The sequence below is a fragment of the Melanotaenia boesemani genome, chromosome 5 (assembly GCF_017639745.1).
Source record: "Melanotaenia boesemani isolate fMelBoe1 chromosome 5, fMelBoe1.pri, whole genome shotgun sequence".
Taxonomy (NCBI): Eukaryota; Metazoa; Chordata; class Actinopteri; order Atheriniformes; family Melanotaeniidae; genus Melanotaenia; species Melanotaenia boesemani.
The window spans coordinates 31597007-31669095 of NC_055686.1; the positions used below are offsets into that span (position 1 = coordinate 31597007).

The 72089-nt window shown below is 41.5% G+C and overlaps 3 protein-coding genes and 1 long non-coding RNA gene across 4 annotated transcripts; 2 read left to right on the top strand and 2 right to left on the bottom strand.

Annotated features, from left to right (window-relative positions):
* The first annotated feature begins 6364 nt into the window (after positions 1–6364).
* Positions 6365–9244, top strand: LOC121639317. Its single transcript, XM_041984479.1, has 5 exons — positions 6365–6410; positions 6553–6885; positions 7145–7252; positions 7529–7563; positions 9064–9244. The coding sequence occupies exons 1-5, from the start codon at positions 6365–6367 to the stop codon at positions 9184–9186; spliced, it is 645 nt and encodes a 214-aa protein (XP_041840413.1). The 3' UTR covers positions 9187–9244.
* A 6938-nt stretch (positions 9245–16182) lies between these two features.
* On the top strand, positions 16183–26947 carry LOC121639926. The gene is made up of 4 exons (XR_006010272.1): positions 16183–16224; positions 16305–16415; positions 26483–26514; positions 26624–26947. It is a non-coding gene; the product is annotated as an uncharacterized LOC121639926 (long non-coding RNA).
* Positions 26948–46166: 19219 nt separating this feature from the next.
* On the bottom strand, positions 46167–47443 carry LOC121639898 (fibroblast growth factor receptor 3-like). Its single transcript, XM_041985494.1, has 3 exons — positions 47409–47443; positions 46940–47305; positions 46167–46805 (listed from the first exon to the last, which is right to left on the bottom strand). Exons 1-3 carry the CDS (start codon positions 47434–47436, stop codon positions 46348–46350), a joined length of 852 nt encoding a protein of 283 aa, XP_041841428.1. The 5' UTR covers positions 47437–47443; the 3' UTR covers positions 46167–46347.
* Positions 47444–54301: 6858 nt separating this feature from the next.
* On the bottom strand, positions 54302–55397 carry LOC121639318 (fibroblast growth factor receptor 3-like). Its single transcript, XM_041984480.1, has 3 exons — positions 55363–55397; positions 54894–55259; positions 54302–54759 (listed from the first exon to the last, which is right to left on the bottom strand). The coding sequence occupies exons 1-3, from the start codon at positions 55388–55390 to the stop codon at positions 54302–54304; spliced, it is 852 nt and encodes a 283-aa protein (XP_041840414.1). The 5' UTR covers positions 55391–55397.
* Between the last annotated feature and the right edge of the window lie 16692 nt (positions 55398–72089).

Here is a 72089-nt window from a genome sequence, read left to right on the forward strand (position 1 = left end):
TTGCAGAGGCCCCACCCAACACCAGAAAACCCTGGACAACTGTATACCTTGGGTCATTGGTGCCCCCTGAAAGCAACAGGATGAATTATACAAATTTACTGTATTATATAGATCCAACCCACATATATTATATATATTATATAAAAAACCCAATTATTGCTTAATGCTGCAGCTTATTGCTGGGAGAAATCCAATTGATTTTGTGTAAATCCTTTTCCTGTTCTGTTGCCCCATTCAACAAGTTATTCTTTGAGGGTACATAGTTTGGTATACTTTTAGAGATATTTGTTTGTGATCAACCTCTCAGTAGAACAGACAATAGAAGTGACAAGGCATCCTGGGTTTAATGCCAGTACGAGAAGCTGTGATACCCACAAAGCTGCTGGAAGCTGTGCATAGCATGCAAATAGAAAACAAAAGCGGGCCAAGGACTGAGCCTTGTAGTATCCCACCAAGTTACGCTACTAAGGTGATAAGTTCTGTTCAGTCACACTGATGGAGTAGCATTAGCCACATCGCCTCAGAAAAGTGAAAGTGCTCTATTTTCCAGGAACCAGGCCTGGGGACAGCTTACTAGTGAGTGTAGTGTTGTTAAAGAGGATTAAGAAAGGGGAGGGCACAAATGAATAATCACTGATAATCACTGATTACTTTCAAGGGTATAGATTGGTTTGAAAAAAATAGATCAGCCAGTGAAAAGTCTGTGGAGTCAATAGATTATTTAACGTTTTAATTATTTGTTAGAGGCATAAACTGTTGGTAGTTTTATGTAGTAACCGTCAGGGGCGTTTCCTGGACCTGGGAACATTGGAGGCTGAGCCCACACCTTCATAGAGGAATCTCAGTGAACCAACGCAGTAAAGGCTTCCAATTTAAGCTTTCTTGAGCATTGTTGCACTTTGTTTAAAGCCAAATACTACAATATGTGCTTCAATGTGTATATATATATATATTCAAACTTAAATATGACAATGTAAACTAGATCACTATTCATTATTAAATTATTCCCCTCATTTTTCTTTCTCTGACAAGCACAAGCGTTAGTTCTGTTTCAAAATGCTTGGTGTACCTCTTTGTAGCTCTTTTCTCTACATTATCTGCTCACTCATTCCACCTTCTGCTGCCTGAAAAGCAATTAAATGTGCACTTCATGACATGAGAACATATTTAACAAAATATTTAGAAAAATACTTCTTTGGTTTTCTTTCTTTCACTCAGACAATTTATAGATAAATGCCATCCAGTAAAAGTGCTATACCTTTTACTTTTCCAGACATCTGCTGTTTATCTCCAAAACTTGCTCTTTAGTGCACATCTGCAAAAAATGGATAAATGTGAACTGTTTTCAGCCATTTGCAATTTTCAGAATAAAGACCATGTAGCATTTGCTGTACCTCTCTATCATCTAATCTTTCTTTTCTCTCTTTCCCTACAGGTTTGATAACTTGTTTTCCTTCCATCATTCCCCTTCTTTCCTTTTTTAACTTGCTGTTTTCATTTTTCATATGCCTCTTTCCTTCTTTCTGTTTTCCTTCCATCCTCTTTCCTTCTGTCACTCACCTCTTTCTTTCTTTCACTTACTTTTTTTGGTCTTTCACTTGATATGTTCCGTTTTCTATTTCTTTTCCTTCTTTCTTTTACTTTCCTTCTGTCACCTCCAGTTTTCCCATGTGGTAATCCTCATATCCCCAATTCCTTTCATTTGCTACCATCTCTTTTTCTATGTCCACCATCTGCTAATTATGCTGCTTAATTCTTTGAAAGTAGAAGCTGAAACGCCTGTGCAAATCTATCTATGACCACCCCATGGTCAACGTTGGTCAGCATCTCTCTCTCGAACTGACATTACAGCCAAATTACTAAGCTGCTCCTGATCCATTGTATTCCTCAGCCATGTCTGTAGTCAGCGAAGAGCACTGAAAGACCTTTCACAACTGCAGCTCTTAACTGGAATCGTCAAGGACGTTTGAAAGATAGCGGTAAGGGAGGGGAACATATCCTTATCCAAAAGGGAAAACACACAGATCACACACAGGTCTGACCGTGTACCACAAAATGTTTTTCGAGCATTTCTTAAGCTCATCACACAGTGCCTTGGTCCTATCATAAATATCATGTGCTTTCTCATTACTCCTGTAACTTTTGAGTGTGGTCTGAACTGCCATTTTATATTCCATCCCCTGCTCCAAGTCTCTTTCTGTAAGTATTTGTGTAGGCCTTGAGTTACTGAGAGCAATGTTTGAAACATGACAAGCATGTAGATTGTGCTGAATTTACAAAGCTTGCCTTCCAGCCCCTTAGCTAGAGATGCTGAATTTTCCCCTAATGTCTGGATCAAAGCAGGAAGGTTCTGTAGAGTGACATTCACACTTTCAATCTGACATGCCCAGTTTGTCTTTGACAACTGAACAAGTTGCCTGTTTCCCACCTCAAGTTTCCCTTGAAATTCTTGCAATTGTGGAAAAGAAAGAGTAGAGACACTCCAGGAGTTTGAAGGGGTCACTTGCCTCTTCGATTATTTTACAAGTGGCACAAAGCACCAGATTAAGCTCATGGGCATAGCTGTGAACATAGAATAGAATAGAAATACTTTATTAATCCCTTTGGAGAGTCCTCAGGGAAATTTGGGAAACATATAGTGCCTCTGGATGCTCCTCTCTGAATCAAGCTTGTACACCATTCACTGTTCCACTCATAAAGGCAGCACCATCGTAGGATTGAGTAACACATTTTATTCCATGTATCTCAAGCTGCAGCTCTATGGTTTCAGTGATGGACTTGGCATCAAATGCATCAAGCTGGCAAAATCCAAGGAATCGCTCTTTCACCAAGCCTTGTGGGGAGACATATCTCACACACAGTGCAAGCTGCTCTGATCGATGATCCCTTGCTTCATCCACCATTATTGAGAACATTTAATTTAATTTATTTTCAGAGATTATTCTTGAAATAATGACATTAGAGGTGCTTTGAATCCTTTCCTTTTCGGACAAGGGTGAACGTTGCACATGAAGTTGGTTTGTATGTTTTAAGAAAAGGATCACACTTCTCAAGAAGCTCAATGCATTCCAAAAACTTTCCCTTATCATCCCCATCCAATGTTTCCTTGTGCCCTCTAGGAAGTTCTTGCTTCCCGAGAAAGGCTGTCACCGCTGCTACGCATGTAAAATGTTCTCTATAATCCAATATCTCACTTGCATGTGCAGTTTGAAGCTGCTCTGTGATTTCTTCATGGACTTGTGTAGTTTTAAAGCCATTCCAGTGAATCATTGAGCCCTTTATGTATGATAGATGTTCTCCCACCTGTGGTCGACGCTCATGAGAAGATCGCTCCTCTTCTGCACCAAATGCTAAAGCTTGCCATAATGGGACTTCAAGAGAGCCCCCTAGTGACTCAGCTCCTGTCTGTGCGACGTTCCGGTCGCCCGCCAGACTTCCTGTTAACATATCTCTGTCTTCCAGAGACCCAGTCAGCGCACCTTCCAGTGCTCCAGCTCCAGTCAGTGCGCTTCCCGGTGCTCCAGCTCCAGTCAGCACACTTCCCGGTGCTCCAGTTCCAGTCAGCGAGCCTCTCAGAGATCCGGCTCCAGTCAGGGCTTCTTCCAGAGATCCGGCTCCATGCAGGGCTCCGACCTCACAGAGCGCGCCTCCAAAAGATCCAGTTCCAGTCTGCATTTCCATGGGTACAGCCCCAGTTCATACTGGCCTCTGGCTGTCCGCCAGAGTTCTAGTCTGCGCGTCCTCCAGAAGTCCAGCTTCAGTCCATGCAGCTCTCTAGCCGTCCGCCAGAGGTCCAGTCTGCTCGTCCTGTTGGTCGACCCCCTGAACCAAGTTTGCTGTTTGCGCAGCCTCTGGACTGTGTTGCCTGGATTGTTCTGCTTGGGTCTTGCTTAGATCCTTATGTGCTTCATCCCCTGTAATGTAGGTTTCCCTGTTCCTGAGTTTTTGGGAAAATAAACCCTTTTAATCTGCACCAGTTCTGTCTCCTGCCTGATCCGCCTGCATTTGGGTCCTCACCTCCGCTCACACGTGACAAGAACCATATAACTTTCCTGCCTTAAAGGCCTCTGTTTCATGACTCGTTTTGATGGTTCACTGAGTTTTTTATATTAATTCCTGAAGCCATTGTTGTCCTGCAGCATCCTGGGCTGAGAAACCACTTCACAACTTTTTAAATGTCCCAGTGCCCACTTTACCACAGCATTTTGCTTTAGAGCTCCACACCACACACCAACAGCTGGATATCAGCACACTGGCCCTTTTGAACCTCACAGTGGCTGATTCAATAAAGAAACCCAAGAGGACATTATCAGACTAGGAGAATAAAAGAAAGAGAGAAAGGGACAGAGCAAGAGATAAGACAATATGAGACAACATTGCAAAAATGCAATGTACATGAGAAATGTCAGATTGCCATCAAAGCAATACACAAACATTGAGTTTTAAGGTTGGAAAGGTCTTTAGTGTAGCTTTAAAGAACCATCATTTGGGTGAGATGACTTAAATCTGAAACCCTGAGTGGGTTCACAATAATAAAGCAACAAAAACTAGTCAACAACAGGCTTACCCTGAACCTGAAACTCACTTCTCTCCAAAATGCTGCATCAGGTATGGCGCAAGCATTCCATGAGCATGGATCTTGTTTCACTGACATAAAGGTAATGGTTCTCTTCAAGATTGTAAAGTATTGCTCTCCCTTCAATTGTGTTGTTGAGTACCCCACATATATTCTAGTAAAATGTGAGAAAAATAAAGGAAAAACATTCAGTTTAGCTGAATCTTCCAAAACCATTTGAACTCATTGTACAAAGTAAAGGCAAGAGGAAAATATGGAAAGGACCCTATAAGAATAAAGTTTATTATGCATCTTGGTGGTGATTGGCTGCCGCTTGCTCAGGTTTCATCTGCACTGTGCCCAGCTGGACGATGACGCTGTTCCCGCCTTCCTCTTCGACAGCCAACCAGAACAGTCACCGGGACTTCAAAAGGGAGGAAGCAACTGCAATCGTGGCAGCTGTGTTCCATCAGGCCCACAGTTTGCCAGGCTGGGTTTTGAGAGTAGATGCTGGTCATTGTGTGTTAGAATAGCCGTGTGGTTTGTGAGCTGAATTCCTTTTCTTTTGGTTGTGTGCACAGTTGTGCCTTTTGAGTTGATATTGAGCAGAGAAGCTCTCACCTTTTGTGCGTAGCCTTTTGAGTTGTAGCGTTAAGCTTTACGTTTGCATTGGATATTTGGTTAAGTTTCTTTTTTGTAATTGTTAATGGTAATTGTTAACTGTTCAAACCGTAATTTAAGTACACCTTTTATTTATTAGATTTCTTTTATTTATTACCGGACTATATATAACCTAGATTAGTATAACCTTTGTTGATTATTATTTGTTGTATTGATTAGAACCTGGGCTTATTAATGAAATTATTGTTATATATTTACATTCTGTCCTGTTTTTGTTTTTGTTCTGTTTTTGTTAGCGACGCAAACCCCCTAGATTTAGAAAGAGGGACGTAACATGAAGGGTTTGATATAAAGAGTGGAAGACTGTTTGTGTGGGGACAAAAGGGCTAAAATTACACGTGAGCAATGCATGCGACTGATTTCTCCACACAGGCATCTTGAAGCTGGTATTACCAACAAAGGCTGTTATACAAAGTCATAAATACTTTTGAGTAAGCGTGTTCAATAGTTTTTCCCTGTGTCGTTCCATTTTACTACACATAATTTATGAAAATCTAAGATTTGATCTTTGCATGCGTGGATTGCATTAGCTCTTACAAATATCTGGTGAAAATTTCATGTCAAAAGCATCTTTAGAAATATGTTTACTGAGAAAAATTTGGGATGTGTCAAATATTAAATTTATTAACTGTATGTATAAATATGTATACGCACACACACACACACACACACACACACACACAATGAACCTTGAATAAACTATATATATTATATATATATATATATATATACACTACCTTTCAAAAGTTTGGGGTCACTTCCCTATTGAATCCCATGGCAAAGTGACCCCAAACTTTTGAAAGATAGTGTATACACACACACACACACACACATATATATATATATATATATATATATATATATATATATACACTTTGCCCTCAGTAAACACAATGCAGCACAACATGAAGCTGTAGGAAAATTCTGCAATGGTTAATCTGACATTTTCCATCAACCTGAACAACATCCACTTGTATGAACAGAGACAGCAGGCGGAGCAGATGTTACAGAGAACAGGTTTTGTAGCCCTCGAGTCGTCTAACCTGAACCTTTGAACACCACGCCCCCTCCTAATGAAACCCCGTCCTCAATATAAAGCGGTCTGAATGTGACAGAGTGATGCTCAGAATGAGGAAATTCAGCTTAATAACAGTTTTACTTCTCTGCAGCCACAGTAAGAGCCGTGTTCTCAGCATTAAATACAACCATATCTTTAATGCAGTAACTGTTTTTTCCTGATTAACCTCCAGATAAATGTTGAAATAATTGCTGTAATCAGCTTAGAATGAATGTGTTTTCTCTGCTGCTTGTTTCAGGCTGGATCTGTGAGTCTCAGACTGTGGAGGTCCAGCAGGGTGAAGATGTCACTCTGCTGTGCTCCAACATTTCTACATCTCCAACCACGACGGAGTGGTTCAGAGTGGTGAACAGAACCAAACCCAGCTGTATCTCTGCCATGTATGGAGCTGAGGGTAAACCTTCACTCTGTGATGGATTAAAAGATGGAAAATTTGAGATGAGCTCCAACATGTCCACTGTCTTTCTGAGGATTAAACAAGTGGATTTCTCTGATTCTGGTCTGTATTTCTGTGGATTCTACGTAAAGAGACATACAGTCAATGTCGGTGCCACAGAGTTAACAGTTCAAGGTAAGACTGTGTTCATGTTTCATATGTTAACCTTAGATTTTCCTCATCAAATAAACTGAATATCTCAAAGTTATTGTTACAGGAGTAAGAAAACTAAAGAAATAAACATGAATAAAATTGTCTTATTGCAGGTGAACATGAATCCATTAAAGGTGATGATAAGAGCACAGAAAGTAAGGTTCCTCCTTCTTTAATCATTTCAGTATCAACCACATCTGAAATGATTAAATATAAATGTTTGACTGTAAATACTTTGTAGAAGCTGATGGATCTACAAACCTGATGAAGGTGATCCTGGGTGCTCTAACTGGTTTCCTCACTGTAACAGTCGTTGTTCTGGCCGTCAGAGTCTGGAGACTTCAGAAAGGTACGGCTGGCTTATAGATTAGAGCAGGTCTCAGTACATTCCCATGAGGACCACAGTCCTGCAGGTTTTCAATGTTTGCTGCTCCAACACACCTGACTCAAATTTCTGCACAATGACTGAAATAATTTCAGTCAGGTGTGTTGGAAACACTAAAAGCCTGCAGGACCACGGTACTCATAAGACCAAATTTAGCAGCTCTGCTGTAATACATCTTCATGGAATCTGATGGATAAATCCATGAAGGTGTCTGTCAATGATTTTTATTTGCCTTTTTAGATGCAAATGAGGAGGCGCAGCCAGAAAGAAGCGCGGTAAGACTTTTTTTTTTTTTTCAACTAAAGTAAACAGTTATGTGGTTTAATTGTCAATTTAAAGAGATGATCCAACTATAAATAACATCAGCCTGTAGAGAGACTGTAGAGAGGTTTAACTTGCTTTAAAATGCTTCCTTGTAACATTGAACATTTATTATGCTCTAACTAAAGTTGTTTAATCAAAATACTAGAAATCATGTTTTGTCTGGACATTTTTAAAAAAATGTTCTGCACAGTGGATATTTAAAGAAGCCAATTGCAGCCGTGCTTGATCATTTATTAAATATCATTGTCTTTAGATAATCTTTTTTTGTTGAGGTAACAGAAATACTTAATTCAGTATTTTCAGAACTTTGAATAAACACAGAGGCCTTGCTGAGAATATACATGCTTTTCAATTACATGTATGTGTTTTTGATGCCTGCCTGGTATATTTTATGTATGTTTGAAGCATTGTTTTATGCAAGTCCTCAGAAATTACCGTTGCACATTCACAAGGTGTAATATGTGAGTCACCAGTAGGGGCAGTGTAGGGACCAGTTTAACTTGATGTCTAGCTGTCTAGCTAGTTTATGAGCGTTAAGAGAAGGAAGCTAAATACATGACTTCTATGATGTTGGGGGTTGGGGCGCCCCCTAATATAATGGTTGGGGAAACACTGGGTTTTATTAAAATGTGTATGAGAGCAGGTCCCTGGTACAAAAGGTTGTTGAAAGTAAAAAATCACAAGTTTAACTTAGCAGAGTTTGCTTAAATCCTACTGGTGTCTTTTTATCCATGATAATGTTGAATTCATCTTTTAGTGTTTTAGAGAAGATTTCAAAACATGAAGATATATCGTGTGTCAGTTACAGGCCATATCGCTGAGCCCTGGTTTCAAGAAAACTAGCTTGGCTTAGATGTTTTATATGCCATCTACCCTCTATCCAGTCTGACTTTTCTAATGTGTTCCCAGTGGAATCTTAAGGTAACAGCCACAGTTCACAAGCAAGCATATACACCATTATGGTCATAATGGAGCTGGTTGCCTACAAGAATGTGAGGGTAAAAGCAAGTATATTCTAGGCCTCTGACTTCAGAAAAGCCATTTACAGGACGTAAACCAAATAACACCTTTGCCTCAGTACACTGTTAAATTCTGACTAAAATGCAGCAATCACAAAGTAAATGAGATGGTAACAGCTCATTTTCCAGCGCCTTGTATTTTAATAAAAAAAAAAAGGTAGGTATCTTGATGAGTAAGTTTAACCTGTGATCTCAAGATAACAGCATCTATAAAAGGTAACTGTAAAAATGGCCACTTTCAGCTTCCGTAGGTGTGTAATCTCATATCTGGTTTCATTTCAGATCTAATTCATTTAGCTTTTGGTCACTCCTCTGAAACCCTGATATCATATGGTTTACTCTATATGATTTACTCTTTCCCCATTTTCAATATTATTTCACATTTTTGACAAACTCATGGACGTTGTGTGACTGAATAAATGTGATTTTCAGAACATGGACTCAGCTGATGTCAACTACGCAGCTCTAAGTTTCCAGGCCAAAGCCAGAGGAGGCAGCAGGCCTGCATCAGAGACACATCTGCAGCCACATGTTGTGTATGCTGCCACCAGATAGACTCAGGAAGCAGCTGGAGCTGCAGCTCAGAGTGGACTTCAGGCTTCTTCACATTCATCTGCTGACATGTTTCTGTTTGTGTGTGATGTATCTTGATAAGGAGATGTGGAAAAATTGAACCTCAGGCAAAAACGTCTCTGGACGCTGACTTGAATAATAAAAAGAAGTTTATTACAAAAGTTCAGACATCAAAACAGATTTCTGCAGAAAAATCTGGAGGTCCCAAAGCCAGAACGAAGACCCAAAGACCTGATGTACAGTTCTGTCTTATATATGGTTTAAACAAAGAAAATTCCTCAGTCCTGTATCCTCCAATCATAGAGTTTGCATATAGGATGTTCGTGTGTGAATCCAGTCTGTAGGACAGAGAACCTTATATGGTGAATCTTGAGTGTGTATCATAAAAATGCTATGCTTAGATCCCTCATGTGTCAAAGAGTCGCTGGTAGAAATAAACTGAATGTTTCTTCATCCGTCTGTCCACCTGGTTTCTGAGAACAGAAAGATCATGTTAGATGTGTGATGGAGGAGGAGTCAGAGCTGATGCTTGTCAGACTTTCTCATGAAGAGAGTCCAGATGTCTGCTGTGGGAGGAGCGACACACACACCAGTGTGTGACAGGAAGAGACAGCTCAGTGTGGTCTCAGTACATCTGAGGTAAACTTCACAGACCTCTAAAGTCAAAGAGCTTTAGGAAATGTTTTAAAAACATTACCAGGTTCAAATTAAAACTGCTGGATTTACATATTTATGATTTATAACAAATAATAAAATAGCAGGAAAGCCTGAGATGCACATGATACCTTAAATTTAGATCTGATAAAGTGGCTGGTGAGTTTATACTAAAAACTTGCCTTGCATTGATGCATCACTGCAATCCAGAACACAAGACCATGGAGAACATGGATGATATAATTGAAGAATTATTTAGGATGCTGACTGTGATACTCACCCATACAGTCTAATGATCTGCAGGAGGGGGGAGGTGTAGATCTACATCTCTCAGGAAGAGACAGCACAGTGTGGTCTGATCACATCTGAAACCAGCAGGACTTCACTGGTAGTGACAAAGTCTGAAAAGAATTAGTAAAATCTGACCTGCTCACCTTTTGACTGAATAATTTCAGCCTCTGTATTGTTGCAGAATTGTTTTTAACGTAGATGTAAAATAACAGGATAATCCAGAACATGTGATGACAAACATCATCTGTATGAGTCTTTACTACAGGAAGACATCAGCACTGACCACAAACATCACATGAGTCCTTGTTGTGGAGATCAAGAATAAAACTGCTGTAAAAACTCTTTGATTTATATGAACAACAATGAACCACAGAGTCTCCTGGAAAACAAAAGTCATGTTATTTACTGAGATTTTTACACACAACCATCTCTAGGGTTTACAGAGAATGGTCAGAAGAGAAAAAGATGCAGCGGCGATGTGGACCTGATAAAGTGACTAAGTTTACATATACAGTTAAGCATTCTGTATTCATACCTCATGCAGGCTAATACTGGCAAAGTCACGTGAGCAGAGCCAGCTCTAGACTTCAGTGGTCCCTAAGCAGAATATGGTTTTGGGGGCCCTACCCCTTCATGCCATGAACAAAGTTTTTGGGTAGATGTGACACCCTAAGTTGTGATATATCGTATGTTAACTTATTCAAAACACTCTAGGACACTGTATTGTGCACCATTATTTCATGTAAAGTGCTCTTAATACAGCCTTATGGAACCTAATTAACATGCATTCCTATTTAACATACAAGAGGAACATATACAACAAGATACCATATGCACACAACTTAGTTATTGCACAATCACTTAACTTAGCTAAACGAGATTCTGTATAATTTTTAAAATATAAACTAAATAGACAGAACTAAATGTAACTTTTAAAGTTAAAGTTAAGGTATATTTTATAAATGAATGTTTTCTCTGAACATTAATTAACTATTAATCCATTAGTCTGACTTTTTCTTTAAATGGACACATATACATACACACACACACATACATATATACACACATATATATACATACATCTATCTAACTGGGACACTGACTCTCTAATCTTCTGTGTTCCTACGTGCTTCCAGTGTTGCTCTCCTGATGCATGATGTCTGACGTCAGACAGCCCACCTTGCCACTGAAAACATGCACCGACACATTTTACAATTTGTCTTGTAAATATCTCCCCTGATGTTGTCCAGCTAAGAACGAAAGAGTTTTTTGCTTTTGAGGACGTGGTGGAGTATCAGGTTCAGAGGACATTTCAAAAAGACGCAGGTGTTGTGAGCAGCGTCGGTATGTGGCATCTGTCTCTAGGCAACAGTGACCGCAACAAATTGCGTTTAATACAGACCATCCCTATTGAACCAATAAAATGTCAGGAGGAAATATTTAATTGTCAAATAAAGAACAATTCTATATTTTATGGGACAGTTGGCAACCCTACCGCTAGCTTGAGTTACAACTGCTTTGCTGGCTAACAATACCCAACCAGTTGCTAAACCTGTTAGCAACTGCTGCTGAAATCACACCAAAAAGTGCTGCCACATGTCTAATCTTCATTATCACCAGACTAATACCTTACTTTACAGTATAACTGCAAAAGAAATGACCTTGTCCTTGCACAGCTGCTTCATCAGCCTTCTTTTATTCCTTTTTTTCTGTACTAGATGGATAATTCTTATTCATAATGAAACACATAAACCACTCACGGAAACAACCTTCTTCGGTAGGGGGCCCCCTAGTGGTGCGAGGCCCGAAGCAGTCGCTTAGTGGCAAAACCGGCTTTGAACGTAAGCAGTGGTAATGTAAACACCCTGTTAAGGGGGAGAATAAGTTAACACACGGACACCAGCTTTCCTTGGCTCCTGTGTGTATTAACTGGGCTCAGTGCAGTACATACATTGCATATAACTGTAGACACAGATGTTACCCTAAATACAGCTATAATACTAACATTTACAAACCTTTAAGCAGAATGAACATACTAAAATACTATATAGTAACAAACAGAATGAACATACTGTGACTCAGCTCATTTCCAGAGTTGTCAGGCCTCTAACCCATATGTCACAATAGAATTAACAGCATTCTTAATTTAGCAGTACAGAAATGAAACACAGAACACAATGGATACATACATGAAAACATTAATACTCAGCTAATCCATAAGTTTTACTAACTACACAACTCATCAGACGATTAGCATAGAACACAGTTAGCTTCAAGCTAATTATGCTAACTCAAGACGTGGTTCATCGCAGATACAAAACTTAGTTTATCACATGAAAACACACAGTCACATCAAAGTACAAAAGTAATCCTTGGTAGATTTAACACTTTTTTACCCACTTGCGAGCAAAGATTGTCATTATGAGGATGTCCATACCTGGTAAGGGGCAGAATAAGTTAAGAACACACTGACACCAGCTTTTCTCGGCTCCTGCATGTATTAAGTGGAGTGAGGAAGCAGGGTGCCTCGCTGCACAGCTCAGTGAACCCAAACTCCCCCTACTGCTGCCCTCAGTGCATTGACTGTACTGATTTTATCTCAAACACCAACAATCTTACCCATCAAAACCCTTTTTCACTTTAAATGTGACCTCAGCATTTAACTCCATTTCTTATTTGAGTTTCATACAATTCAATCCTCTACAGTAACAGTGGTCTACATTTAGTGCTTGCTTTGTATGATTTTAACTTCTGTTACTCAGGGAACAAAAGTTATTGTATACAGATGTATGAAGAATATGGTGTACAGATCTGTCTCTGGTTACAGGATCAAACTAGATAAATAAAAATACTCCATTAGGTGATAAATGTTTAGCTCTGTCCACAAGAAAACTTTGCTAAACACACTTACTAAATTGTCTTTGGGTCTTGTATTAGAAAGATTTTGGATACATTATCAAGGTCCATCCATCCCTGGCCAAAATTTGGTCTTGTCTCATGGTGTTGAGTAATCATGAGTGTGAAGGTCAAAACTCAGCCACATGAGCACCACATGTGGCCCAAAATAAAAATGATATAATAAAGGCTTCCCATATTAGGACCACTTCTGGCCCACAAACTACTTGCCAGTGTTGTAACTGGGCCATAAGTGACTGCTAACAAGGTGCAGGTGAAGATCATGGATGCCAGGGAAACAGAGGCATGCCCACCACAGCCACACACACCAGAGCAGGGACATGGACCACAACAGAAATATTTTCTCTTCTTCAGATCATTCTCTCTAAAACCTGGAGATGGTTGTGTGTGAAAATACTCAGACCAACAACCATGCCACGTTCAAAGACACTTAAATCTCCTTTCTTCCTCATCCTGATGCTCAGTTTGAACTTTGGCACGTTGTCTTTTCCATGTCTACATGACTAAATGTGTGGAGCTGCTGCCTTGTGATTGGCCGATTAGATATTTGTTTCAACAAGCAAATCCATCCACTGAACAGTGATTCAGAGTGAAAAAACTTTGAGATTTCCTTTTTGTTGTTATTGTTTTTCCTTGTTCTTCTCAAGATGTTTTCTTTCAGATCAGGGTGCAGAAAATGTCAAAAATAAACATTTTATGCTATGTTGGTTGTCTGCACCCGTCATGTTTGAAAATCGTTTAAAAGGTCTCTGATGAACGAAGTAATCTCATGCAAACTTAACCAACTCTTGTTCTTAATTTAGGAAAATGTCTGGCCATACGGCACAACTCCTGGGCCAATCTCTGGTCATTTCACGCATTGACTACTGCAACTTCTTACTGGCAGGCCTGCCTGCATGCTCAGTTGAACCTCTGCAGATCCAGAATGCAGCAGCAGGTCTGGTCTTCAACCAGCTCAAAAGGGCTCATGTTGCTCCGCTCCTAGTCACTCTTCACTGGCTTCCAGTTGCAGCGCATCAAATTCACAGCTCTTCTTCTGGCTTACAAAACAATAACCCAAACAGCTTCTGTCAAACCTCTACCCCTTAGTCCATAGCTACAATACCTCTCGAGAGTTATTCTCTGCCAGCAAAAGACGCCTAGTGCTCCCACCACAAGTGGCACAACTCTTCCTCTGTTGTTCCTTGGTGGTGAAACAATCTACCGAACTCTGTCCGATCCACAGAGTCCTTATCTACTTAAGTGTGGACGAGCAGCTGACTGTATGTGACTGTCCATGATTGTGTGTCAGATGTGGTAGTTTGTAACATGGGGACGCCTTCCTGTTCAGGGTATACACATCAGACTTCAGGCACAACTCAGACCATTGCCACCTACAAAAGTTCTCGAAATGATACAGCCATTATTGGATGTGTGTCAGACAGGAATGACCAGGAGTACAGGGTCAGTGATCTGTGACTTTGTCGGCTGGTGTGAGACCAGAGCTCTGCAAATATACTTGATTTTTATTTTTTTTTTAAATGATGTAAAGCAGTTTATGTTGCCTTTAGCATAAAAAGCGCTATATAATTACAGTTTGATTTAAAGTTTTGATTTGATTTGTTTTGATACATAGAACACCAGTTACTGTGGCATATAGATTTTATGCTATTGCATTTGTATTTGATATTTGTATTTTATATTTGTTAATCTGCTTTTCCTACTCTTTTTCTGTAGTTGAGTTGTAGTAACACGCTAATTTCCCCGTTGTGGGATTAATAGTTTTATCTAACCTTGTCTCTTATCTGCAGTCCAAATTTAATCCTTATGGGCCCCATATAGACATGCTGGCTGGGTACAGACACCAAACTTTCCAGTTCTACTCTTGTCTGTGTTTCTAAAGTGTTTACAGAAGGGTTTGTTATCTGATTCACAGTCCGATTTGTAGAGCATTTTATCCCCAAAACATGGCAAAATTGAGTTTTCTTGGTTATTGAAGGTATTTTCCCAATCGTGTAGTGAAACAGATATCCAATATCTAATATGATAACAAAATGCAAAAGGAAACACGAACTGGCTTAACCCAGTGTTAATTTTTTTTTCCTAGAAATATATGCCAATTAGCACTTTATTTTGTGGCAATATAGCACCTAATTTACATTTTAAAAATAAACTTTCAGAAAACTTGCAATACAAAAAAAATAAGTCTTAATGTGAGTAATAAACAAGGAAAGTTTTGTGGTGATGCCAGTTAGTTGTAAATTTTAAATTATTCACCTGTAGAGTCTCACCTTCAATGATTTCTTTGAAAACAAGCTGTGAAATAACATGATGTCAAGTATAATTTAAGAGCAACATTCAGCGTTTGAACATGTTTTCCTGAAAGCACTAATGTGGTCACTTCAAGCAACAGAATCTCCGCCTCTTAACGCCTCTAAACACTGAAAGCATCCTGACTGGGTTACAGTTCATTGGCGGACATCACTTTGCTGCAGTCAACACACCATGAAGACCTTCACCTTGATAACAGCTTCACTTCTCTGTAGCTTAAGTAAGGTCTAGCCCTGAATTATTCTCAACCACATTTATGTTCAATCCAGAACTATGTCAGCTTTTAAAGTTCATTCAAAGCTTCATTTGTCTGACTGAAAATAAATAATGAGTTTGATGTTTTTCAGGTTGGGTCTCTGTCTCAGTTTCTGGGTCGCAGATCGTGAAGGTCCGTCCTGGTGAAGATGTCTCACTGTCGTGTTGCAACACGTTCCAACAAAGTTCAGTATTTTTCTGGTACAGACTGGTCAACGCAACCAAGTTCAGCTGTATCTCTTTCATGTACGGTGTTCAAAACAAACCTAAATACTGCGACGGATTTAAAGATGGATCATTTGAAATGAGCTTCAACATCTCTACTGGGTTTCTCACAATCAAAAAGGTGGAAATATCTGATTCTGGACATTATTTCTGTGGATTTTATGAAAATGTACTCATTAATCTCAATGTGGTACAGCTACACGTGGAAGGTAAGATTACAGTTAATGATCTCATTGTCTTTGTTCTTGGTTATTTCCATTAACAATAGAAATGAACTGACTTTCATCATTTCCTTGGTACTCAGACAGTTTTTCTCCATTTTATTAAAAGGTTCCCATGAACTAGATGACATCACCAGTGATTGTCAAAGTGAGATTTCCTTCATTATAACCACTAGTTATCTACATCTGAGTCCACCATTAACTCTGGATTAATGCATTTTGTTATAGAAAAGCTTGATGTAGACCCGAAGCTGCTGGGAGGGATTCTGGCTGGTCTGACTGTTTTCTTCATGACCATCATCGTTGGTCTGGTTCTTCAAATCAAGAAACTTCAGAAAGGTATTTCTTAAAGATGCTGAGTCCATATTATCCAACTATGTTTTGTTAATCTACATTTTAAAAAATGTGTCAGGTTTTTAATTGTCAGAAATGTTTGAATTAACTTTAAATAAATATTTATTGTAAGTCTCTGTGGTTGGCAAGGCAAGTTTACTTGTACACTACATTTCGTGTACAAGACAATTCAAAGTGATTCACAGAAAACATTAAAAGTGTTACAGCGGAGTGCAGGAAGCAATAATGAGTGCATTAAAAACAAATCTTAAAATCAATAAAATAAATTAAACACAGAAAGGAAAAAGCTAAAATAAAATAGATGAAATGCAAGAAATAAAGATCCGGTATAGAGAATTTAACAGCTGTTTTAATAATAAGCAGCCTTATTTAAAGCTGAATGCTGCCTCTACATGTTTAACTCTGACTCTGGGAACAGAAAGTAGACTTGAACCTAAAGACTTGAGAGATCTGGTTGGTTCATAATGAACCAGAAGATCCTGAATGTAGTTTGGTCCTAAACCATTCAAGTCTTTGTAAACGAACAGAAGGATTTTTGAAGTCTGTTCTTTGACAGACAGAAAGCCCGTGTAATGATCTGAGGACTAGAGTTCTAGGATCTCCTTTCTTGATCTTAGGGAGGACTCGAGCAGCTATGTTCTGGACTAACTGCTGCTGTCTGATGGATTTTTTAGGGAGACCTGTGAGGACAGCATTACAGTAGTTCAGTCTACTAAAGATAAATGCATGGACCAAGTTTTTCTAAATCCTGCTGAGTCATCAATCTTTTAATCCTCGATACATTCTTTAAGTGATAATAGGCTGACTTCACAACTCTCCTAATACAACTGCCAAAATTCAGGTTTGAGTCCATGACTACTCCCAGGTTTCTGGCTTGGTTTTTAGTTTTGAACTTAGCTGTTATGGACTTGGCACACGGGACGTGACCAACGACAGTGACAGGTGAAACTCATCGCTACTCAGGTGAAACCGAACACACGGGATATGACCAACAGCAATAACAGCGGCAATGTTGATCTCCTAGATTGCTTTTCTCCAAGAAATTTGATTTGTTATGATATTGGAGGGAAATTTGACATTTTCAAATCAGTCTGTAGGTGTGTTTCCATTACCTCTAGAATTGCAAAAAAGCTAAATATCATAATAACATTTAAAAAAAACTGTCAAATATTGCTAAAAAGTTTTTATGCTCTCATGAGGTGGATTTTCAGACGTGTCGATATGGAAGTATATCGCAAAAGTGTAATGGAAATACTTTTCTCGCATTTACGCTTCACCGGACGTGGCATAGTGGGTCACAAGATCAATTCATTTCAAGCAAGATGGTGCAGTATATATGGACCGAAGAGGAGACAGAAATGTTTTTACATATAATAAAAGAGAAAAATATAACTGCTATCCTTGATAGTAAACAACAGCATAATGCAGACTTTTAGAAAGAATTGGTAAGTGAAATGAGCGAGAGGAGCTTTGAAAAGCTGTGGCAAATCCTTCGCAGCAAGTGAAAAAAACCCTGAAACAACGCTACTTGGCGTAAAGATGGATTATGTGCAAAAGCGGAGCCGGGGGGAAGGCCTGAATAAAGTTCCGATTTTTCGATGCCATGGACAGCATTTTGGGTCATCGACCGATCTTTCAGGCAATGTCATCAGTGATAAACAGCATGAGTAAGTCCCAGTTACTTTATTTTTATATGGCTTGACGAAGTTAGCAAATATGCTAATGTAAACATGCATGCTAACGCTAGGTTAGCAAATATAAGCTTTTGCATGTAAATATGTGCGATTAAAACGGTGGCCAATTTTCATTGTTAGTCTCATTGTCAGGTTTATGTCAACGTTTGTAAAATACTACAAAATAATAATACATATAGCAGACCAAGAATTAGCATACTATCTGAAATGAGTTAAGTGCCAAAGTGCTTCCGTGCTGAAGTGCTCCGGAGCAAAGATTTTAATGCTCATGTTATTGTAGATTACCCATGTCAAAATGCTCATGTTATTGTACATTACCCGTGTCAAAATGCTCATGTGTACACACAGTCTTGTATGTTCATAAAGGGTTGTTTATATTGCGCAATGCCCTATGTCACATTTTGCTCACACAAAGTGTGTGTCCAGGTATTATCACACTAAAATGAACATAAATAGTTATATTTATGTACAGATATGTATACATAAAAAAACATGTTAGTAAAAAATATCATACTATAATACTAGGGCTATCTAAATTGGTTTATGTTGTAGTGCTACATAATTATGTATTCCTAATTTTGTATTGTTAGATGCTGAGACAAACGCAGACACAGAGGAACCAATTCGGGAGACTTCAACAGATTCAGAATGTAAGTCAAGAATTTACTATCTTTTAAAATCACATAATGTAGTTTGGCTGGCTGATGAATTTAGTGTTTGATCTGAAATTAAATTTGTCAGAAATTATATGTGGGCAGCTTACCATTGTAACTAGTTTGCTACAAAACTGAATTAAAATCTAAAACAATTTCCGTAACAACCTTTGGTGTCCAAGACTTTCGCACATTACTGTCTGTGTGTGTGCATATATTTATTATCTTTACATTATAAATTATCATATATATATATATATTATTTCTTTTTCCTGTTACTATAGCATCATGTGATAACTTGCTCATGTCATCCCATGGCTCTGATGAAGTGCCTGATGTACCAGAGCTGGAAGAGTCATCGCAAGCTCAACCCCCAATTCCATCTCAAGAAGCATGGAAACAGCCAAAGAAGCGTAGGGCTTAAACTTCATCTCTGCACATGAGCATGATAAGGGAGCAAACAAAACAAGATCAAGCCAGCCTAAATGCACTGATGTGCTGAATCGAGTAGTTCACTATGGTAGTTCAAGAGCTACAGTGGCAGCAGAGCGCCATGCTCATTCTTTAGAAGTGTTGGCTGAAGCTCGGCTCCCGTTGCCCCATCAACTACCTCCAGTATCCAATCCCTATCTCCAAGATCAACAGCCTCTTGGGTCCTACCATCAACCACCTCCATCATGCCAGCATCAACAGCTCCTCCTACCTCCTACCATCAGCAGCATTCTCCATCTCCCTCTTCTCCTGACCATTCCTTCTCTTACAATACATACCACTGTTTATAGGTTATTTACAAGCAAACATATGCCACGCCATAGATTTTTTTTAAAAATAATTTATACATAATTATATTACACTGCAAAGTATTACTTTTTTGTGTAATAGCAGCTTAAACATGGAGCCACTTTTATTTATGTTGAAAAGGCACTTTTTTAGAACAGAAAAAATATAGTTTTAAGAATGTTTTGTTTAATAGCCTATACATTGGCACATTGGGCCTTTTAAGACATTTTCAACCATGCGCCAAAGAAAATTATTGTTAAAAAAGTTTTGTTGAACCACAAGTTAAAAAAATCAAAAGAATTTAAAACAAAAACTTTAAAATGTTGATGTAGTGTTGTTATGGCAGTTCAAACATTGAGCCATATTTTTCTGTAAAAACACACTTTTTGAAAGCAAAGACAAATATGTTTGTGTTAAGCTGTTGTGTGTAACCACACATTAAACCAACTGTTGCTATGTACCTTTGTGTTGCTGTAATAACTATGTACACCCATGGGAGTGAGGTAAAGCTAAGCATAACTGTGCTTCTGATCCAAGTCATTTTAGATTGTTTGCATGTGTGGGTAAGTTAATGAGCTGTGACCAAATGCCATCCCACGCAGATGTCCTTGATCATTAATCCACCACAGCCTGCAGAACTGTTGATGTTCAACCTTTCCTGTTAACGTAGTCGCAATAGCCATCGCTTGGTGCACGAACAAGTACGTGAGACCCGTCGATTAAACCGTAGACCTGGAGTATTTTGTGTGCCTTGTAATTGCTCTGTGCAATCTCCAGGGCCTCGTCCACTTCTGGTAAATAAATTTTTTGCTTCATCAGCTTGCTGAATATGTCTTGGCAAACCCCATACATACATACAGCTGTGCACAGTGGTTTTGCTGACACCAAATATTTCGCCTACTACCCTGTACTTGTCATAAGTTGCCAGTTTGTAAAGGGCAATAGCCACTCGCTTCCGAATAGGAACTGCCTCCCAAGGGCATGAAATGTCTGGTGCCACAAGAGGTTCAGTGGCATCACACAACTCATTAAACGTATCCTGGGTCATTCTGAAATTCTGAATCCATAATTTGTCCGTGAAATCCTCTGTGATGATGCTCTCCCAGAAATCCCTCATTCGTGCACGTTCCCATACGTACGGACTTTGCCTTTTAACTATCACCTGCTTCTTCCATCTTCTGATGAGGAGAGCAGCAACAGGTGTAGTGACAACTGAAATAGCTGCTCCAAAATGCAAATGTTTTGTATCTCCATCTTCCCTTAAAGTGGAGTCTCACGGGACTTGCGCGACAAGAATTGCGGCTTGTGCACTAAACACCATTCAATGGAAACACCTGCAAATCACAATTTCACTTTGTCAAAATTTCAGAAATATTGCTTTTATTTTGCAAAAAACTGTAATGGAAACGCAACTTGTGACAGACAAGACATGAAGGATGAAGAGTCAGAAGATTTTGCTCAAACTGACAGCAACTTGCTGTTGATTATACTGAACAAAAGAAAACAACAACCCTGGTTCATTCTATTTTACAAACAAGGAAACAGAATGGTGAATATCATCATTCATCCCGTTAAATCCAGGACCTACGTTCGGACAAATTCACCCTGGCACCAACAAGTTCCCATGCGGCTGCCTTTTTTTTTTTTTTTTTTACATCTCCATAATAATTGTGTGAAGTATTGTAAAGTATGGAGATGTCAGACAGCTAAAATTATCGCTTCCTCCATGTTGGAAGTGTTTGCAGACATAAGACAAAATAAAGAGATTAAAGGAATCCATGCCAAAAATATAGAACATAAGGTAAGTCTTTATGCTGATGACGTAATACTTTTCCTCCAGAACTCACCGACATCTTTCCCCCAGACAATCACACTTATTAACACATTCTCATCAATATCTGACTACTCTATTAACTGGTCTAAGACTATTATTATGCCCATCAACTGTGACCTACAAAACACACCCAATACTACAATACAGTCTGGAAACATTAGAAATCTAGGCATAAACATTTCCCCCAGGTTATCAGAAGTAACAAAGCGAAATTATGTCCAGCCACTTAAAGCAATAGAGGATGATCTCTCACGGTGGAAGCGCTTACCCATATCACTCATGGGGAGGGTTGCCACAGTTAAAATGCTGTTCTATCTAAAGTAAACTACCTGTTTTCAATGATACCCACTAAACCATCCTCCAGCTGGTTTAAGTCACTGGACTCACATATATCTAAATTTTTATGGAAAAATTAGCCATCACGTATCAGTCTAAAAACTTTACAACAGACTAAAGATAGAGGCGGATTGGAGCTACCCAACTTTAATCATGTTTTCTTAACTAACAAGCTGCAGTATATCTCCAAATGGCTTAAACCTAGCAGTCTGGATGAATCATGGTTAGATGTTAGATTGTGTGAGGATCTGTTTATCTCTGACCTGCCATTCATCAGCTCAACCATCAAAACACATAAGTGTTTTAAAAGCATCAATATCAGTTCCTCTTTAGTGGCTTGGTGGGATTTTCTAAAAATAACCAAATCCTCACTTTTTCCATGTAAGTTTACACCCCTCTGGAACAACCCTGACATCCTGCAAAACAAAAAGCTTATCAATTTTACTCAATGGAAAAATAAAGGAATAAAACAGTTAGAACATATAATAGAAAATGGAAACTTTTTGTCATTTAATATTCTCACGTCACAATATGGAATAAGTAGCAAAAATCTTTTTAGAATATCACCAGCTTAAATCTATTATATGTAAAAAATATACTATTAATGAATTAAACTTACAGCTACCTATTAGGGTGGCAGAATTCATGAATATCAATGCCCCAAAGCTATTATTGAAAACATATAGACTATTATACAAACTAGAAGACTCAATCTGTCTTCCAACTTCAAAATGGGAGGGTGACTTATCCAGTAACTTTAATAAAGATAAATGGTCACAAATATGTTTAAACACCTTTAAAATGACTATGAATTCAAATATTAAACTTATACAATTCAAAATTCTGCATAGAAGTCATTATACAGGACAAAGGATGTTCAGGATGGGTCTGTCACAATCAAACATCTTCACACACTGCAATGAAAACACACCTGACAACTACCTCCATGCCTTGTGGTCCTGCACACCTGTCCGCAAGTTCTGGCTTCAGGTATGTATGGACATGTCAACATGGTTTAAATGTAATATTCCTACAATCCCCTTACTATGTCTACTAGGTGACTTGAGTGACATTAATATGGCAATTAACTCTGCACACATAATACGCACAGCATTATGCATCGCAAAGAAAACTATCCTTGTGAACTGGAAAAACAAAAATAATCTGTGCATTCAGCAGTTTAGAAATCTCTTAGTTGACCACATCAGTAGTGAGACAATGTCTGCCTCCTCAAAGAACTATTTAGCTGAATCTCATTCCCTCTGGTCCCCTGTGCTTAGTTCCATCACTTAGTGTAGGTGGAGGACTGTGACCTCGTTGCTATGGGGGTTTGGGAAATGGCCGGGAGTGACTGGTGGTTGCGGGTTCTTTGTGGTTGCCTGTGGTGCAGGACCGGGCTGCTCTGCGATGGGGGTGTCTCTGGGTCTGGCCCCGTCGGGGGCTGTGGGGGCCAGCGGTTGGAGTCGCCTCGTGGCGGGGGGTGAGGCCACTGGTGGTGCCTGGGTTGGTGGGCGTTGGTCCTGGGCCGGGTGGCCGGGCTATTCCGGGGCGTGCTGGGCGGGGGTTCTGGGCTCTGGTGCCCGGGGGTGCTCCTCCTCTCTCCGGGGTGGTGGGGTCCGTATGTCTGGGCCTGCCCGGATGTGCTGCCGTGGTGTGGGTTGGTGCATGCCCTGGTGTCTGGTTGGCGCCCTGGGACCCAGGGTATGGCCTGGGGGCAGGGGGGGTGTAAGGATTTGAAGGAGGGCAGAGTGGGATTCGGAGGATTATAAGGGGAGGTGCTGGGGTGTGAGACAGGGATGCTTGTATGTTGTGTGTGTGGGGGTATGTTTGTGTGCTTGCGTATGCATGTGTTAGGATGAGTAGGGGTGTGTCTGGGGAGTGAGAGTGGGAGGGTTGGATGCTGTGTGAGTGTTTATATTGTATGGGTGGGGCTGAGAGGGCATATATGAATGAGGATGAGCGGGAGTGTGCAAGGAAATAGGTGTGTGCATGTGTTTCTGTGTGTGGTTGGGACAGGTTAAGTGCACTTGTGGGGGGCGGGCCTGGGGGTGGTGGGCTGTGGGTCTGCCACTGCCCCCATCCTCTCATTCCCCGTTAGGGGTGTGGGAGGGTGGGTACTTTCTGGGGTTGGTGACGGCTCACTGACTGTGGTCCCTGAATGGCCCTGTCATGGGGGGCGGCCTCTCCTGGCCTGGGGGGCCTCCTGGGGAGCGGGGGTGCCTAATGCCACTAGAGGCTCATCATCCAGAGGGAAGTTTGCTCCAGGTCTGCTGCTGAGGGCCCGGGCCTCTGGCCCTGGTCTGCCTCTGACCTCCGTGGAGACATGGTCGCTTTTGCATGATCTCACTCATCACTTGATATGGGAATATCTAATTTGTGACGTAAATCACCGGACCCCTCTTACTTCCCGCTCTCTCTGTCTCACACACACACACACACACACACACACACACATAGGGAGTTGGGAGGCGTGGAGCCATGCGGGGTGGAACGGAGGAGACCATTCAGTGGTGGAGGGGGGGTGCTTGGGGCTCGCTGTCCTCTGTTCCGCCTGGGGTGTCCCCCACGGGGCATGGTGGGTGGGTTGTGTGTGGCATGACTGTGTGGTGGTGAGTGCTTGTGGGTGCGGCGTGGGGGAGGGTGTGAGTGTGGGGTTATATGGGGTGCAGATTGGAGTAGGGGGGGAGGGGGCCGATAGCACCCTGGTTCCCGGGGTGGGCGGCTAGGCAATCGGGGTGTGTGCTGGCCTACACTGGGTAGCTGTCTGGGGGGGCCTGGTCCTCCTAGGCATGTTGCGGGCCCTCTGCCTTTGGGGGGTGGGGCGGCCGCCTTTGGGCTCCTGGGGCCCTGGGCTCTTCACTTGAGCTGCCCTGGGTGGCCGGTCCCTGGCGGGGCCGGCAGCTGCTGATCTTGGCCCACTGGGACCTGTCCTCCGGGGGCCGTGGAGGGCTCTTGCTGGGGCTCTCCTCTGCCGCCCTTCGGGTGGGGCTGGAGTCATCTTCGTGGTGGGGTGGCTTGGGTTGGTGCTCCGGGTCTGCTGCTGAGGGCCCGGGCCTCTGGCCCTGGTCTGCCTCTGGCCTCCGTGGAGGCGTGGTCACATTTACATGATCTCACTCACCACTGTTCATTACTGATCACTCCTTGTTTCTCATGCTCTGCATGCTGACACAGTCACTGAGTTGTCCAGTGGGTTTTAATACTGAGCAATAATTTATTTATTTATTTATTTATTTATTTATTTATTTATTCATTTATTTATTTATTTATGTATTTTTCCTGTGAGTTAGTATCTGGTCGCTGTTATGTCTTTTTGATTTGGTTATTATTTAAAAACTCTTAATGACTAGCAGCCCTGTTTTTTCTGCGTGTGTGTTTCTGCTTTTGTAAAAGTTGTAGGAAATTTTCTGGTGTGTTCATGTACAGGTGTAACAGTTTGTTGTCTGGTGATGGTGTGGATTGAAGGGTCGTTGCCGTCTGTCTGTGATCTTTTGGTCTCCTTTCTTCTTTCCCTTTTGCTCTTTTTGCTATTTTCCATCTTTTTCTGTCCCCTCCGGTCAGGTCAAGCAAGATTACATAGATTTCGTGATTCATGCTATGATGCTGGACAGGACAAGTTAAAAAAAAAAAAAAAAGGAAGTGTTTGCAGACTGTGCTGTATAGCCTGCTCTCAGCTCATTAGTCAGTCAATGAAGCCCCTCACTGGTTAGTTGTAGTGCCATGCGACAGTAACAGAAATTGAACATTTTTCTTTCTTTATTTTCTTGCGTTGCGTGCCCCCATGTGCATGTCTACGTGAATGAGCACAACATTTTGCATGCAAGAATGTCGCCTGTTGCTCAGCTGGAGGTTTATTAACAAACCGACTGATCTGACCATCTGTTTAAAAGGGGGATTCTCACCGAACAAGTCGTTGAATCTGAGTGGGTCATCCGGCTAATGACCCGGCTGATTGCCAGGGTTAAATGATGTGAAAACTCCACCCACCACTGGGTCGCCCAGGTGATAAATGGTGAAGACCCACTACCTTTAACCCTAACAGGAAATCTCTTCATTTACGCATCACAGATAACAACATCTATAATAGCACATACTGAAATTAAATAGCATTATTTACCATTAGTGTTTTCCTCACTTTGAGCTTTACTTTTCATCCATTACGTGTGTTGTAAATTCTGGAAAAAAAGAGAAAAAAAGTGTTGTAACTTTAATGGCTTTTGTATTGCTGTGACAGTTCAGGGCCACCAAACTAAAATTCAGATTAGATTTGACAAAGTGTTACTCCATATCCACAGCCCACCCAAAGTGTCTCAACAATTAGCTACATGGACACTAAAACTAAGAAGTCTGCAGAACGGTCATAACATTCCTCAGTAACCTATCTGTATTGGGGTGGGTAAACGGCACGTCTCCATGCGGTTGTATATTGTTGCTACTTGGGGGCAGCATCAGAAATATGTGGAGAACTCAAGAAGTAGACTTGTTGTGGGGTGATTCTGGTGAGTTGGGGTATCAGGGCTCCTCCATTGATGATGGCTTTTTGATGTGGTTCCCAATTCTGCTTAAAGATACTCAGAGTTGATTGAACCAACTCAAAGCAGCTGATCTAGAACTGAAAACCCAGTTCAGACTAAGTTAATCCAGAGTTTCTGACTAGACTCTGAGTTAGTTGAACCTCCTTTCAGGAACAGGCTCCTGGACTCTCACAAGAAACATTTTATGTGACTGTTTTCCCTTTTCTGTCTCTCTGTTTCTAAGCTGATGAAGAACAATCTACACAACTGGGTGGGGTGAGTACAGTTTCAATATTTGCTCTTCAATGATTTAGCATCGATCTGTGATTTTCTTCTCAAACAGCAGCAGATAACCTGGCTAAGACTGTTTCAGTGCTATTTACAGATCCCTGACTCTGATGAGTTGAACTACGCCACTGTGACTTTTAATCGACAAGGAAGAAGAAGAGAGCTGGAGCCAAATGTTGTCTATGCTGCTACCAGATAGACTGAAGGAGGAAACATAACAGCAGCTCAATGATGAACTGATGCTTGGACTTCTGGGAGGAGTTGTTAATATTATTGGTGTCAGTGTTTTTTTGTCTGGAGACTGTGGTATGTCTGTCAGTCTGTTATTTTAATAAATAAAGTTATTGAGAGCTTTCTGATGCAGATGGAGTGACGAGTGTGTCACTTGTTTAACATAAAGGAAGTTTGGTCTGAGGTAAAAATTGAGATTTGTCCACTCACTCTGAATTCAAGGCACAAATTTGGACTGATCTTCTGATGCTTTTCGTGTTGTTTATTTGGATAGATGTTTCTGCAAAATGTTGGAGTTGAAAATGTAGAACTTCTGTTCATTCAACATCTTAGATGGTAAGTGATAGGTAAGTTTGGTCCTAGAGAGTTGCAATCCTACAGGTTTTAGAGGTTTCCCTGGTTTATCACACCTGATTTAAATGAATGAATCACTTAGCAGAACCTGATAAGCTGTTGGATCAATTTTATTTGCATCAGGTGTGTTACAGCAGAGAAACATCTACCCATCTCGCTACCCAAGCATGAGTTAAGCTTAAAACCCATCTTGCAGAGGCCCCACCCAACACCAGAAAACCCCAGACAACTGTGTACCTTGAGTCATTGGTGCCCCCTGAAAGCAAAAGGATGAATTATACAAATTTACTGTATTATATAGATCCAACCCACATATATTAAGATGTAAAAAAAACAATTATTGCTTATGCTGCAGCTTATTGCTGGGAGAAATCCAATTGATTTTCTGTAAATCCTTTCATTGTCCTGTTACACCATTCAACAGGTTATTCTTTGAGGGTACATAGTTTGGTATACTTTTAGAGATATTTGTTTGTGATCAACCTCTCAGTAGAATAGACAATGGAAGTGACAAGGCATCCTGGGTTTAATGCCAGTACGAGAAGCTGTGATACCCACAAAGCTGCTGGGAGCTGTGCATAGCATGCAAATAGAAAACAAAAGGGGGTCAAGGACTGAGTCTTGTAGTATCCCACCAAGTTACACTACTGAGGTGATAAGTTCTGTTCAGTCACACTGATGGAGTAGCATTAGCCACATCGCCTCAGAAAAGTGAAAGTGCTCTATTATCCTGGAACCAGGCCTGGGGACAGCTTACTAGTGAGTGTAGTGTTGTTAAAGAGGATTAAGAAAGGGGAGGGCACAAATGAATAATCACTGATAATCACTGATTACTTTCAAGGGTATAGATTGGTTTGAAAAAAATAGATAGCCAGTGAAAAGTCTGTGGAGTCAATAGATTATTTAACGTTTTAATTATTTGTTAGAGGCATAAACTGTTGGTAGTTTTATGTAGTAACCGTCAGGGGTGTTTCCTGGACCTGGGAACATTGGAGGCTGAGCCCACACCTTCATAGAGGAATCTCAGTGAACCAACGCAGTAAAGGCTTCCAATTTAAGCTTTCTTGAGCATTGTTGCACTTTGTTTAAAGCCAAATACTACAATATGTGCTTCAATGTGTATATATAGTCAAACTTAAATATGACAATGTAAACTAGATCACTAATCATTATTAAATTATTCCCCTCATTTTTCTTTCTCTGACAAGCACAAGCGTTAGTTCTGTTTCAAAATGCTTGGTGTACCTCTTTGTAGCTCGTTTCTCTACATTATCTGCTCACTCATTCCACCTTCTGCTGCCTGAAAAGCAATTAAATGTGCCCTTCATGACATTAGAACATATTTAACAAAATATTTAGAAAAATACTTTTTTGGTTTTATTTCTTTCATTCAGACAATTTACAGATAAATGCCATCCAGTAAAAGTGCTATACCTTTTACTTTTCCAGACATCTGCTGTTTATCTCCAAAACTTGCTCTTTAGTGCACATCTGCAAAAAATGGATAAATGTGAACTGTTTTCAGCCATTTGCAATTTTCAGAATAAAGATCATGTAGCATTTACTGTACCTCTCTATCATCTAATCTTTCTTTTCTCTCTTTCCCTACAGGCTTGATCACTTGTTTTCCTTCCATCATTCCCCTTCTTTCCTTTTTTTCACTTGCTGTTTTTATTTTTCATATGCCTCTTTCCTTCTTTCTGTTTTCCTTCCATCCTCTTTCCTTTCCTCACTCACCTCTTTCTTTCTTTCACTTACTTTTTTTGGTCTTTCACTTGATATGTTCCATTTTCTATTTCTTTTCCTTCTTTCTTTTACTTTCCTTCTGTCACCACCTTTTCTATGTCCACCATCTGCTAATTATCTGCTTAATTTAATTCTTTGAAGGTAGAAGCTGAAACGCCTGTGCAAATCTATCTATGACCATCCCATGGTCAACGTTGGTCAGCATCTCGCTCTCAACTGACATTACAGCCAAATTACTAAACTGCTCCTGATCCATTGTATTCCTCAGCCATGTGTGTAGTCGGTGAAGAGCACTGAAAGACCTTTCACAACTGCAGCTCTTAACTGGAATCGTCAAGGATGTTTGAAAGATAGCGGTAAGGGAGGGGAACATATCCTTATCCAAAAGGGAAAACACACAGATCACACATGGGTCTGACCGTGTACCACAAAATGTTTTTCGAGCATTTCTTAAGCTCATCACACAGTGCCTTGGTCCTATCATAAATATCATGTGCTTTCTCATTACTCCTGTAACTTTTGAGTGTGGTCTGAACTGCCATTTTATTTTCCATTCCCTGCTCCAAGTCTCTTTCTGTAAGTATTTGTGTAGGCCTTGAGTTACTGAGAGCAATGTTTGAAACATTGTGCTGAATTTACAAAGCTTGCTTTCCAGCCCCTTAGCTAGAGATGCTGAATTTTCCCCTAATGTCTGGATCAAAGCAGGAAGGTTCTGTAGAGTGACATTCATACTTTCAATCTGACATGCCCAGTTTGTCTTTGACAACTGAACAAGTTGTCTGTCTCTCACCTTTCCCTTGAAATTCTTGCAATTGTGGAAAAGAAAGAGTAGAGACACTCCAGGTGTTCGAAGCGGTCACTTGCCTCTTGGTTTATTTTACAAGTGGCACAAAGCACCAGATTAAGCTCATGGGCACAGCTGTGAACATATAGTGCCTCTGGATGCTCCTCTCTGAATCAAGCTTGTACACCATTCACTGTTCCACTCATAACGGCAGCACCATCATAGGATTGAGTAACACATTTTATTCCATGTTTCTCAAGCTGCAGCTTTATGGTGTCAATGATGGACTTGGCATCAAATGCATCAAGCTGGCAAAATCCAAGGAATCGTTCTTTCACCAAGCCTTGTGGGGAGACATATCTCACACACAGTGCAAGCTGATCTGATCGATGATCCCTTGCTTCATCCACCATTATTGAGAACATTTTTGCCTCTTTAATTTCAGAGATTTTTCTTGAAATAATGACGTCAGAGGTGCTTTGAATCCTTTCCTTTTCAGACAAGTGTGAACGTTGCACATGAAGTTGGTTTGTATGTTTTAAGAAAAGGATCAAACTTCTCAAGAAGCTCCATGCATTCCAAAAACTTTCCCTTATCATCCCCATCGAATGTTTCCTTGTGCCCTCTAAAAGGAAGTCCTTGCTTCCCGAAAAAAGGCTGTCACCGCTGCTACGCATGTAAGATGTTCTCTATAATCCAATATCTCACTTGCATGTGCAGTTTGAAGCTGCTCTGTGATTTCTTCATGGACTTGTGTAGTTTTAAAGCCCTTCCAGTGAATCATTGAGCCCTTTATGTATGATAGATGTTCTCCCACCTGTGGTCGACGCTTATGAGAAGATCACTCCCCTTCTGCACCAAACGCTAAAGCTTACCATAATGGGACTTCAAGAGAGCCCCCTAGTGACTCAGCTCCTGTCTGTGCGACCTTCTGGTCGCCCGCCAGACTTCCTGTTAACATATCTCTGTCTTCCAGAGACCCAGTCAGCGCACCTTCCCGGTGCTCCAGCTCCAGTCAGCATGCTTCCTGGTGCTCCAGTTCCAGTCAGCGAGCCTCTCAGAGATCCGGCTCCAGTCAGGGCTTCTTCTAGAGATCAGGCTCCATGCAGGGCTCCGGCCTCACAGAGCGCGCCTCCAAAAGATCCAGTTCCAGTCTGCATTTCCATGGGTACAGCCCCAGTTCATACTGGCCTCTGGCCGTCCGCCAGAGTTCCAGTCTGCGCGTCCTCCAGAAGTCCAGCTCCAGTCCATGCAGCTCTCTGGCCGTCCGCCAGAGGTCCAGTCTGCTCGTCCTCTTGGTCGACCCCCTGAACCAAGTTTGCTGTTTGCGCAGCCTCTGTCTGAACTGTGTTGCCCGGATTGTTCTGTTTGGGTCTTGTTCAGATCCTTATGTGCTACATCCCCTGTAATGTGCATTTCCCTGTTTCTGAGTTTTTGGGAAAATAAACCCTTTTTATCTGCACCAGTTCTGTCTCCTGCCTGATCCGCCTGCATTTGGGTCCTCACCTCCGCTCACACATGACAAGAACCATATAACTTTCCAGCCTTAAAGGCCTCTGTTTCATGACTCGTTTTGATGGTTCACTGAGTTTTTTATGTTAATTCCTAAAGCCATTGTTGTCCTGCAGCATCCTGAGCTGAGAAACCACTTCACAACTTTTTAAATGTCCCAGTGCCCACTTTACCACAGCATTTTGCTTTAAAGCACCACACCACACACCAACAGCTGGATATCAGCACACTGGCCCTTTTGAACCTCACAATGGCTGATTCAATAAAGAAACCCAAGAGGACATTATCAGACTAGGAGAGTAAAAGAAAGAGAGAAAGGGACAGCGCAAGAGATAAGACAATTTGAGACAACATTGCAAAAATGCAATGTACATAAGAAATGTCAGATTGCCATCAAAGCAATACACAAACATTGAGTTTTAAGGTTGGAAAGGTCTTTAGTGTAGCTTTAAAGAACCATCATTTGGGTGAGGTGACTCAAATCTGAAATCCTGAATGGGTTCACAATAATAAAGCAACAAAAACTAGTCAACAACAGGCTAGTTTTCAGTTTAGCTCAATCTTCCAAAACCATTTGAACTCATTGTACAAAGTAAAGGCAAGAGGAAAATATGGAAAGGACCCTATAAGAATAAAGTTTATTATTAACCCTAGTAGGTAGTGATGTGTGGATCTATGTAGGAATATTCATACCTCCAATACCTGCCATTTATGTTCTAGAATCACTTTACATGTTAAAATATAAATATATTTTAGTCATTTGTGGTTAATACATAGTTTACCACAAACTGGATTTTAGAGTAGAGACTGTATTTTACTGATAATTTCACTTTGAGTCCCCAAGTATTCTATGAAAGTATAAACTAATAATTCATTTCCCCTTAGTGTAGCCTGCTGTAAAAATTATTTTCCAAACACATGAGGTTTTTGTACAAAGTATTGGTATCAGTATCAGCAACACTGGCTTAAATTTTACTGCATGAAACTGGAAAGAAAATCAGTGGTATTGCACATTACTACTTGGACAGTCAGACTTACAAATGCTGCTTCATCCTCTGCAGGAGCAGTGTGTTGTGATGCATCAGCTGCAGTAAAGTCAACAGGTTCATCTGGTTTAGGACTTGAATCTTGAAAAATATATAAAGGAATTAAATATTGTATTATCAATGTTAGAACAAAATAAACCATAACATGGTTAAATAGTTCAGATCATATGGAAATTAATTCATCACAATGGTCTCAGACTGAAAATCATGCCTGTTTATAAACACAAAAACATTGGATATTAACCAATTATATTCATCAAGAGTTTGTTTTTTAACTGATTGGTATACTTATCAATTTAATTTAACTGGTAAATACGACATCCCCCCACAGCTATAATCATTTTCAATAATAATCATAAAATCTAAATTGGTTTAAAAAATGAGGGAGTATCAGGTCACAGGTCAAGCCAAACTGTACTAATGATCACTAATCTGTTTACACATAATAACCCATCAGATTTAAACTAGCCTGTACATAAAAGAAATGTAAAAGTCACTACAATTCTCCTCACAGGATTAGAGCTGTGTTTTAGAAATATTTTGAAAATTGCAGTTCCCATGACTTACTTGTTTAATAAACCCATGCTTTCCCTCAGGGTGCATGGACCAAAAATGGGCCCCAGTTTCCTGATGGCTTCAGGATATTTCAGCATGAAATGGTGTTTGGGTGTCTGGGAACAGCTCTAAATAAAGGCTGTGGTGCTCTTAAATCATATATCCCAAAAAGATCCCCACTCCTTCTGTTAATGAAGGAGAAAAAAATCAACTCCATACAGCTCAACAATAAATGAAGCAACTCCCAGTATTGTGTTTCCTCTGGAATCAAATCCTATTATGAGGGACAGTAGTCCAAGTAGGCACCATACTTGTGTTGCTAATTGCCAAAGTGCAGCATCAGGTTTTTTAAAATCCTGGTGTTTAATGATAGATGGCTTGTTGCGACCATCGCAAGATCCATAATCAAAGCTTGTCAACCTGTAGTTCAGCTGCTTTTGTTCTATCAACCCTTTGAGCACAAGCTTAATTTCATAGCCACCAATCCCTTCCAGGACATCCTGCAGGATCAGGAGCAGCATTGTCAGTTACATTGTAGAACCGCAGCTTGTTAAGAGAACACTCTCTTGATCCCAATTTCAGATGGGTTGCTTAGAAGTGAGTCTGGGTGGTAGCGCGCAATGATAAAGGGTGTACCCTCAAAATGTCTTTGTGAACCTGACACCACAGATATACACTATTACCTGCAAAGCTTTCTGTGTAACCAAGGATGCTGTTAGGTCCAAGGTTATCCCCACAGACCTTTGCCACTCCAGCTTTCACAGCACCTTTAACATGTGGGGTTTCAGTAGTGAGGCCATTGTGGGCCATGTCTCTAAAATCATTCACAAAACAGTATTCATACCATATGCTTTTGCATCATCAGAAGTGAGACTTTAGACTAGAAAGATACTCCTGTGGCAAGCATTTATTTGTGAAATACATGAAACCAAATTTGTGGACTGATGTTTTGAGCCAAGTGGATTCACCATCTCACAGTCATTACTGTAAAGTACCAATGGAATGCAGAAAACCTCAGAAAAAACGGGGATTAGCGCCAAATACTGTGGCATCCTTAAAATCTTTAAGGGCAGAATTTACAAGTTTTCACCACTTAAGGATCATCTATAATGTTCCTGGACTTTCCAGGATAATCTTCAATAAGGATTTCAGTGGAATATATTGGAAAGAGTCCAGAACTGCAACTTGTTTCACTGTCCTTGTCTCTTAATCAGTTTCTTGCAAATAGGAAAAGCCATGGAAAGGAACTGCCTCTGGCTGTATAAAGTACCCACTCTGGGTAAAATATTTTATTTGCTTGTACTCTGATTCAAAGCTTCGAAATGCTTCCAATGCAACTGCAAACTGTTCCATGAGTTCTTCTGCTTGTGGAATATTCGAGTGACCTCTCTTAAAAAAGCAGCTGTTTTTCTCTTTAAACTACCAATAACATATCTGATCAGAGATGATGTATATTCAACAACATCCCTAATCCCCTAATCATTTATGCTCTCATGTTCTAACTCATCCCATTGCTCTGCTGTAGTCTCAGTGCATTCCACCTCATTTAATGTATTAAATTGAGGATCTACTGAACTGTCACAAAACACAGCTGAGCTACTTTAATCTGTTTCAGTGTCAAACTCAATAGCATGCCCCATTGGGTGTCATTTGAACGATCTCATGTGATTAAATGTGAGATGACACCCAACTAGAGCACACTGAAAATAAGTCGAAGTGGAATATATATTACGCAACACCCTCAGATGGGTAAAAAAAATGTCTTGTTATGACCCAAAGACCTTCTACATTTGTAGCACACATACCCATTTTGTCTTCACCTATGACTATGACCTATGAGTGAATTTTTTTAAGTGATGCTGAAATTTCAGACGTGGACCCAAGAGAAGTATCAGAGAGGTCTAGCTCCTGGCATCCAAGAAAAAGAATGTGGATTTTTTCAGCTGCAAACTAATATATATATATATCTATATATATATAGATATATATATATATATATACATATACATATATATATATATATATATATATATATATATATAAAATTTATTCCCAATATAAACACCAGCAATGTACAAAAATGCACAAAGCTACACTTTATTTACTTCAGGATTTCTCTTATTTAGTCAATTATATTAATTTACTTGTAATATATATTGTGTACCTTCAAAAGCAGTGATAAACCCAGACAGGTTCCATTTGTGAAGTTTGTCCCTCACAAACTCATCTATCTTTTGGAAAAACACAAACCTTTTAAGGTTTGTAAGGGATGTATAAAGAGTCAGTTCAGTGAGACAGTTGACAAAAAAACTGACTTTTGATCTGAAAAAAGAAACAGGAATACATGCAATTAACATTAATGCAGATGCAACAAATCTGTATGCGGACCTCAGTCATGATACTTAATTAGTATGTCCATGAAAAGATTAACACTTCTATGACATTGTTTATGACTTTGGCATATTCCTTATTTGTAAAGAGATGCTGCTAAACTGTTGTGGGAATAACGAGCATGCCAGTCTGCTGCGTTGTTCTGTTTTAATCAACGCCTTAAAAGATTTGTCTTCGTAAAGTTTACATACAAATATTGCCTACCCGTCATCAGCTTAACACCGGGACATCAAGATTTCCATAAGTCATCTGTCATTTGCGTTTGTGGTTCAAATGATAGCAACACAACACCAAAACCCAGAGCTAATCAGGAGGGACTGTCTCTCAGCTGGCTTTGGAACACCTCAGGATTTTCCAGGGGGAATGTCTGGGTTTAAGCTGTAACTTCTGTGACCTGGCCTTGGATAAGTGGCTGATAAACAGGTTTTGATTTATTGTCAGCAACAGCATACTAACCAGGGGCTCTTCCGTGGCCTCCACACGGTGGGATATGCCAGAAATACTTAAAAAAGAGGTGTTCAGAACGCATTGTAATCAGATAGACGAGTCACCTCATCTTGCTGTTTCATCTTGATGTGGAAGAAGATATAAACACCAGTAAGACCATGGAGATGTTGATTGACTTCCGGAGAAGGACACTACCCCACACACCGGTGAACATCCAGGGGAAGGACATTAACCTGGTGGACAGTTTCTGTGGAGGAGGTGGGTGAGAGGAGGATGTTGGCCAAGCTCACATCCATCATGGACAACACCTCTCACCCGCTGCACCAGACTGTGGGGGGGCTGAGCAGCTCCTTCAGCAGCAGACTGAGACACCCTCAGTGTAGGAAGGAGCGCTACCGCAGGTCCTTCATTCCCACTGCTGTCAGACTGTACAACTTATCTGTATAGTCATAAAACTGTGTAGTATTTATTTATATTTTACTGTGCAATACCCCCCATTATCAATGTCATCATATTTTTCATATCCCACCATCACCATGTAAATATGTATATAGTCTGTGAGGTTGTTGTTATATTTTATATATATATATAGTATATATATATATATATATATATATATATGTATATATATATATATATATATATCTTTTATATTTATAATGGTACATATTTTTGCTTTTCTTAGACTTTTTCTTGTAAATAATTTATATTGCACCTTCTTGCTGTGATGCATGTTCACCTTATTCTGTCTTTCTGCACTTTATTCTATAACAAGAGCTGCTGTAACAAGTGAATTTCTCCACTGTGAGATAATAAAGTCTAATCTAATCTAATCTAATCTAATCTAATCTAATCTAATTAGTACAGTAAAACATGTCCTATGTGCCAGGTAATAGGCAAGGTGATAGTGTAAATCATTTGCTGAAATAAACAGACACAACGGTGCCCATGTTAATCACTGGGAACTAATACACATTTAGACCCCACACACAGACAAATAGCAGCAACTTGTCATGTCATGCTAGCTTGTCACAAGCAGGAAAGTAGTCAAGCAAGCTAGCTACCCCAGTTGATAATATACACATAAAAATAGAAAATAAAAAATAATAAAAGAAAACTTTGGTGCATTAGCATGCTATCTTACTTGCTATAATATAATGTGGTATAACAGGTTAAATCCCATACTTGGCACTAGCTAGCTCAAGCTAATAATGAACCGTCTTACCGATTCTTGAGACATTACTGGTCTTCTATAAAGCAGGTAAGAACCGGTCATTGTCTTTCTTCAAATGGTGGGCGAGGCATTGAAAATCTGCAACCCAATGTATTGGGTCACAAAGCCTGACCCAAGTTTGTGTCAAACTCACCCAACTTCTAAATAATTAGTCTAAACCCAGCAGTTGGGTTAAAAAAAAAAACAGCCGTTTTTAGCGTGTATGCATGTTCACCATGCAAGACTCCATTGATGAAAGAAAGACATGTTGAAGCTCTTTTAAAGGTCCCATATTATACACTTTATTCCCAATCTGAGACCATTCATTAATATCTAAATGAAATATTTCCGCCATGGTATGGACAAATGGACCCTCAGTTTGAGTGCAGCGGCTTCTCTTCACCTCCCTCTTTTTAGCAGCTTCAGAAATGTGCCGTTTATGGTGGGCGGAACCCTGGTGGAGCAGCTCAGCTGTTGGCTCCGCCCATCGCATCGCCCGTCATGAGGTGATTGACAGGTTAGGCCTTAGCGGTTACTAGACGCTGATTACAGCGTAGTGAAGGATAAACAAACGCCGGAACACCGGAACCCATTCCTGAAGAAGTTCAAGCAAGAAGACTAACAGGACGTGAATGAATGAGCAGACAGTTACCCCTGTTTACATGGTAACTGAAATCAATAGTAATATCCCGACCCAAACCGCGACGCACGGAGAACACAGCTAGCTACGCTCATCAATCTGATGCACAATGGCACCGGATACAAACAGTAGAAACAGTGACTTGGCTACATTTACAACAGTGCTAATATATTTTCAAGCTATCAGACTAATAAGGCCGAAACGATAAAATAACTGCCAGCTCTTACCTCTCCAGCTGTGTCACGGACAGTTGGTATTGAACCTGGCTTCAGCTTCAAACGGTTGGCGAAGCCTGCTTTCCATGCCCCCATGTTGTGGAAACAGTCCTCTTTGAAATGCTGGCCACAGACATGCAAAACCTTTGGAAGTTTTCCGGGTACATTTCCTCCAAAAATAAAATTAATCCACTCAGTCCTCGTGGGTTCAGTGGATGGAAGTAAAAAAACGTTTTCGTGTTCATTTATGCAGCCACAAACAGAACAGTGCTTCTGTCGCTTAGCCATGTCCGCTAACGAGGGTTGCCGAAGAGGGAAAAACACTGGGTGCTAGGTGATTTTTAGAGGGCGGGCTTTGGGACCTTTAAAGCTTGCTGCACATAATTTAGACAAGCCTGTGAAAAACTGGGAGAATACAGTCTGGCCAGATGAGACCAAAGTTTAATTCTTCGGATGTGACAATACATACCATGTTTGGAGGTCAAGTGGCACTGCACAGGGTGTGTGGCTGTTTGTCAGCAAACTTCATATAATTGAAATGTTACAACCCCAAGTCTGCAGCCTGTGGTCGTAATAATGGAAATGTTGCTGCCTTGTTATATCTCGGCAAACTGTACCCTCTTCGACCGATGGTGTTCATTTGGTAATGTGAACAACTTTGAAGCTTTAAGAGACCTGGTATTACTTGAAGAATTTGAGAAACAACTACTGAAAATGTATTTGTTTACTTGAATAAACATTGTCTGCTGCAGCTGTTATTGCAGATGGCACAGTCTCATTGACTGGAGTTGTGACAGAAACCAACAAAATAAAAGTCCTATGGGATACGGGAGCTTCTCAGACACTCGTCCATGCCAAGGCTCTGCCCTTTTCTGACAAATCTTATGAAGGGAACCGAGTCCTTTTGAGAGGAGTGGAACTGGGATATGCGTCCAGACCGGTTCATTATGTACATTTGTCTACTGATCTTGTGAAAGGTGTATTTCTGGTGGCTGTCTGTCCTGAGTTGCCCATTCCTAATGTTTCCCTTCTTCTAGGAAATGACATCACAGCAGGTCGAGTGACTCCAGCTTTAGAGGTGCTGGATAAACAGGAAGATAGTAAGCCAGCATGAGTGGTAACTCGAGTGCAAGCGCACAAGAACAAATCTGATATGAATGACCAGGATGATGACAAGACTGATTTGTCTAACAGTTTAATGGTCTCTCTTTTAGAAGATGCTGCTGACCCTCCTCGAACCATTTCTCGTGCCAGTCTGTGTGAGGCGCAGAGAAGGGATCCCACATTAAACAAGTGTTTTGAGAGTGTGGTAAGTGCAGTTGTTGGGGACTCACAGTGGATTTTACTTGGATAACGGTGTGTTAATGCGGCGTTGGTGTTCAGTCGCTATTCCGGGCATGGATTGGAATGTGGAAAATCAAATTGTACTGCCATCAACATTCCGATCCCAGGTTTTGAAGTTAGCCCATGACAACCATTGGTCGGAACACATGGGAGTAGCTAAGACATACAACTGTGTGCTGAAGCACTTTTTCTGGCCTGGTCAGAAAAAAGATGTATCTCAAATGACCGGTAAGACCAACAGAAAATACCACGTGCTCAAAACATCCCATTCCAGTGGTAAGCGAACCCTTTGAGACTCTAATAATTGATTGTGTAGGTCCTTTGCCGCACACCCACTCAGGGAAAAGTTTCTTGTACACCATTATGTGTTCTGCAATGCGTTACCCCTGAAGTCAATGCTAAGGAAGTATTGCTATCAGGAAAACAAGATTTAGGATGAAGGCATTGCATTTCTTCTGTTTGTGGCACGTGAAGCACCACACGAATCAACAGGCTACAGTCTGGCTGAGCTTGTTTTTGGCCATTCACTTCGGGGACCATTAAAGGCCCTGAAGGAATCTTTGTTAGATAGTAAAATGTCACCAAATGTGAATGTGGATAAGTTTGTGAATGCATTTCGTGAATGTCTAAAACACTCTTGTGCTTTTGCAGCGGACACTTTAAAAGACACTCAAACGGTGATGAAAAAAGGCTACGATAAGAAGGCAGTGTCCCATGTCTTTAATGGAGATAAAGTTCTAGCCAGTCTTCCATTAACTGGAACAGCATTAGATGCTCGGTTTGCAGGACCGTATGTGGTTAAACAATGTTTATCAGAGACCAATTATGTAATCTCGACACCAGAAAGGCAACGAAAAACTCGGACATGTCACATAAACATGCTTAAAGAATACGTGTCACGTGATGATAGTGCACCAATCTGCTCACAGGACCGTGTGTTGCCAGAAGTGTCGTGTGGGGTAGTCATGACAACCAAAGACGCCCCCAAAGAAGCTAGCATAGATAGAATAGCTAAGCCAACTCCTCGCCTCCGTAACTCAGAAATACTAGAGAAGTTACCTTCAAAACTTCAACACCTATCAGAAACCCAACAAAAAGAGCTGTTATTAATTAATCTTTGGGTTCAAACCCATATTTCAGGATATCCCATCCCAAACCACGATAATCCACCACAACATCGATGTAGGTGACAATAAACCTGTGAAACAGCATCCCTACAGGTGCAACATGAAAAAGCCAGTAATTATAAGGCAAGAAATGGACTATTTCCTGCAACATGGATTCGCAAACCACAGTAAGAGTCTTTGGAGTTCACCCTGCATTGTCGAGACAAAGCCCAATAGTTCACCGCGTTTTATAACCGACTACTGAAAAGTAAACGCTAAGACAGCTCTAGATGCCTATCCGATGCCCCGCATGGAAGATTGTGTCGATGCCATAGGCTCCGCACACTATGTAACCAAGCTCAATCTGCTCAAAGGCTACTGGCAGTACCCTGACAGATCGAGCCTATGACATCTCAGCATTTGTGACACCTGACCAGTTCCTCCAATACAAGTTAATGCCGTTTGGACTGTGCCAAACACCAGCCACGTTCCAACGGTTAGTGAATACGTTGTTTTCAGATTTCCCTTGATGTCATGCTTATCTGGATGACATAGTCATTTTTAATAATACTTGGGATGAACACTTGTCTGCCCTGCCTGGCGTTTTTACAAGTCTTGAAATGGCTGATTTAACACTCAACTCAAGGTAGAGGCTATCTGTCGGTTTCCTATTCAAGGTGGTAGGAAAGCTTTACGTCGATTCTTAGGGATGACGGGTCACTATAGACAGTTTTGCAGGAACTTTGCCACTGTTGTTGCTCCATTGACCAACCTGCTGAGTACAAAACGTGATTTTGTGTGGACCAATGAATGCCAACATGCATTTGACAGTGCCCAAGCTCGCCAGTGTTGGCTGCTCCCAACTTCCTAAGACCGTACATGCTGGAAAATTGATATAAGCGCTGTAGGAGCCGGGGCCGTACTCCTACAGGCCGATGACAATGGGATTGATCAGCCTGTGGGCTATTTTTCCCGGAAGTTCGGCCGGCACCAGCTGCCATATTCTACCATCGAGAAAGAGACCCTGTCGCTGCTGCCCGCACTTCAACATTTCGATGTTTATGTGGGTTCCTCATCTGTACCAATGATAGTTTACAATGACCATAACCCACTACCGTATACACTGGCCCGCCAGCAAGAAACCAGGCAGGCGGAGGGGGTCTGGAGGCGGGCACAAACGGACAGCAACAGACAGGCTTCACCCTGGACACATGGAAAGTAGGATGCACAAGAAAAGTCCGTGGCAGACGCAGACTCACAGCTGCCGGGTTGACCACCTTTGTGATGGGGAATGGACCCACGAACCGAGGAGCCAGTTTCTGATTCTCCAGGCGCAGAGGAAGTTCCTTGGCAGAAAGCCAGACAGGCTGACCCACCTGGTAGGACGGGGCTGCAGACCTCCGACGGTTAGCCGAAACCTGGTAACGCATAGATGTATGTAGCAACACAGACCGGGCCCGCCGCCAGACGCGATGACACCTGTGCACCGCAGCATGAGCGGACGGGACCCGCACCTCCTCCTCCTGGGGCTCGAACAGAGGGGGCTGGAAGCCGTTGACGACTTGGAAAAGAGTGAGACCAGTGGCCGAGGAAGGAAGGGAGTTATGGGCATATTCGACCCAGGACAGGTTTCTGGCCCAAGAGGCGAGGGGGGGGGGGGGTGTCTCAGAGCAGAGGCAACAGAGACTGGTCTCCAAAACCTGGTTGATCCTTTCAGATTGGCCATTGGACTGGGGGTGAAACCCAGAGGAGAGGCTGATGTGGACCCCCATTAGATGGCAGAATTTGGCCCAGAACCTGGATGTAAACTGAGGCCCACGGTCGGAGACCACATCCAGGGGACGACCGTGCAGCTGGAACACATGGATCGCCAGTAGATCCGCCATCTCCCTAGCAGTGGGCAACTTCGGGAGAGCCACAAAGTGGGCCATCTTGCCGTCGGAGGGGGGAAGACCGGTCATAAAGTCCATAGATATATGGGACCAGGGTTGATGGGGATCGACAGCGGATGTAGGAGTCCAGCCGGACGTTGACGTGTGGTTTTGGATCAGGCACAAACGGGACAGGCAGCGACAAAACTCCTAACATCACGGCGGCACGCAGGCCACCAAAACTGCTGTGATAACAGGTGATGTGTCCTCCCAGCACCAGGGTGACAGGCTAGCCCGGAGGAGTGACAGAGAATGAGAACCTTGGACCGCAGGTTAGGCGGGACATATAGACATCCGGTGGGGCAACCAGGAGGCACGTTGATGGAGCCCTGTGCCTGCCTGACCTCCGTCTCTACCTGGACATGACTCACCCCCGGCCGTGCATGAGCAGGGAGGATAAAGTCGTCAGAACCGTCCAAATCCACCTCCGGGGGAACAGCCCTGTTGGAGTGTTGAAGGCAGTTTTCCACTCATCACCTTCTCAGATGCATACGAGATGGTAGGCATTGCGTAAATCCAGTTTAGTGAAGATGGTTGCGTCCCGTAACAGATCAAAGGCCGTGGACATGAGTGGCAGGGTGTAACAATTCTTGATAGCTATCTCATTCGGACCTCAATAATCAATGCATGGGCGGAGTGTGCCATCCTTTTTCTCAATAAAAAAAAACCCGCCCCCGCTGGAGAAGATGAAGCACGAATAAGACCCGCTGAAAGTGACTCAGAAATGTATCTGTCCATGGCTTCTTTTTCTGGAGCTGATAGAGAATAGATCCTACCTCGGGGCGGCATAGAACCAGGGAAAAGATCAATCTCACAATCGTATTACCAATGCGAGGGCAAAGAGGTCACTCGGACCTTGTTAAACACCTCCTTTAGGTCGTGATATTGCGGAGGGACCTGAGAGAGACAGGGGTAACTGGACTGCGATGGTTCAGTAGTTTGAACTGGGGTTGCAGGGAATGAGCGCAAGCATGTGGTCAGGCAATATACTCCCCAGTTTATTATCTTGCTCTCCCGCCAGTCGATGTGTGGATTGTGTAACGGAAGCCAGGTTATGCCGAAAATGATAGGAATCTGAGGGGAATCGATGACATACAAACAGATGGTCTCATGGTGGTTGTGAGCAAAAGTGACAGGTACAGGATGAGTCTTCATAGTAACCTTGTGAAGCAGATGATTATCAAGAGCGCGGACAGAAACGGGTTTCATGAGGGGAGAAAACTTAATTCCCAGTTGCTCGGCCACTTGTCTGTCAATGAATTCGGAGTCTGCCCCTGAATCTATAAAAACTGCTAATGTGTGTCCTTGTTTTGCAGCCGTAATCTGAATGTTGAATACTGGACGGGAGGCAAATGGTTCAGACAGAGTACGGCTCAGCAGCGTTCTCCCGACTTCTGCTGAGCCCCTCCTTTTACTGGACAGGTTCGAATAATATGACCTGAATTACCACAATATAAACAAAGTTTATTTAATATTCTCCGTTCTCTTTCAGCTGGAGACAACTTGGAGCGGCTGATCTGCATGGGTTCAGGGTCATTAGGAACAAAGGAGGAGTGGGCCGACCCTGTCGGTGTAAGGAGTTTAACTGATCTGAACCTGCTCACCCCGGTACCTCTGCTTCTCTCTCTCCGTCTCTCTTGTAACCGTTGGTGGATCTGTGTCACAATCTCAATGAGAGAATTCTGGTCCATAGGAGGGTCCCTGGCGGTGAGTTCATCCTTAGTAGGTTCGGATAACCCGTGGTGAAAAGTGTCAAGCAGTGCGGATTCATTCCATGTACTATCAGCAGCAAATGTGTGGAATTCGATGACGTAATCAGTCACTGACCTGCCAGCCTGGAAAAGGGAAAACAGGTTCCTCAGAGCCTCACGTTCTGGTCTTACTGGATCAAACACCCGTCGAAGCTGCTCAGAAAAACACTTGAACGTTGTCAAGGCAGGGGATCCTCTCTCCCGTTCCGCCGTACCCCATAGCCTGGCTTTTCCAGAGAGCAGGGAGAGGACATAGGCAACCTTGGCCCTCTCAGAGGGGAATGAAGAAGGTTGGTAAGCCGCGTCTACTTACTGGATTAGTTAGCAGAGGCAGTATATCCACGATTAAAATCAAAATAACTTGCTGAACTTTCAACCTATTTTCAGCCGGTTTGGTTTATTGGAAATGTCACACACACTTATATAATACAACAGATTATTTTCATTATTATTATTTTTATTTTGAAGTTGCCTCATTTTTTCCCCTTTTACTTATTTAGTAGGGCTGTGCAGGCCAGTAAAAAGATGAAGAACGTGTAAGGTACAGTACAATCACTTGTCATGATTGCAAGTCATTAAAATGGGTACAGGCATCTGTAATCTATTGCAGTGGTTCCCAAATTGGGGTCAGTGATACAGTATTGGGTTTGCCATGTCATTGCAGATCAGCTGAATTGCCTAGTGTACCAAAGATTCTTTATGTGTCTGGCCCAGATCCCAGAGGGAATTATTCTGAGGATGAAGCTGTCTTACCAACAAGAAAACAGTAAACTCTTATTAATATTTTTAATTTAATAAGCTGTTTAAATCTGACAAAAAGGCTGGAAAGCTTGGCTCTTTCTTTGTTTTTTTTTTTTTCTTTGTTTTTTTTTTTGCTTACAAGATGGACTGTTTAATGCAGATGTACTCAACTTTACACTTTAACCCCAAAATGTGCAAAGGTGCCACACATTATTTTTTCTGGTGGGGGTGGGGGTGAGCTCAGCACTGTGTGCGTTCACGTGTTTGTGTGTGTCTGTGCACATCAGGGCACAACTCAGCGATACAGAGGGCAGAGGAGAATTGCGCGCTCTCTCCAATATAAAGGTGGGGCGGACACTGACATTTATAGCCAGGCATCTCATGGGCCATGAAACAAGCACTGGCCTGCCTCTTGAGTAGGTCTAATGCATCAGAAATATTTATTTCTAATTCCTGAAGAACCTATTCCAATTAGATAAAAACCAACAAAGGAAGGGCATCCTTGCAATCCAAACGCCCCCCAAAAAGTAAATAAAATCTAATGCTGATCATGCTACTCTTGCACAGTGTGCCATACTCCTGAGCTGGACCAGAGAGGCCAAGCGTCCCGTAGCCTGCACCAGGGAAGGATTTCATTGACTGACCTGCACCAGAGAAAGACTGTTTCCTCTGAGCCACATCAGTTGATAAGTAGACCACAAACCAGTCTTCATACATGTGAGTATTATATTTTACTCATAGGCTGTGCTCTGCTGCTGGCCTGAACACATTTTTATGAGACCTGTTGTTTATTTATTTATCCACAAACCTTTTTTCTTCCTTGCACTCCTACGAAATATTCTCACAAACCAAGAGATGATGATGGACCAGATAAAAATTTTAAAACAGTCCAAGGTTTGAAATCTGTAACTGAAGAAGAGATAGGTGTTGAACCAAATCTGCTGCCATTAGCTGATCGCCAGTCTGTTGAAAACATGGAGGAGCGGCTCAGAAATAGACCTGACCTCAAAAACCATCTGTTAAGAATGTCATGTCGAACTATCCTTGTGAACTGGAAAACCAAAAATAATTTGTGTAATCAGCCTTATACCCATAAGCCTCCCCTTGGCAAAGCAAATTTGTTTGGCACAACACAGCAGCCAGACTATCATTCTGCTGCCATGATGCTGGACAGGACAGGTTAAAATAAAAGAATGTCATGTCAGTTAACCTTCAGGAGAAAAGTTATACAATGACAAACCATGTTCTTGATTAAATAACATTGCTGGGACATACAGTATAAAATTGAGAAACTATTTAGGATATGGGGGAAAAGGGATTCATAATTACACGGATAAATTTAACAGTTTGAGGGCACCACAGGCACTATTATCAAAGTAGTTGAAACCATAGGAAGACTGATTTCACTCTGCATCCTCATCATTTACTTTACTTTACAAATTTTTACTGTTGTGCTTTCATTGCATAAATCATGCTGCTCAGAATATCAGACCAGTTCAGATTTGCTGCATAATAGAATAGACATACTTTATTAATCCCTTCAGAGAGCCCTCAGGGAAATTTGGGTACCAGTAGCAATACAACACCAACAGTAAAGCAGGACAAGCACAAGACACAATATATACAGGTACAAAGCAAAATAGAGGCAAATGTAAGTGGTGGTGTTTTATAATAACAGACATCACAGAAACAACAGCTTGGTTACATTTACACTGTTTAATTAAGCAAAGCTCAGCAAACTTGACTGAGTATCTACAGCACGTTCCCTTCATGTAATCTGTCTTCATGATATATTTTGTCTTTAACAGATATTTCTACTCGGACATTTTGGTCTTTGAGATGAAAACACAGAGACAAATGGTTAGAAAGAGCATCAGAACCCCAGCTCTAATGATGGAGAGCCAGACTAAGGTGTTAATGTGACAAACTGTGTCTTCAGCATCATGTCTAATGAGCAGCAGGCTGCCATTGCCGAACATGATCTTCCCACAGGAGGCCACAGCGCAGTAATAGTTCCCAGCATCAGAGAAGCTCAGGTTCTTCTTCTGCAAACGGTAGACACAACTCTGTGAAGACGACTCTGGAGCAGAGGCGGGTTCACACTGGTTCCTGTGTGTGTGGAGGACTCCATGGTGAGATCCATGACTGACCCAGTAGACGGTGTGTCCTCCATCACAGGTACCAGTGTGGACTGAACAGTGGAAGGTGACAGAACCACCGGGGTGGATGGTCTCAGATGCTGGTTGTTGGAATATTTCCCAGTGGTTTGCTCCTAAACAATATCAACATTTATATTTAAGGTTTGTTATCACTTGTTTACACACTTCAGTTTCTGTTTTCTACTCAAAGCTCAGGAACAGTGAAGGAACATCAAGTTACTGACAATGAAAACATGAAGCATCAAACCTTCAACACTGAGGAAGACTCCTTCTCCAAACTCCATCATGTTATTGTGGGAGCTTCCACAGAAGTAAGTAGCTGAATCTGAGAGCTGGACGTCAGAGATGTGTAAATGATTCATCCCCTCACGTCTCTCCACAGAGAATCGAGGATTCTTCTCCAACCAGTGGAAGACTTGGGATGGTTTCTCATATTTGTAAATATTAGACAGGAGCTCAGGTCTTCCTCCTAAGGCTTGTCTGTACCAGGAGAAGTGCATCGCTGACTGACTGCTGTAGGAGCAACGTAACGTCACGTTCTCCCCAACAGCAGCAAATTTTACACCAGCTTCCTGTTCGACTGCGCCCACCTGGACCACAGCTGACAGATAAACTGAGTCAAAAAGGTAAATATTATTAGAAATATTCCACCAACATCCAGTTTGTAGCTTCACTTAGACTCCTGGCTTTTAAACATGTTATATTCAGATACTTACAGATTCCACAGAGGATCATAGATAGCATCGTCTTCTTCAGCTGCAACTTGAAGACTGAGCGTTTAGAGCAAAATAGAAGATGAAAGCATGAAATCGAGGTTACGTTTGATTGGTTGTAAAGACGGTCAAACTGTGACATGACTTGTGCTTTGACCTGATTAGGAAATATGTCTGTTAACACGCAGCATGCAGGATGTTCTACATTAGTCATGTTTAAATTTTCAGGGAGAAAATTACATTTTTAGATAAAAAAAAAAATTACTTTTATTTCAGCCAAACATCATCAAAAGCCATTTTTTTTGTTTTTGTTTTGTTTTGTTTTGTTTTTAAACCTGTCCTGTCCAGCATCCTAACATACAGAATGGTGGTCTGTGTGCCACATTTTCCTTAACAGATTTGCTCTACCAAGGGAGACATGTTATATACATGGCTGCCCTTGATATTTTTATTATTTTTATTGTAATCTTATTTTTTTAGTCTTTATATGTCAGTGCCAAACCTGACAGGGAGATAGAGGAAGAGGGGGGAAAAAGTGAGAAAAGGACAGGATTAAAATCTGGCAATAACAGTTGTCTAGGCTGCCTAAAACACATCACAAATGATACATAAAGAAAAATAGGATAATGATGATATGAAAAAATACAGTAGTCATCAAACATACCTGCAAAGAAACGTACCAACACACAAACATCAGCAACATCTAGTCAGAAGCGGATGGAGAGACGAGCACGTTTGTGAGCATGCACGTGTGGACGTGCGTGTGTGGCCATGCAACAAGGAAGAAATGTATGCCTGCAAGGGGGTCGTGATCACGCCGTACCCCGAAGCATCAGTGGGGGACAGGGGGGGCCTGAGGCTCGAAAGGCCCAGCAGGTCCACAGAGTACCAAGCCCAGGACAGCCAAAGAAGACAGAGCAGCGGCCCACTCAGACAAGGTTTAGGGGCCCCCAGACTGGAGCCCCCAGTGCAATGGGGCAGGGACCCTGGGCAGCCCAGGACGACGGTGAGCAGGCCCAATGGGCGCAGGGCACCAGGGGGCAGGCACCCCACAGGGCCAAGGGCCACCCATCCACCCCAGCAGAGCCTCTCCCAGGAAACCAACGGGGCCAGACCACCCCACACAAAACCACTGGCAGCCATGCCAACACAATATACCAAGGCTAGGCACCCCAGGGACAACAATATGTCTGCAGGTCACCCCCCCCCCCCTCCCCCCCCCCCCCCCACACACACACCCCCCCGGACTGGATTTGAGCCAGTTTAGAACATATTGCAACCTATTAGCTAGGAAGTAATGTTGAAAGGTAGACAGGTCTATCATTCAGCTTCTGTAAAGTTTTTAAACTGTTCCGGGGAGGCTTATTTTTCCAGAGAAATCGGGAGATGTGTGATTCTAGTGATTTAAACCAGGTGGAGGAGGGTTTCATAGGAATCACAGAAAACAAATAGTTGAGTTTGGGTAGAACCATCATTTTTATAGTGGCAACTCTTCCCATGAGTGAAATGGGTAGAGATTTCCAGTGAGCAAGATCATCTTCTATAGTCTTAAGAAGGTGAATGTGATTAAGCTTTGTTAGTTCTGAGAGCCTGGAGGGAATATTTACATCCAGGTATCTAATGTTACCTGATTGTAAGGTGATGTTCGGTAGATTTTGAAAGCTACAGTTGATGGGTAGAACTGTACTCTTAGACCAGTTAATGGAGTAATCTGAGAGTGATGAGAATTTATTAATTAGTGAGATTGTTTCAGATAGAGAGGTTTGTGAGTTCTGGAGGAATAGTAAAACGTCATCAGCATAAAGACTTATTTCATGAAATATATTTTTGGACTGAATGCCTTTAATAGCTTGATTTTGTCTAATTGCAGTGGATAGCGGTTCAATAAATATAGCAAAAAGTGAGGGGGATAGTGGACAACCTTGTCTGGTGCCCCTTTGTAAATTAAAACTTGGAGAGGTTTGATAATTTGTTCTATCACTCGCATTAGGAGAACTGTATAAGATTTCAATCCAGTTAATGAAAGATGGTCCAAAGCCGAATCTGCTTAAAGTAGCTAGTAAATATTTCCAGTTAACACGATCAAAAGCTTTCTCTGCATCAAAAGAAACTATTATTGTTTCCAGGTTATTGATGGTAGAATAATCTATTATATTAATTAGTCTCAGCATGTTAACAAAGCCTATTTGATCAGGGTGTATAATGAGAGGAGTTACTTTCCCTAACCTTCCAGCTAATGCTTTGCAGAATTTTTTAAGGTCTGCATTTATCAGTGCTATGGGTCTGTAGCTGGATGGTATTGTGGGTTCTTTACTTGGTTTTAATAGTACAATAATTTTGGCAGAGTTTATGTTTGGGAGTAAGTAACCATTTTCCTTTATTTGTATCACCATTTTGAAAAATGTAGGGGCCAGTGTTGACCAGAATTCTTTATAGAACTCTGCTGGGAAGCCATCCAGACCTGGGGCTTTTTTACGGGGCATATCTTTAAGGGCTTCATGTAGCTCCTCCACTGTGAGGGGAGAATCTAAGGCCGTGACTTGTTCCTGATGTAAACCTGGGAGATCTATATTGTTAAGAAAATGATGGATATCGTTGTCTGATGGATCTAAGTGTGATGTATACAGAGTTTTATAGAAATCTCTAAAGATGTTGTTTATTGCATCTGGCTCATGCGTAATATTACCTACTGAATCTTTTTAACTGATTAGCTAAAAATCTTCAAGATTTATTACTGTGTTCAAATGTCTCCAATTGTAATCTTTGCACCAGAAATTCTGTTCTCTTGTTAATTACTTAATTTAATTCAACTGTAGCCTTCCTTATTTGGTTCATCGTTGGTTCATCTGGTGAAGCACTGTAGGCGCCCTCTAATGATTTAATTCATAGTTATAATTGTAATATTTTTGAGTTTTCTTTCTTTTTTTTATGTGATGCAAAAGAGATAATTTTGCCTCGCATTACCACCTTCCCTGCTTCCCACAGAACACATGCTGAGACTCCTGGTTTGTCAATGTTTTCTAAGTATATAGCCCATTCTTTTGTGAAGTAGCTGATAAAGTCGGGATCTTTAAGCAATGCTGTATTAAATCTCCAGCTTTTCTATTAATCAAAATGGCTACCCCTCTCTGTCTGGAGTTATAACAGGCTGAGTAAACATGAGGAAACTGTGTTGTAGAGAGGGATTTTCTGATGTTTTTGTCATATGAATCTCCTGTAAGAACACAATGTCTGCCTTTCTTAGCAACTGTTCTCAGAGAAGTTAAACCACACCTTCTTGAGAAAACACATGAGCATTGAGAAGGTGAGCAAACCTTCCTTTTAGCACCATGTTGCCCAGTCCTGTTCTCTGGAAAACTGTTCCTTAATGTTTCAGATGCTCCACTGAAATTTCGCACTGTCATCGTTTCCCCAGGTACTCTGGCTTCCTCCAACAGTCCAAAGACAGGCATGTTAGGATAACAGGTGACTAAATTCTCCCAAATAGTGAGTTGAGTTGTTTTTTTGTCTTTATATGTTGGCCCTGCAATGGACTAGTAACATATCCAGGAAGTTCCTGTCACTTGTTTGCTCATTGATGGGATAAGCTCTAGCTTCCTCGCAACTCTAAATTGGAGTAAGTGATATAGAAAAAGAATTATGAATGGCCTTATCATTGTTTATGTTGTTTTGTATCTGCATTTGACACATACTGTATAAAATTGCCTGATTTTTTGTTAAGTGAACTGTACAAAGCATTTAAAGCAAAATGAATACAAAATTAAACACAAGCCAACAGATCCACATCATCTACAAAGAACGGGACTTTTCATTGTACACAATATGGTCGTAAATGTGAGGTGTGACTGCTTGTGTGAGTACCGTTATGTTTTTAAGATTTGGAGGAGCAACAAATGAATACCTCTGGTTGCCCAGTGAACAAATGTATTAACGCAAAGTACTATACACCTCTTTAGATGCCTTTTAATTTTGTGGTACCATGATATTTGCTTTTTGATATGGTCATATGCCTTAAACCAACACAACACAGACATCTGAAACAGTCTCATTGACTGCATGAGGTTCACAGTCATGCCTTTTTACTTCTCACCAAGTCAGCGTTGTTCTGGGTCTTACTGACAAAAACATGTCTAAACAAACTCCCAGAAAGCCTCAGATCTGCTGAAACACTCAGTTTATTTAAATCAAGGTTGAAGACCCACCTGTTCTCTGTTGCTTTTCAATAGTTTTTATTTAGAAGCCCAGATCTGCATCGGGTTCTTTTATGCTGAAATCTTAACTTTATTTCTTTATCTGAGCTATTTTTCTTTCTGTTTTTATGTAATTAATTTTATCTTTTTTAATCTTTGTTTTTCTTATACACTTGTATTTTTTCTGCACCTTGCTTTAATGTTTTTATGTTTTGTGTAAAGCACTTTATTGTCTTGTACATGAAATGTGCTATACAAATACATTTGCCTTGCCTTGTCTGATGTATATCAAACACATCCAAATATTTCTGCAACAGTGGTAGTAGTGGTAGTTGGCCTTGAAAACAAGCTGCAACCATGGATACAAGATCAGGTCTTTGGAAAACCTGAAAAATGTTGACTTGTCCTCAAAACCAGCAAAAAATGCATGTTAGCTAAAACTGAAATTAATGCTAAGGATATGCATTACATTGGTTGGTGCGTGCTCGACGATAATGAGAACAAAGACACCCCGCCCCTCTAAACTCCCCTATAAGAGCTGAGCGATCCAATCTAACTTCACAGTCACATTTAAACACAAAATGAGGAAATTTATTCTGATAGCATCATTGTTTCTCTGCAGTTTCAGTAAGTTTTTCCATCTGTAGTTACAAAAATTGCTGAATGCCTAAAAACTGATGTTTGTGCTGCTTGTTTCAGGCTGGATCTGTAAATCTCAGACTGTGGAGGTCCAGCAGGGTGAAGATGCCACTCTACTGTGCTCCAACATTTCTACATCTCCAACCCAGACGGACTGGTTCAGAGTGGTGAACAGAACCAAACGCAGCTGTATCTCTGCCATGTATGGAGCTGAAGGTGAAGCTTCACTCTGTGATGGATTAAAAGATGGAAAATTTGAGATGAGCTCCAACATGTCCGCTGTCTTTCTGAGGATGAAACAAGTGGATTTCTCTGATTCTGGTCTGTATTTCTGTGGATTCTACGTAAAGAAACATACAGTCATTGTCGGTGCAGCAGAGTTAATCGTTTAAGGTAAGACTGTGGTCATTTGGTCACATTCAGGTTTTCCTGTACTTTAACTGTAATAAACATTTTATAGGTAAAGGTGGACACATTGATGTGACTTAGTTGGAAAGGAAATAAGATTCTTTTTTTTACTATTCGAAAAATTTCTTGTGCAGCTTTTCTCAAACAACAGTTCTAACTTGTATTTTTAACTCTGCCTGCAGTTCATGCAGAAGATGAAGTTCATCAAGCCATCATAACAGTGATTCTGAGCAGTTTGATTGTTGTCTTCATGGTGGCTTTTGCTGGTTTGGTTCTTACAATCAAAAAGTGTCAAACAGGTACAGCTCACATGTAATCAGCATGCACATGCCACAACTTCAGACCAGTTATGTGAAGACTGCGAAGACTCATGTTATTTATACTGCCAGCACATAGACTTGGTTTCTGAGCTGCAGAGGTGTAGATCTACATCTCTGCACAGGAAGAAAATCACTGACCACAAACATCATGAGTTGTTTTGGAGATCAAGAATAAAACTGTTGCAAAAACTCTGTTTGCTGATGTTTTAAATGAATTTATATTCACTTGTAAAATAAATAAATAAACTAAAAAAAAATCTGTTTTTTTTTACCTGTTGCCTGCAATAACAAATAATTCGACTTAGATTTCTCAGTCTTCTTGGTTTTATTGGTGATTGACTGTAAACTGAACAGGAAAAAACAAGAGATGGAGGCTGAGCCACCGAGACTCATAGATGACTGTGTGGTTTGCTTATGCTTAGGTTGAAACGCTTCATCAGACTTCACTTTTCCTCTTTTTGACAGGATTTACGGACATTTTCTCTTCTTTGTCTCTTCTGTGTAATGTGTGTATGAAAAATAAAAAGGTGAAGGTTCCTTCCTTGAATGTGTTTGTGGGCCCATGTGGGCCAGTGGAGAGACTGGTGGATCGTCCTTCTGTAAATTTCCACTGTGGTGGCAGCATGCAGAGAGAGTAGCCTTCAGCTCTGCAACAAAACCACAGGCTTCAAAAGCTGCTTCAGTTTCACACCAGAGCAACATTCATGCTGTAAATATAAAACTCTGTTAGACTTTTAAAAAAACTTCATCTTGTTTATCAAGTGGACTTCTTTGGTTTATCTTTATGTACAAACATGAGCAGCCTGCTGCTGAAAAAGCAGTTTCATGCTTGCAGAGCTATGCCACCCTCTGCTAGACTGCTACAGTGTGATTTGTGTTAGTTTAACACAGAAAAAATAAATGATGATAGCAGTGCTGTGGTTAAATTATCCAGTCAGGTTTATGAACGATTATATAATATATATTATTATTTTCAGGTCAGTAGGTCCAAAATGATTAAATTAACCACAGTTTTAGTCATGAGGTGCATTCATTGGTTACAAAGATTGTGGTTGTATCCATCATAACATCATTTTAAGACCTCCAGTTTTTAGTTGTCACTGTTTGGTCTATTTAAAACCAGAAGGGATATTTGGATAAGAAATTTAATCTGAACCATTTTTACTGTAAATCCTGATAATTGGTGGTGTTTTATAATAACAAACATCACAGAAACAACAGTTTGGTTACATTTACAACATTTAATTAAGCAAAGCTCAGCAAACTTGACTGAGTATCTACAGCACGTTCCCTTCATGTAATCTGTCTTCATGATAAATTTAATTTTTAACAGATATTTCTACTTAGACATTTTGGACTTTGTGATGAAAACACAGAGACAAATGGTTAGAAAGAGCACCAAAACCCCAGCTCGAATGACAGAGAGCCAGACCAAGGTTTTAATGTGACAAACTGTGTCTTCAGCATCATGTCTGATGAGCAGCAGGCTGCCATTGCCGAACATGATCTTCCCACAGGAGGCCACAGCGCAGTAATAGTTCCCAGCATCAGAGAAGCTCAGGTTCTTCTTCTGCAAACGGTAGACACAACTCTGTGAAGACGACTCTGGAGCAGAGGCGGGTTCACACTGGTTCCTGTGTGTGTGGAGGACTCCATGGTGAGATCCATAACTGACCCAGTAGACGGTGTGTCCTCCATCACAGGTACCAGTGTGGACTGAACAGTGGAAGGTGACAGAACCACCGGGGTGGATGGTCTCAGATGCTGGTTGTTGGAGTATTTCCCAGTGGTTTGCTCCTAAAGAGAATCAACATTTATATGTAAGGTGTGTTTTCACTTGTTTACACACTTCAGTTTCTGTTTTCTACTCAAAGCTCAGGAACAGTGAAGGAACATCAAGTTACTGTCAATGAAAACATGAAGCATCAAACCTTCAACACTGAGGAAGACTCCTTCTCCAAACTCCACCATGTTGTTTTTGGAGCTTCCACAGAAGTAAGTAGCTGAATCTGAGAGCTGGACGTCAGAGATGTGTAAATGATTCATCCCCTCACGTCTCTCCACAGAGAATCGAGGATTCTTCTCCAACCAGTGGAAGACTTGGGATGGTTTCTCATATTTGTAAATATTAGACAGGAGCTCAGGTCTTCCTCCTAAGGCTTGTCTGTACCAGGAGAAGTGCATCGCTGACTGACTGCTGTAGGAGCAACGTAACGTCACGTTCTCCCCAACAGCAGCAAATTTTACACCAGCTTCCTGTTCGACTGCGCCCACCTGGACCACAGCTGACAGATAAACTGAGTCAAAAAGGTAAATATTATTAGAAATATTCCACCAACATCCAGTTTGTAGCTTCACTTAGACTCCTGGCTTTTAAACATGTTATATTCAGATACTTACAGATTCCACAGAGGATCATAGATAGCATCGTCTTCTTCAGCTGCAACTTGAAGACTGAGCGTTTAGAGCAAAATAGAAGATGAAAGCATGAAATCGAGGTTACGTTTGATTGGTTGTAAAGACGGTCAAACTGTGACATGACTTGTGCTTTGACCTCATTAGGAAATATGTCTGTTAACACGCAGTATGCAGGATGTTCTACATTAGTCATGTTTAAATTTTCAGGGAGAAAATTACATTAAAAATTACATTTTTAGATAAAAGAATTACTTTTATTTCAGCCAAACATAATCAAAAGCCTTTGTTAGGAACTTCCTCAGAGAAGTTAAACCACAGCTTCTTGAGAAAACACACGAGCATTGAGAAGGTGAGCAAGCCTTTCTTTTAGCACCATGCTGCCCAGTCCTTTTCTCGTGAACACTGTTCCCAAATGTTTCAGATGCTCCACTAAAATATCACACTGTTTAGACAAGTGCTTTTCAGCCTGTTTTGAGCCAGTGCCCCCCTTGTAATGGTCTTTTCCCACTAGTACCCATTTAGCCCAGCCCAACACCACCCCTCCTGATTTGTAGATGTTCCCATCAGGAATTTCCCAGGGAGCGTAGACACAGGTTCAGCACCTACTCCATCGGGATTCTGAAGGTGTGGAGCCATGCTGAAAATCGTGATGTGTCTAGATAGCAGGCCACTACTGGCCCGAATTCGACGTCATGCATGGGATGAGTCGTGAGAGCGACTCCCAACCCTGCCTTTTTTAAAACCCCGAAGCTGCAAGTGTGGATAACAACACTGGCAGCAGCAGAGATGACATTTAAAGGCAGAACTTGTAGGATTTCAAGACGATTCTTTCCAACACCAGGTGGCAGTAATAAAAAAAAAACACAACTCCATCACCTCCACAAATCACCACAGTGTGGCAGTAATGAGCAATATTTTCCACCCTCCCACCGCCAATTCACATTGGAGCCACTTTCATCTCCACCGTCCACAAGACTTATTTAGAAGCTGAGATGGCATCCAGTTTTTCAACTCCAAGTGAACCGGTAAGTAACTGTTAAAACAAGTTCTGCCTCACACTGAAAATTATAATTTACTATGTTGTCTTGTGAAGTAGTACATGTTAAAATTGGAACGTAGCATATGAAATAAACGATGCTAGTAAATTAAGTAAAACTATTTGATTAGCTATCTAGTTGCTAGGTTAATTATAATGTTATAAATATGTTTGCAATGATTCAGCTAATATTAGACTGACTTAGACTAACAGAGTAACATGATGCAGAATTTGCAGGTTTGAATGTTGTTACAGATATGTCAGTCTGGGCACTTGTGTTTATAGTGACGAGGATGATGTGTCACAAAGTTTGCAGATAAAAATACTAAAAAAAAAGTCTATATTTTCACAAATATTACAATAACCAAAAATGCTACATGTGTTTTATGTATTATTTCTTGTTGCAACGTAAATGCGTTTTTATGTGTAATTTATGGATGTACTTACAGTACCTTCTTCTTAGTATTTGTCACATTTTGCTTTGGCAGTCAAACCATTTGCATCAGATATTATAGTAATATTTAAAATTTCTCTCTATACAGAATAGGGAGACACAAGTCTTCACTAATGAATCAAATCTTTTACTTGGCTTTACACATTGTTTCCATTAATCTGTCACGTACCAGGAGTTTGGACTCATAAAAATATCAGAACCCCAGGGATAGGAGGAGTTTTATTAAACAGAATAAACTAATTGAAAGATAATACAGGTTCTGAAGGTGATGAGAGAGTCCAGGTGATGGAAGACAGCGGCAGGTGCATCCGTGTCTTCAGACGGAGCAGAGAAGCCGAGTCTGTGATCTAGAGACAGGTACCAGAGAACAGTCCAGAGGTCAGTAATACAGGGGATCCAAATATTTTATAAACTTTATAACTTTTTATAAACTTCCAAATATAAACTTTCTAATTGTGGTATTAGTTATTTTTTACATGAATTTATATTGAAAATCCTGCAAATTCTGCCTTTAAAAAAACTTGCTTGTGCTTGTTGGCCGATGAAAAAATCCAGAGTGAGTTGGTCGACCCAAACCGAAAGAAATGACTTCACGATACTTACTAGCCTTATTGCTAAGTTGACCCTGCCCACACTGAACTCAACTGCCCTCTATTGTAATGGAAGCCAGCTGAGCAGATATTAGTCTTTGTAAAACATCTGTCACAGTGTTCTCCAACTTTTTTCTCTTTTTCCTCCTTTTGAAAATGCCCTCCTGTTTGTGACTTCTGTTTCAACTGAAATGACTTCCTTTTCAAGTGAAATTTGCTCTCTCACATACCAGTAGAATTCCTTTCATACATACTAGTGAAATGTGATTTCAGAAATTTCATTATAGTGTGTAAATGATTTCAGTTTTATATATGAGAGCATTTTAGTATAGTGTATGAGAGGTTATAGTATAATATATGAATGACTTAAATTTCACGTGTTTGTGAGAGGGTAATTCTAAATAATGTCTCAAATGGCCCCTCATAGTGGGAAAAGGCCATAATACCAGGACCCTTACCACCCGTTCACTGAATGAACAGTAAGGCTACGTTCACACTGTGGGTCTTAATGCTAGATTTCTGTAAAAGATTCTCATCGGCTTGCTACTGCTGTTGATGGTACAGTAGCATGATACTGTGCTGTAAAAGCAGTGCATTTTGTGGTTAAAGTTGTACACATCCAGGACTGTCTGGAGCAACACCACATCACAGTTGGTCATGGACACCACTGTTGTTGTGTTTGGCACTCATTCATCTCACTGATGTCAAGGACTTTTGGTAGGCTTCACAAAGCCATTTTTTTTTTTTTTTTTTTTTAACTTGTCCTGTCCAGCATCATAGCAAGCAAAATGATAATCTGTTTGCCGTATTGTGCTGAACAAATTTGCTCTGCCAAGGGGAGGCCTATGGGTAAGGCTCCTCTTGATAATCTGATTAATTTATTAATTTATTTACTTTGAATCACGGAATCTATGTAATCTTGCTGGACCTGACCGGAGGGGACAGAAAAAGATGGAAAATAGCGAAAAGAGCAAAAGGGAAAGAAGAAAGGAGACAAAAAGATCACAGACAGAAGGAAACGACCCTTCAATCCACACCATCACCAGACAACAAGCTGTTACACCTGTACATGAACACACCAGGAAATTTCCTACAACTTTTACAAAAGCAGAAACACACACACAGAAAAAAACAGGGCTGCCAGTCATTAAGAGTTTTTAAATAATAACCAAATCAAAAAGACATAACAGCGACCAGATACTAACTCACAAGAAAAATACAAAAAAAAAAAAAAATTAATAATTATCGCTTAGTATTAAAACCCCCTAGACAACTCAGTGACTGTGTGTGTATGAGAAACAAGCATTAGAAACAAGGAGTGATCAGTGATGAAGAGTGGTGAGTGAGATCATGCAAATGGGACCACGCCTCCACGGAGGCCAGAGGCAGACCAGGGCCTGGGCTGGGTCCTCAGCAGCAGACCCGGAGAACCAACCCAAGCCACCCCACCACAAAGACGACTCCAGCCCCACCCGAAGGGCGGCAGAGGAGAGCCCCAGCAAGAGCCCCCCACGGTCCCGGGGCACAGGCCCCAGTGGGCCAAGATCAGCAGCCGCCGGCCCCGCCAGGGACCGGCCACCCAGGGCAGCCCAAGCGAAGGGCCCAGGGCCCCAGGAGCCCAGAGGCGGCTGCCCCACCCCCCAAAGGCAGAGGGCCCGCAACATGCCTAGGAGGACCAGGCCCCCCCAGACAGCCACCTGGCGTAGGCCAGCACACACCCAGATGTTCCAGCCGCACACCCCGGGAACCAGGGTGCTGTCAGCCCCCTCCTCCCACTCCCCACCTACTTCAATCTGCACCCCATATAACCCCACACTCACACCCTCCCCCGCGCCGCACCCACAATCACTCACCACCACACAGTCACGCCACACATAACCCACCCACCATGCCCCGTGGAGGACACCCCAGGCGGACCAGAGGACAGCGAGCCCCAAGCACCCCCCTTTGACCCAACCCCCACAGAGCCAGCAGCCCACCAGCGCAGCCACCCCGGGACCCGGCAACACATGCATACGCACGCACACAAACATACCCCCCCATCCACACAAACATCATCCAAAGTATAGACACACACACACAACATACAAGCATTCCTGTCTCACACCCCAGCACCTCCCCCTATAATCCCCTGAATCCCACTCAGCCCTCCTTCAAACCCCCACACCCCCCCTGCCCCCGGACCATACACTGGGTCCCAGGGTGTCAGCCAGACACCAGGGCATGCACCAACCCACACCACGGCAGCACATCCGGGCAGGCCCAGACCCCTGGCACATACGGAGCCCACCACCCCGGAGGGAGGAGGACCACCCCTGGGCACCAGAGCCCAGAACCCCCGCCCAGCCCGCCCCGGAATAGGCCGGCCCAGGACCGACGCCCACCAACCCAGGCACCACCAGTGGCCTCACCCCCTGCCACGAGGCGACTCCAACCGCTGGCCCCCACAGCCCCCGACGGGGCCAGATCCAGAGCCACCCCCACTGCAGAGCAGCCCGGTCCCGCACCACGGGCAACCACAAAGAACCCGCAACCACCAGTCACTCCCAGCCATTTCTCAAACCCCCATAGTAACGAGGTCACAGTCCTCCACCTACACTAAGTGATGGGACTAAGCACAGGGGACCAGAAGGAATGAGATTCAGCCAAATAGTTCTTTGAGGAGGCAGACATTGTCTCACTACTGATGTGGTCAACTAAGAGATTCCTAAACTGCTGAATACACGGATTATTTTTGTTTTTCTAGTTCACAAGGATAGTTTTCTTTGCGATGCATAGTGTGTGCAGAGTTAATTGCCATATTAATGTCACCCAAGTCACCTAGTAGACATAGTGCGGGGATTGCAGGAATATTACATTTAAACCATGTTGACATGTCCACACATACCTGAAGCCAGAACCTGCGGACAGGTGTGCAGGACCACAAGGCATGGAGATAGTTGTCTGGTGTGTTTTCATTGCAGTGTGTGCAGATGTTTGATTGTGACAGACCCATCCTGAACATCCTTTGTCCTGTATAATGAGTTCCATGCAGAATTTTGAATTGTATTAGTTGCATATTTGAATTTTTAGTCATTTTAAAGGTGTTTAAACATATTTGTGACCATTTATCTTTATTAAAGTTACTGGATAAGTCACCCTCCCATTTTGAAGTTGGAAGACAGATTGAGTCTTCTAGTTTGGATAATAGTCTATATGTTTTTGATAATAGCTTTGGGGCATTGAGATTCATGAATTCTGCCACCCTAATAGGTAGCTCTAAGTTTAATTGATTAATGGTATATTTTTTACATATAATAGATTTAAGCTGGTGATATTCTAAAAATGTTTTGCTACTGATTCCATATTGTGAAGTGAGAATATTAAATGATAAGAAGTTTCCATTTTCTATTATATGTTCTAACTGTTTTATTCCTTTATTTTTCCATTGAGTAAAATTGATAAGCTTTTTGTTTTGCAGGATGTCAGGGTTGTTCCAGAGGGGTGTAAACTTACATGGAAAAAGTGAGGATTTGGTTATTTTTAGAAAATCCCACCAAGCCACTAAGGAGGAACTGATATTGATGCTTTTAAAACACTTATGTGTTTTGATGGTTGAGCTGATGAATGGCAGGTTATAGATAAACACATCCTCACACAATGCTTGCTCTACATCTAACCATGATTCATCCAGACTGCTAGGTTTAAGCCATTTGGAGATATACTGCAGCTTGTTAGCTAAGTAAACATGATTAAAGTTGGGTAGCTCCAATCCGCCTCTATCTTTAGTCTGTTGTAAAGTTTTTAGACTGATACGTGATGGCTTATTTTTCCATAAAAATTTAGATATATGTGAGTCCAGTGACTTAAACCAACTGGAGGATGGTTTAGTGGGTATCATTGAAAACAGATAGTTTACTTTAGATAGAACCATTATTTTAACTGTGGCAACCCTCCCCATGAGTGATATGGGTAAGCGCCTCCACCGTGAGAGATCATCCTCTATTGCTTTAAGTAGCTGGACATAATTTAGCTTTGTTAGTTCTGATAACCTGGGGGAAATGTTTATGCCCAGATATCTAATGTTTCCAGACTGTATTGTAGTATTGGGTATGTTTTGTAGGTCACAGTTGATGGGCATAATAATAGTCTTAGACCAGTTAATAGAGTAGTCAGATATTGATGAGAATGTGTTAATAAGTGTGATTGTCTGGGGGAGAGACGTCGGTGAGTTTTGGAGAAAAAGTAATACGTCATCAGCATAAAGACTTATCTTGTGTTCTATATTTTTAGCATGGATTCCTTTAATCTCTTTATTTTGTCTTATGGCAGCAGCTAGGGCTTCAATAAAAATAGCAAAGAGTGATGGAGAAAGTGGGCAGCCCTGTCTGGTGCCTCTCTGCAAACAGAAGCTTGGAGAGGTTTGATCATTGGTCTTCACACATGCATTTGGGTTGTTATATAATATTTTTATCCAATCTATAAAAGATGACCCAAACCCAAATTTGTTTAACGTTGCAAATAAAAATTTCCAGTTTACTCGGTCAAATGCTTTTTCTGCGTCTAAAGAAATGACTGTGGATTCCAGGTTATGTAGAGTAGAATAATCTATGATGTTAATTAATCTACGCATGTTAGTAGAGGAATGTCTACCTTTAATAAAGCCTGTTTGGTCAGGATGTATTATTAGAAGGGTTATTTTTTCTATTCTTCTGGCCAAAGCTTTGCTAATTATTTTGAGATCTACATTTATTAATGAAATTGGACGGTAACTGGATGGAAGTGTCGGGTCTTTATCCGGTTTTAATAGTAGAGTAATATTGGTTAGGTTCATATTTGAAGGTATTTTTTGTTTTTCCTTTATTTCTAATATCATATTGTAGAAAGTGGGTGCCAGCATTGTCCAGAATTCTTTGTAGAATTCTGCTGGGTAACCATCTGGACCTGGAGCTTTATTAGGCGCATTCCGACAGAGAAGTTCTAAGAACGCAGTTCTAATAACTGTCCTAGTTCTAAGAACGGCCCTTCTCCAGGGGAACTGTTTCATGTTGCATTCGCACATGAGTTGGGGGCGGTAGCGGGACCGATGTGACGCACACGTCTGCGACCGTGATGTGTGACTTTAGCGCCACATAACAACAAAACAACCCGCTAAAAACAAAACAACACGGCAAGCTAATATGGAGAACGAAGAGATCGTAGTGTTCATGCTCTGCTTGATGGAGATGTTACTGATGGACTATAAAATCAGGCGTCTCACGTCGAGGCTGGAAGGCTCCTGAAAGTCAGAAGATGAAGAATCCAGCGGCAGGAGATACGCCGCAGACAAAGGAGACGACGTGTAAGTTTAACTTATTAAACTTGCGCCGATTGTCTACGTGTCTTATGAGTAAATATTTCAGACGGTTTTCTACTGTCTGTGTTGAGCAGATTACAATAAGTAAATATTTCAGACGGCGGGTTTATTGTAACTCGTGTTCTGTTTCAGACGTTGCTGCAGCTCATTGAACCTCCTCACCGTCCGGCTGGTCCGGAGCAAAGCTGATAACTATAGTGGGAAAAGGTTGTTCTCAATTTTACCGATGAGCAGTGGATAGAGCATTTCTGTATGTCCAGGGAGACATTTCAATACATCTGTGGCCGCCTGAAGCTGCACTGGAGAGGATGGACACAACCACCTGCTGCAGATACTGAAGGAGATGGAGAACAGCCTGGATGCTTTACCTCCTGCCTTCCAGCTAATCACTACACACCTCTTCATAATAAGCATCATGTTCTGGAAGTTCGACAGACAGAACCTGAACATACATGATGTACACATTTAAAGAGAAAATGTTCCATAGAAAATGCATCATTTCATTTTTTATTTTTTTGTGTTATGTGTAAAATAAAGATCTCATCATCTGCTATTAAGCTTTGTGTGTTTTATGGAATCATCAGTAGAAAGGTGGAGGAGAAATCCGTCACTGAAGGGTTGGTTGTGACTGAGTTATGGTTTAGAATTATGAGGACATAGTCACATAGATTTAGTGTATATGAAGGTAAAAATATAAAAAGGGTGGTGAAATGTTTATAGGTGTGTAATTTGTGTCAGATCTTGGTTAAACATGATAAACTTCGTTCTGTGATATGGAGCATATTATAAAGTTGATAAACTAATGTAATTTACACCCAGGATAAGACTTAAAATGTAGCGACCAAAGATGGATCATTTAATATTTCATAGCTGTGATAAGTTAATAACTACTCAATATTTTTATTAGCTAATATTTTATAGATGTGGCCAAAGCACATCTAACAGACACAAACTGAATACTTCAGACTCTTTACAAAGTCAGTTTTTTTTTTTATAATGAATACAGCAGAGCAAAAATAACGTATACATGTGTGTATATGCTCTGCATATCATACTGGCTTTTCCTGCCGCACGCAGGAGTCATTTGCTGCGACGTTGTCCGAGTAAACATGTCGGTGGTACAAGCTGTCCAATTTACTGTTTTTTCGGTTCGTCCCGCTCCGGTTGTCGTGGTCCTTAATTTATTTGTAGTCTTGTGTGAGTTTTCTACGTGCGCTGCTTCGCGTTATCCTGTGTTCTCTGACTGAGAGCTGATCGTCAGGAATATTTTTATATTTAGCTGCGAACCTTCAAAACCTCTCTGAAAATCCTCTGTGGCGTAGACGGTCAGAAGAGCTTCGACCTCCTCGTCGGTCCATTTATCGCTTGCTCTGTTGTTGTTTTTGTCCGTATGTGCAACCGTGTTTTTTAAATGTGGCGGGGACACAAAATGCGGAAATCTGGCAAGGGGCGTAGCTACCAGTCACCAAACACCTACGTCATGAGGGTTCCTATAGAACCCCGTTCAGACCCTGCCTCGGAGCAGGAGCTAAAATGGTTATAGGAACTGGGAGCTTTGGTCCCTAGTTCCTATATGTCGGAATGCACGAAAAGACGGCCTGGTTCCTGAAAAGGTTATAGGAACTGCAAAAGGTTCCTACAGTCGGAAAGAGCCTATTGTTGGGCATATGCTGGAGAGCTTCTTGGAGTTCGCCGACTGAAAGGGGGGAATCCAAGACCATTTTATTTTCCTGTTTTAATTGTGGAAGATTGATGTTACTAAGAAATTTATCAATATTGTCATCTGTTGTAATGTCGTAGATAAATTCTTTATCAAAAGGGCTTGCTGATATTAAGAGTCTGCAGACAGAGGTCTCAATGATCTTCCTTTATTCGGTCGAACAGGGGGACACCCCTTCAGGATCAAAGACCCCAGACATCCTTTTGCCCAGGCTTATATAGTCTGCTTGTCACTATTTCGGTACAGGCTTACAGACACACAGGCAGCCTTTTAGGGGACTGCTAATTAGTTGACATCACTTTGATATCATGCTATAATGTCAATCTATTAATATTTTGCTGACCAGGGCCACTGCACCTGTTGTTTTTCAACTCTGATGTATTAATACTTCCACATTTCCCCCTTTCAAATATTTCAGAGTAATCGGCCCTAAGACGATACTCTGAAACTTACAATAGGGAAACCTTTTTACGCACACTTGTCCACACACGCAGGTCTCAAGCATAACATAGGAGCCAATCTGAGCCTCCCGTACGAGGGCGAAAAAACCCCGAAGGGAGAAAAAATTCCCCCGTGCCCCCCCTCTGGGCGAGCACCGGTAACTTTTGATCTTACTTGACACTCAGGCACGGGTAGGCCAGTGAACCCCTGCATGAGACCTTCTAAGTACTATGACAGAAAGTAACCATACACACACAACAAAGAACTCCATTACAATCTGTTTTCACAAGGATAAGCTATTACAGAAGATTACCGACTACAGAATTCACACGTGAATAACACAAGATAGAGTCCTTTTCCAGTCCGGAGGCAAACAGGAGTGTTGGGTCACCAGCCTTCCGTCACAGGCTGCCGCCCCTTTGTCCAACCGACTGTAGTTCTATTGAGACGTCACAGGTCCAACTCAGTACGGACCAATTGGGCAGCCATGATGACAGAGGTCTGTTTCTTGAGACTCGTACTCCATGCTTTCCTCAGGGCAGGAACGATGCACATGCCAAACAAGAAAAGAAGGATCAGAACCAAAGCTGACCCAACTCCCACCTTTATCAATACATTTTTCCAGTCAGCCATTAACTGGTCCTACCAATTAAGAGACCAGTCGCTCTTCCCAGCATGCTCTCGCACCTCCCTTCCCACCCGTATTATCTCGTCCATGGCAGATGTAAAGGAACCATCTGGCGCTGTGTTAGCTGGAATAAAAGTGCAACAGTCTTCCCCAAACATTTGACATATTCCACCCTTATCTGCCAGAAGCCAATCTAGTGCTTGCCTGTTCTGTAGTGCGAGTCTGCTAGTTTCATGTAGCTGTTCTCCTAGTGCACTCAGTCCCTCGATGGTGTGGTTGAACAACCGCTGTTGATTATAATATATATAATTTATCCAGTTAACATTTTTATTCACAGTTATCCATGGTAGTATAGATTCTATGCCGGCCACTACTTCATTTCTGGCCGAAAATTCCACAGGAATCCCTTTAGCAATTCCAATTGCATCCCGATATATCCCATGAGAACCCGAGACCTGACGCCTACTCCTAAGCAGCGCGCCCTTGTCTTGTTTTAAGTTCAGAATGTTATTTACACCATTGTATACCACCATAGCTGGCACCTTTAAGCGAACAGTAGCACACAACCCCACCCAAGAGGGGGGTAGGGTGCTACGTAGCAGATTATTTCCACATAACCAGAAACTATCAGCGACCGCATGTGATTGGTCTCCGAACCAAAATAGGGTTGGAACCGTGATTGACATATCCTTGCAGTCCTGATGTATAGGCTCCGGGTTCTCAAACCATACTGCTTTTGTTATGAAGAGAGGAGACACACCAGACTCTGGGAACCATGATAATACCCATGTGACATTACATCTTACCGTCGTGTTCCCCACCATTATCCCATTTTGCTGCACCATATGCATTCCTCCGATGTCATTTCCTTTTGTTGCACCACGGCGTAGCCTGCGTGAGTTCCCATGTGGTCTCGAAAGCATGACCCATCTACATAGTACGTGACCTGTGCGTCGTCCAACGGCTCAGATTCCAAGTCCGGTCTCAGTTTTGTGTACCTCGTGGTCTCAGCGACGCACTCGTGTGTATCACCTTCAAATTCAAAAGGTAACATATTAGCAGGATTTGTGGTCTCACATCTCTTAATTGTTACATCTGGATAGGTGAGCAATGGTAGATACTGAAGGCAACGTGCTGGTGTTAAAACAAGTTGGCTGGCTCGCCAAATGTCGTAGATAAATTCTTTATCAAAAGGGCTTGCTGATATTAAGAGTTGTGATGTATATAATGTTTTATAGAATTCATTGAAAGTGTTATTTATCTTGTCAGGGTCGTGGCTGATGTTTCCTTCTGGATCTCTGACAGAGGAGATTTATTGTTTTCTCCTTATTTGTTTTTAACTGATTAGCCAGGAACCTTCCAGATTTGTTGCCGTGCTTAAAATTCTCCAAGCGAAGTCTTTGCACCAAGAATTGCGTCTTTTTATCTATTATTTCATTAAGTTCAAGTTTAGCTTTCCTTATAGCATTTAGTGTGTGTTCTTCTGGGGAGACATCGTAAGCATCCTCTAAGGATTTAATTCTGAGTTCTAATTCTGAAATTCTCAAAGTTTCCTTCTTTTTCTTATGAGAAGAAAAGGAAATTATTTTCCCTCTCATTACTGCTTTTCCTGCTTCCCAAAGAACACACGCTGAAGTTTCTGGCAAGTCGTTATTTTCTAGATATAAGGACCATTCTTTTGAAGTAGCTGATAAACTCAGGATCTTTAAGTAATGACGTATTAAATCTCCAGTTTCTAGTTGCTGGTTTATTGCTCTTACTTCTCAGAGTGAATGATACTGGTGCGTGATCACTAATGCTAATAGGATGGATTCTGATTTCTGACATGTCATTCATCAGCGAGCTGCTAGTTAAGAAATAATCTAATCTAGAATAGGAATGGTGAACTGAAGAGAAGAAGGTGTATTCTCTTAGTGTGGGATGGTGAGAGCGCCAAGCATCACAGAGACCAAAATCCTTCATGTACTGTTTCACAGTTTCTGAGGATTTCCAGACTCGATGAGCTCCTGTGGTACTATGTTTTTCCAGTATAATGTTAAAATCACCTCCTATAATTAATGTGTTATCTGAGTGACCATAGAGTGAGGCGAAGAGGGAGTGAAAGAAGGAGGCATCATCTACATTTGGACCATATATATTTGAGATACATAACTTAACATTTTTAAAAGATAATGTAACTATTATAAATCAGCCTTCTGGATCTATGATTGTATTATCTATATCAAAATTTAACCTTCTATTAATAAGAGTTGCTACTCCTCTCTGCCTAGAATTATAACAAGCTGAATACACATGTGGGAACTAGGTTGTTCTATTGTTGAGTTTGATCAATGAGTTTCTTGGAGTAATATTATATCTGCTTTCATTTCTTGCAAACGATTAAAAATTTTTAACCTCTTTTCCCTTGTGCCAGCTCCATGCACATTCCAAGTGACAAATGTGAGTTCATTCATGAACAAACCACAGAAATGAGGGCTATATGCATATTACTGAAGCGTGTGTGCGTGCATCCCACTGCTTCTCTGCGTGCATGTGTATGTGCCCGCTGGTTGTGACAGAGATGTATGTGCGCTTGTGCTGTTCTGTGTGTGTTCGTGTGAATCATGAAAAGTGCTGATGTGTATATAATTCAATGACAAGTGTTACCGTTAACCGTTAAAGGGTCGGAGAGAAGAAGTGTAAAGAGTGAAAAGAGCGACAGTGCCAAATGAAAAAAGTAATTTAAAAAATGCATCTGTGCTGAGAACAGTGTAGTGGAGACGGGCAGTGGATTTACTGTTAACTAAATTATCTTTTATGGCAGTTTTAAGGATATATCATGATCTACTGAGAAAACAGGAAAATTAAAGCACATACCAAGTCAGTAGAGCCATGGAGTGATGTCCGGGTCACGGTACAGCTGTCCATTAATAAATAATTTATCCACCGCGATGACAGCGCGAGCGCCTTCCGTGATGGATTTCCTCCTGATGGGAAACAGGACTCTCCGTCGGTCCAGAATCTCTCTCGGATATTGGTCGTCTACTCCAAAGTTAGTTCCCTTCTGTTTGCGGCCCTGGTTCTTCACCTGCTCCTTTTGTTTGAAGCTGACGAACTTCGCTACAATAGGTCTTGGTCTGGTGGACCCGAGTTTCCTCCCGCCGAGCCAATGGACTCTATGAAAGGAGATGTTTTTCACCGTTTCCTCTGGGAGCTTCAGGTGGGTTTTGATGAATTTTTTCACCGTGGTCTCGGGGTCCTCCTCCGTCTGCTCTGGAATCCCTGCAAACACCAGGTTCTCTCTGATGCTCCGCGCCTGCAGATCGATCACCGTTTCCTTCATCTTCTTATTTTCCTCCGAGAGACGGGTCAAGCCCTCGGTGAGGGATTTTACCGACTCTCTGAGACCAGCATTTTCTACAGCCAGAGTTTCCACCTGCTTCTGGCTGAATTCTAGTGATTCACGTAGCGCCTGGAACTCCTTGTGGAGAATTTCTACCAGGCTCAAACGCACATCAAAACTACTGAGTTTCTTATCTATAGAGATCAGAACATCTGTTGAGTTGTTCCCCGGTGGTGAAATAGCTCCAGGTGAATCCTCATTTCGCTGTCTCTTGGACTTGGATGAGGTGGAGGGGGTGGACCTTTTGTTTGGTTTCCCCATGACGATTCTGTCGTAACAACGATCTATAAAATCTGTCAGGCTGGCCAAATCCTCCCTTCTGTGCTCCAGAGTGTACCTTTTAAAGACACTGTTTTCCTACTTTAAAGAATATTTTTGATTAGGCTGGCACAAAATACAATTGAATGAAAGTATAAATGTTTGGGCGCGCCTAGTTTGAATCTGCCATCTCCGCCGGAACTACGTCACCTACAGCATTAGCGTCACTTACCTGCCACCAGCGTCACCTACCTGTCAATTCCAACGTAGCCTCAATTCCAACGTAGCCTCAATTCCCAAAGCCATTTTGAACCAGATTGTCTCCTGCCTTATTAGAAATCTCTTTGGTAAGCTACATCTATATGGGTGTTATTTCACAGGTTTATTGTTAGCCACCTCAATGTCATGCATGATGACCGTGGTGCGTATGGGAACATCTGGAAATAAGTTAATATACTTATTAACAAGTGTCAATAGTTTGATTCTCTGACTATCAGGGAGATGGTCTAATGTGGAGGGTAGCTTAGCTAGCATCTCGGAGTTTAACAGTCGAGGCATTAGCTTTGCAGCTAAAGTTTTCAACCACTCTTTCTCAACAGGAGAAATGCTTTCGGTTGCTACGGCAACGCATGACTCTTCCGGCAACAAAGGTTGCCCTGCAAGTTATCATGGTCACGTGACTTTCAGCCTATTAATGTGGCAAATCCTGGTCTTTTGATGGCGATCCGGAGTCGAAATGACCAGTGTTTGATCTTGTATGGTCCTGAAAATCGCGCTTCCAACGCGGAACCTACTAAAGGGAGGAGAGCTAAAACCTTATCTCCTTCCTGGAACAATTGGACCACAGCTTTCTGGTCATAATGGGTTTTCATCTTAGCTTGAGACAATTGTAATGCGGAGGACGCAAAACTATGAGCGTGTTGCAGTCTGTCATGAAAGGATCGCACAAAGTCGCACACATTTACTTCAGACGACAGTTTACTGTCCAACAATTTCTCTTTTAGAACCTTTAAGGGACCTTGAAGAGAATGGCCAAAGACTAGTTCAGCTGGGCTATATCCTAAGGATTCTTGAGGTGCTTCACGTGCAGCAAAAAGCACGAAAGGGATTGCCTCATCTCAGTTTTTCCTTTCTTCATAACAGTATTTCCTGAGCATCGACTTTAAGGCCTGATGCTATCTTTCCAATACACCTTGGCTTTCAGGATGGTAGGCAGTACTCGTTATATATTGAATGCTTAAATCTTTTAAAACCTGCTTAAACATCTTCGAAGTGAAGTTACTGCCTTGGTCTGTTTGGATCACACACGGTAATCCGAACAGAAAAGAACTGTAATAAAGCTCTTGTCACTGCTCTCGCTGTAATCCGGCGCAACGGAATTGCTTCAGGGTAGCAAGTAGCCGAACACATCATTGTTAACAGAAAGGTGTTTCCCTAACGAGTGCGAGGCAGGGGACCTACACAATCTATAACTAGTTTTTCAAACCGTTCGGGGTGCCAGTGATCTGACATACATGACAACTTCGGACATGCTGAATGACATCTGCCTTCAGTCCAGGCCAAAAGAAATCCTTTAACTTATGCTTATAAGTTTTGTTAATACCCAGGTGTCCAGACCAGTTATCATCATGTGCCAAGTGCAGAACTTGATGTCGGAAAGGTGCCGGTATTACTATCTGTATCTCCACATTCCAGTCTGTATCAGGAATAGCAACCGGACACAAACATCGCATTAATATACCGTCTTGCAAAAAGAAACCACTGTTCACTGCAGCCAACTCACCACCTTTTTGAAGTATTTGTGCAACGTTGGATCCTTCCTCTGCACGTCACACAAGCAAGCACAAGTAATGGCTAAGGGAGCGCAAGCAGGAGGTGGCAGAACCTCCTAAACATTTACATCGGTGCTCTCCACCTCTGCATCTCCCATAACTTTTCCATCCTTCTCGTCTAGAAGAGAGGCAGTGAGAAAAGTGTCAGTCAAATCGACATCAACCTCTTTATCTTTTAACTTGTTATTTTTGTGTGCCTGTGCACAGGTTACCACACATGATGCTTTGCTGATCTCCGGTTTATCAAGCACATCCAGGGCAGGGATTACGCTGCCTCCAACGATGTTATTTCCCCCACTTTGTTACGACCCGTTTCCAGAAGCTGGAGGATTGGGGTAGATAACAAAACAAACCAGACCCGCGGGATGATATATATAAACAAAAATTTATTAAACAAACCAGGGTTCAAACAAAAGCACTATTATACTAACAAAAGGTGTCCTATTTCAGGAAATATATCATGTTTGGTACCATAAAAAAAAAAAAAGGTGTCTTTAATTAGGTAATAATTTAACCATTTACTCTTACAATTAACTCCATATAACAAAAAAAAAAAAAACAGTCTTTTTTACTTATTACTTATTTACACAATAAATCAACATTTATGAGAGTTATGAGAACATAACTCAGAAAACTCTAAACCAAAACCCTATATAAACAAACTCAAATCACTACTCAAAAGGAGTGTCTCTTCCCAATTCTTATTTTACAAGCAAGCCGTGCAAACAACCAAAAAGGGAACCTAAAGCTTACCAAACCACTCAGGGTATTCACAAAATCACAACCACAGTCTTTCTCAATCCCAAGTTGGCAAACTGAGTCAGTGAAACACAGCTGCCCCGAATGATTGTAGCTGCTCCTTCTTAAGGACCCGGCGGCATTCTGATTGATCCCTTTCATCAGAGGCATGAAGCTGGCAGCGTCCAATCACAGTAGTGGGCGGTGAGATTGATCCGGAAGCTGGTGAAGCTGAACTGTCCCGGTCCAATCCCAGTGGTATGATAGGAGATGGTAGGAGGGTGTTTCCAGCCGG

What these genes read in the sequence shown, in the direction of transcription:
- LOC121639318 (XM_041984480.1), bottom strand. Translation starts at nt 55,390, where the DNA reads ATGCTATCTATGATCCTCTGTGGAATCT. An exon ending in TATGATCCTCTGTGGAATCT is followed by an intron (nt 55,260 to 55,362) that starts GTAAGTATCTGA and finishes TTTTTGACTCAG; the next exon opens with TTTATCTGTCAGCTGTGGTC. An exon ending in AGTCTTCCTCAGTGTTGAAG is followed by an intron (nt 54,760 to 54,893) that starts GTTTGATGCTTC and finishes GATTCTCTTTAG; the next exon opens with GAGCAAACCACTGGGAAATA.
- LOC121639898 (XM_041985494.1), bottom strand. Translation starts at nt 47,436, where the DNA reads ATGCTATCTATGATCCTCTGTGGAATCT. An exon ending in TATGATCCTCTGTGGAATCT is followed by an intron (nt 47,306 to 47,408) that starts GTAAGTATCTGA and finishes TTTTTGACTCAG; the next exon opens with TTTATCTGTCAGCTGTGGTC. An exon ending in AGTCTTCCTCAGTGTTGAAG is followed by an intron (nt 46,806 to 46,939) that starts GTTTGATGCTTC and finishes GATATTGTTTAG; the next exon opens with GAGCAAACCACTGGGAAATA.
- LOC121639317 (XM_041984479.1), top strand. Translation starts at nt 6,365, where the DNA reads ATGAGGAAATTCAGCTTAATAACAGTTTTACTTCTCTGCAGCCACA. An exon ending in TTTACTTCTCTGCAGCCACA is followed by an intron (nt 6,411 to 6,552) that starts GTAAGAGCCGTG and finishes TGCTTGTTTCAG; the next exon opens with GCTGGATCTGTGAGTCTCAG. An exon ending in CACAGAGTTAACAGTTCAAG is followed by an intron (nt 6,886 to 7,144) that starts GTAAGACTGTGT and finishes AATACTTTGTAG; the next exon opens with AAGCTGATGGATCTACAAAC.